The sequence below is a fragment of the Somniosus microcephalus genome, chromosome 2 (assembly GCF_052327205.1).
Source record: "Somniosus microcephalus isolate GS21.2 chromosome 2, FLI_Smic_1.0, whole genome shotgun sequence".
In the NCBI taxonomy this organism is placed as follows: Eukaryota; Metazoa; Chordata; class Chondrichthyes; order Squaliformes; family Somniosidae; genus Somniosus; species Somniosus microcephalus.
In genome coordinates, this window is record NC_140988.1 from 386,612,805 (window position 1) to 386,684,292 (window position 71,488).

Sequence of the window (71,488 nt, forward strand, 5' to 3'; positions counted from 1 at the left end):
GGCTCTCCAGGGCCATGGGGAAGGAGATGAATTGGCTTCTCCTTCTGAACAGTGCTTCGGTCACCTGGCGGATGCAGCGATGCGCGCCGTACTGGGAGATGTTAGCTATGTCCCCAGCAGCGGATTGGAAGGAGCCGGTGGCATAGAAGTTCAATGCCACCGTCACCTTCACTTCCACCGACAGAGACGTCCTGCACCTGAGCTTTGGACGCAGATCTCTGCGAAGCAGGTGGCAGATCTCTGCAACCACCTCCTTTCGGAATCGGAGCCTTCTAACACATCGCGCGTCAGTCATGTTGAGGTAGGAGCGCTGCTGGCGGTATAGCCTGACTGGGTAAAGCCTACGTGGCCGACGCCTGTAGCCCCCTCTGCCTCTAGCCAAGGCTTCCCCTCTCACAATGCGTCTGCGAGCCCTACGGACATGGCGCTGCAGCTCCGCGTTGGCACCCCAGGCAACCCCCGTCAAATCCTGGCAAACACTCAAATTTCCAAAAGGCCACTTGCAGCGCTCTGGCCTGAGTCCAAAAATACCTGAGCTGTTGCTGCTTGAAACCAGTTAGCTATCCTCCTTGTTGTGTGTCCAGAAATGCGTTGCACAAGAGTGTTTGCTGCAAAATGGCTGGCCTTTATACTGGAGGGTACGTCCCCTTTAATTTGCGCCCCCCCGGGGCCCGCGCTGGCTGTGTTGCGTTCCTTTTTTCAAATGCTCCGGACGCCAGCCGCACAATGGGGCGGTCCGACTGAAGTTTGGAATCGGGGCGCGCAAAGGGCGTTGCACGAGGATGTGATGTCATTTTCTGCGCGCGCAGCCGGGCGGGCGCTAAACTTTGTGCCGGCGCTAAGGGTCAACTTAATTTGGGGCGAGGCGCAAACTGCGCTGCGCCCGGGCGCTACACGCATAGCGCCCGAAATTCACTTCTCTTTAGGCGCTAACTGTTGGCGCAACCAACTGAATTTCTAGGCCCATGTGCCTTAACTTTACATGCTAATCTCTTATGCGGGACCTTATCGAAAGCCTTCTGAAAGTCCAAATATACCACATCCACTGGTTCTCCCTTATCTATTTTACCAGTTACATCCTGAAAAAATTCCAGTAGATTAGTCAAGCACGATTTACCTTTTGTAAATTCATGTTGACTTTGTCCGATCCTGTCAATGTTTTCCAAGTGCTCTGCTATTACATCTTTTATAATGGACTCTAGCATTTTCCCCACTACCGATGTCAGGCTTACCGGTCTGTAATTCCCCATTTTCTCTCTACCACCTTTTTTGAATAGTGAGGTAACATTAGCTACCCTCCAATCCATGGGTACTGTTCCAGATTCCATCGAATGTTGGAAGATGATCAGCAATGCATCTACTATTTCTAGGGCACTTCCTTAAGTACCCTAGGATGTAGATTATCAGGCCCTGGGGATTTATCGGATTTCAATCCCGTCAATTTCCCTAATGCCATTTCCCTACAAATACTGATTTCTTTCAGTTCCTCCCTTTCATCAGACCCTATGTTCCCCGACATCTCTGGGAGGTTATTTGTGTCCTCCTTTGTGAAGACAGAACCAAAATATGTATTTAATTGGGATGCCATTTCTTTGTTCCCCATTATAAATCCCCCTGATTCTGACTGCAAGGGACCTACGCTTGACTTCACCAATCCTTTTCTCTTCACATATCTATAAAAGATTTTAAGTCAGTTTTTATGTTCCCTGCAAGCTTACTCACATATTCTATTTTCCCCTTCTTAATTAATCACTTTGTCCTCCTTTGTTGAATCCGAAACTGCTCCCAATCCTCAGGTTTACTGCTTTTTCTGGCCAACTGATATGTCCTCTCCTTGGATCTTATGCTATCCCTAATTTCCCTTGTTAGCCACGGTTGAGTCATCTTTCTTGTTTTATTTTTATGCCAAACTGGGATGAACAAATTCTGTAGTTCATCCATGCAGTCTTTGAATGTTAGCCATTGCCTATCCACCGTCAACCCTTTGAGTGACATTACCCAATCAATCCTACTCAACTCGCACCTCAGACCATCGTAGTTTCCTTTATTTAAATTCAGGACCCTAGTCTCTGAGTCAACTACTTCATTCTCCAACTGAATGAAGAATTCTATCATATTATGATCGCTCCGACCCAAGGGGCCTCGTACAACAAGATTGCTAATTAATCCTTTCTCATTACATAGGAGATTAGAGCTGAATGCAATAAGGGCACAGTCGTTATCATGGGTGATTTTAATCTACATATAGATTGGGCTAACCAAATTAGTAACAATACTGTGGAGGAGGAATTCCTGGAGTGTATATGGGATGGTTTCCTGGGCCAATATGTCGAGGAACCAACTAGAGATCAGGCCATCTTAGACTGGGTATTATGTAATGAGAAAGGAATAATTAACAATCTTGTTGTGCGAGGCCCCTTGGGGCGTAGCGATCATAATATGATAGAATTCTTCATTAAGATGGAGAGTGAAGTATTGACTCAGAGACTAGGTACCTGAATTTAAATAAAGGAATCTATGATGGTATGAGGCGCGAGTTGGGTAGGATTAATTGGGGAATGTTACTCAAAGGGTTGACGGTGGATAGGCAATGACAAACATTTAAAGATCGCATGGAGGAACTACAGATTTTGTTCATCCCAGTTTGGCATAAAAATAAAACAAGAAAGATGACTCAACCGTGATGCATTGCTGGACATCTTCCAAAATTCTATAGACTCTGGAACAGTTCCCATGGATTGGAGGGTAGCTAATGTTACGCCACTATAAAAAAAATGTGGTAAAGAGGAAACGGGGAATTATAGACCGGTAAGCCTGACATCGGTAGTGGGGAAAATGCTAGAGTCCATTATAAAAGATGTAATAGCAGAGCACTTGGAAAACAGTGACAGGATCGGACAAAGTCAACATGGATTTACAAAAGCTAAATCGTGCTTGACTAATCTACTGGAATTTTTTGAGGATGTCACTGGTAAAATAGATAAGTGAGAGCCAGTGGATGTGGTGTATTTGGACTTTCAGAAGGCTTTCGATAAGGTCCCGCATAAGAGATTAGCGTGTAAAGTTAAGGCACATGGGATTGGGGGCAAGGTATTGACTTGGATAGAGAACTGGTTGGCAGACAGAAAGCAAAGAGTTGGAATAAACGATTCTTTTTCCGAGTGGCAGGCAGTGACTAGTGGGGTACCGCAGGGATCGGTCCTTGGACCCCAGCTGTTCACAATATATATTAATGATCTAGACGAGGGAACTAGATGTAATATCTCCAAGTTTGCAGACAAAGCTGGGTGGGCGTGTGTGCTGTGAGGAGGATGCCGAGAAACTACAGGATGATTTGGACAGGTTGGGTGATTGGGCAGATGCACGGCAGATGCAGTATAATGTGGATAAATGCGAGGTTATCCACTTTGGTGGCAAAAACAGGAAGGCAGATTATTATCTGAACGGCAATAGATTGGGAGAAGGGGAAGTGCAACGAGAACTGGGTGTCCTTGTGCACCAGTCGCTGAAGGTAAGCATGCAGGTGCAGCAGGCGGTTAAGAAGGCAAATGGTATGTTGGCCTTTGTAGCGAGAGGGTTCGAGTACAGGAACAAGGATGTCTTGCTGCAGTTGTACAGGGCCTTGGTGAGACCACACCTTGAGTATTGTGTGCAGTTTTGGTCGCCTTATCTGAGGAAGGGTGTTCTTGCCATGGAGGGATTGCAGCGAAGATTCACCACTGATACCTGGGATGGCAGGTATGACGTATGAGGAGAGATTGGGTTGATTGGGCTTATACTCGCTGGAGTTTAGAAGAATGAGAGGGGATCTCATTGAAACTTATAAAATTCTAACAGGACTAGACAGACTAGATGCAGGAAGGATGTTCCCGATGGCGGGGGAGTCCAGAACCAGGGGTCACAGTCTAAGGATAAGGGGTAAGCCATTTAGGACAGAGATGAGGAGGAATTTCTTCACCCAGAGAGTGGTGAATCTCTGGAATTCTCTACCACAGAAGGCAGTAGAGGCCAATTCATTAAATATATTCAAGAAGGAGTTAAATATATTTCTTAAGGCTAGAGGGATCAAGGGGTATGGGGAGAAAGCAGGGACAGGGTACTGAATTTGGATGATCAGCCATGATCTCATTGAATGGTGGAGCAGGCTCGAGGGGCCGAATGGCCTACTCCTGCTCCTATCTTCTATGTTTCTATGTTTCATTCAGCCCCTCGAGCCTGCTCCGCCATTCACTGAGATCATGGCTGATCTGCGACCTAACACCATCTACCCACTTTGCCCCATTTCCCTTTATACCTTTGGTTAACAGAAAGATAATCTCTGATTTAAAATTAACAATTGATCGAGCATCAATTGCCGTTTGCGGAAGAGAGTTCCAAACTTTTACCACCGTTTGTGTGTAGAAGTGTTTCCTAACTTCACTCTTGAAATTGTGAGATTAAGACAAGAGTCCACTAGTAATTGGGAAACTTAGGACTGGGAGTACGAAGATCTTCACATAAGAGTGAACAACACATGAGATGAAGACCCAGATCGGGGAGTGGAGGCAAAATCAGTGAAATTATTGAAGTGACAATGGAATGCTGCGAGCGGGGGACATTAAAGTTTCTGCATGGATCCATAACTCATCCATAACTATCTTGTGATCTTGTAACCCCCAGTGAAAGAGAATCACTCTTTTCAAAATCCCGTTTCAGGAACTTTCCCTCATCCAAATCCCCCCATCTGGTCTGTGTGGTGAGCCCTCACGTACAGCACAGCCCAGTTTAAAGCAAAGTCATCGCTCACGATATTCACCCGCAATGGACCAGGTACAGAAAGATTTAATGATTATTAGTTAATGTTAACTCACCAAAAAAAAAACAAATATACTCTAGTATATATTAGGAAACTCATGGCAGCCACCTGTCTTGCGGTTGCTGAATCCTACATAATAGACAAACTATGCTGCAGTTGTACAGGGCCTTGGTGAGACCACACCTTGAGTATTGTGTGCAGCTTTGGTCGCCTTATCTGAGGTGAAGGTGCTCCCACAGTGGCATTAGGGAGGGAGTTCCAGGATTTAGACCCAGCGACGGTGAAGGAACGGTCGATGTATTTCTAAGACAGGATGGTGTGTGACCTCCCCACAGCCTCGGGCCTCCAGGCCCCTCCCCACAGCCTCGGGCCCCAGGCCCCTCCCCACAGCCTCGGGCCCGTCCCCTCCCCACAGCCTCGGGCCCCAGGCACCTCCCCACAGCCTCGGGCCCCAGGCCCCTCCCCACAGCCCCAGGCCCCTCCCCACAGCCTCAGGCCCCAGGCCCCTCCCCACAGCCTCGGGCCCCAGGCCCCTCCCCACAGCCTCGGGCCCGTCCCCTCCCCTAAGACTCGGGCCCGTCCCCTCCCCACAGCCTCGGGGCCCCATCCCCTCCCCACAGCCTTGGGCCCGTCCCCTCCCCTAAGCCTCGGGCCCGTCCCCTCCCCACAGCCTCGGGCCCGTCCCCTCCCCACAGCCTCGGGGCCCGTCCCCTCCCCACAGCCTCGGGGCCCATCCCCTCCCCACAGCCTCGGGCCCAGGCCCGTCCCCTTCCCACAACCTCGGGCCAGTCCCCTCCCCACAGCCTCGGGCCTGTCCCCTCCACACAGCCTCGGGGCCTAGGCCCCTCCCCACAGCCTTGGAGCCTGTCCCCTCCCCACAGCCTCGGGCACAGGCCCGTCCCCTCCCCACAGCCTCGGGCCCGTCCCCTCCACACAGCCTCGGGGCCCAGGCCCCTCCCCACAGCCTCGGGGCCCAAGCCCCTCCCCACAGCCTCGGGGCCCCGTCCCCTCCACACAGCCTCGGGGCCTGTCCCCTCCCCACAGCCTCGGGCCCAGGCCCGTCCCCTCCCCACAGCCTCGGGGCCCAGGCCCCTCCCCACAGCCTCGGGGCCCGTCCCCTCCCCACAGCCTCGGGGCCCGTCCCCTCCCCACAGCCTCGGGGCCCGTCCCCTCCCCACAGCCTCGGGCCCAGGCCCGTCCCCTCCCCAAAGCCTCGGGGCCCAGGCCCCTCCCCACAGCCTCGGGGCCCGTTCCCACCCCACAGCCTCGGGGCCCGTCCCGTCCCCACAGCCTCGGGGCCCGTCCCCCTCCCCACAGCCTCGGGGCCCAGGCACCTCCCCACGGACTCGGGGCCCGTCCCCTCCCAACAGCCTCGGGGACCAGGCCCCTCCCCACAGCCTCGGGGCCCATCCCCTCCCCCACAGCCTCGGGCCCGTCCCCTCCCCACAGCCTCGGGGCCCAGGCCCCTCCCCACGGACTCGGGGCCCGTCCCCTCCCCACAGCCTCGGGGACCAGGCCCCTCCCCACAGCCTCGGGGCCCATCCTCTCCCCAGAGCCTCGGGCCCGTCCCCTCCCCACGGCCTCAGGGCCCAGGCCCGTCCCCTCCCCACAGCCTCGGGGCCCAGGCCCGTCCCCTCCCCACAGCCTCGGGGCCCAGGCCCATCCCCTCCCCACAGCCTCGGGCCCAGGCCCGTCCCCTCCCCGCAGCCTCGGGCCCGTCCCCACCACACAGCCTCGGGCCCGTCCCCTTCCCACGGCCTCGGGGCCCAGGCCCGTCCCCTCCCCACAGCCTCGGGCCCGTCCCCTCCCCACAGCCTCGGGCCCCAGGCCCCTCCCCACAGCCTCGGGCCCCAGGCCCCTCCCCACAGCCTCGGGCCCGTCCCCTCCCCACAGCCTCGGGGCCTGTCCCTTCCCCCACAGCCTCGGGGCCCAGGCCCCCCCCCCACGGACTCGGGGCCCGTCGCCTCCCCACGGCCTCGGGGCCCAGGCCCGTCCCCTCCCGACAGCCTTGGGGCCCGTCCCCTCCCCACAGCCTCGGGGCCCGTCCCCTCCCCACAGCCTCGGGGCCCGTCCCCTCCCCACAGCCTCGGGGCCCGTCCCCTCCCCACAGCCTCGGGGCCCAGGCCCGTCCCCTTCCCACAGCCTCGTGCCCGTCCCCTCCCCACGGCCTGGGGGCCCAGGCCCGTCCCCTCCCCACAGCCTCGGGGCCCAGGCCCGTCCCCTCCCCAAAGCCTCGGGGCCCAGGCCCATCACCTCCCCACAGCCTCGGGCCCAGGCCCATCCCCTCCCCACAGCCTCGGGCCCGTCCCCTCCCCCACGTCCTCAGGGCCCAGGCCCGTCCCCTCCCCACAGCCTCGGGGCCCAGGCCCGTCCCCTCCCCACAGCCTCGGGCCCGTACCCTCCCCACAGCCTCGGGCCCCAGGCCCCTCCCCAAAGCCTCGGGCCCCAGGCCCCTCCCCACAGCCTCGGGCCCCAGGCCCCCTCCCCACAGCCTCGGTCCCAGGCCCCTCCCCACAGCCTCGGGCCCCAGGTCCCTCCCCACAGCCTCGGGCCCCAGGCCCCACCCCACAGCCTCGGGCCCGTCCCCTCCCCACAGCCTCGGGGCCCAGCACCCTCCCCACAGCCTCGGGGCCCGTCCCCTCCCCACAGCCTCGGGGCCCAGGCCCCTCCCCACGGCCTCGGGCCCATCCCCTCCCCACAGCCTCGGGGCCCGTCCCCTCCCCACGGACTCGGGGCCCGTCCCCTCCCCACGGACTCAGGGCCCATCCCCTCCCCACAGCCTCGGGGCCCGTCCCCTCCCCACGGACTCGGGCCCGTCCCCTCCCCACGGACTCGGGCCCGTCTCCTCCCCACAGCCTCGGGGCCCAGGCCCCTCCCCACAGCCTCGGGGGCCCGTCCCCTCCCCACGGACTCGGGCCCGTCCCCTCCCCACGGACTCGGGCCCGTCCCCTCCCCACGGACTCGGGCCCGTCCCCTCCCCACGGACTCGGGCCCATCCCCTCCCCACGGCCTCGGGGCCCAGGCCTGTCCCCTCCGCACAGAATCGGGCCCGTCCCCTCCCCACGGCCTCGGGGTCCAGGCCCGTCGCCTCCCCACAGCCTCGGGGCCCAGGCCCGCCCCCTCCCCACAGCCTCGGGCCCAGGCCCGTCCTCTCCCCACAGCCTCGGGCCCGTCCCCACCCCACAGCCTCAGGCCCGTCCCCACCCCACAGCCTCGGGCCCATCCCCTCCCCCACAGCCTTGGGGCCCATGCCCCTCCCCACAGCCTCGGGGCCCAGGCCCCTCCCCACAGCCTCGGAGCCCGTCACCTCCCCACAGCCTCGGGGCCCTGGCCCTCCCCACAGCCTCGGGACCCAGGCCCCTCCCCACAGCCTCGGGACCCAGGCCCCTCCCCACAGCCTCGGGGCCCAGTCCCCTCCCCACAGCCTTGGGCCCGTCCCCTCCCCACAGCCTCGGGCCCGTCCCCTCCCCACAGCCTCGGGCCCGTCCCCTCCCCACGGCCTCGGGGCCCAGGCCCGTCCCCTCCCCACGGCCTCGCGGCCCGTCCCCACCCCCACAGCTTCGGGCCTGTCCCCTCCCCACAGCCTCGGGCCCAGGCCCGTCCCTTCCCCACAGCCTCGGGGCCCAGGCCCCTCCCCACAGCCTCGGGGCCCGTCCCCTCCCCACAGCCTCGGGGCCCGTCCCCTCCCCACACCCTCAGGCCCAGGCCCGTCCCCTCCCCACAGCCTCGGGGCCCAGGCCCCTCCCCACAGCCTCGGGGCCCGTCCCCTCCCCACAGCCTCGGGGCCCGTCCCCTCCCCACAGCCTCGGGGCCTGTCCCCTCCCCACAGCCTCGGGGCCCGTCCCCTCCCCACAGCCTCGGGGCCCGTCCCCTCCCCACAGCCTCGGGGCCCAGGCCCCTCCCCACAGCCTCGGGGCCCAGGCCCGTCCCCTTCCCACAGCCTCGTGCCCGTCCCCTCCCCACGGTCTCGGGGCCCAGGCCCGTCCCCTCCCCACAGCCTCGGGGCCCAGGCCCGTCCCCTCCCCAAAGCCTCGGGGCCCAGGCCCATCACCTCCCCACAGCCTCGGGCCCAGGCCCGTCCCCTCCCCACAGCCTCGGGCCCGTCCCCACCCCACAGCCTCGGGCCCGTCCCCTCCCCATGGCCTCGGGGCCCAGGCCCGTCCCTTCCCCACGGCCTCGGTCCCGTCCCCTCCCCACAGCCTCGGGGCCCGTCCCCTCCCCACGTACTCGGGGCCCGTCCCCTCCCCACGGACTCGGGCCCGCCCCCTCCCCACGGACTCGGGCCCATCCCCTCCCCACAGCCTCGGGCCCGTCCCTCCCCACGGTGTTGGGGCCCAAGCCTGTCCCCTCCCCACAGACTCGGGGTTCAGGCCCGTCCCCTCCCCACAGCCTCGGGGCCCGTCCCCTCCCCACAGCCTCGGGCCCAGGCCCGTCCCCTCCCCATAGCCTCGGGCCCGTCCCCAACCCACAGCCTCGGGGCCCAGGCCCCTCCCCTCAGCCTCGGGGCCCAGGCCCCTCCCCCACAGCCTCGGGGCCCGTCCCCTCCCCACCGCCTCGGGCCCAGGCCCGTCCCCTCCCCACAGCCTCGGGCCCGTCCCCACCCCACAGCCTCGGGCCTGTCCCCTCCCCACAGCCTCTGGCCCGTCCCCTCCCCACAGCCTTGGGGCCCAGGCCCCTCCCCACAGCCTCGGGGCCCGTCCCCTCCCCACCGCCTCGGGCCCAGGCCCGGCCCCTCCCCACAGCCTCGGGCCCGTCCCCACCCCACAGCCTCGGGCCTGTCCCCTCTCCACAGCCTTGGGGACCAGGCCACCCCCCACAGCCTCGGGGCCCGTCGCTTCGCCACAGTCTCGGGCTGAGATCCTGGACGGGCAGTAAATGGCGGCCTCACCAACATGCCGAGAAGATTTTTTTAAAGTCCAATTTGATTCATAGAGTCATAGAGTCATAGAGTTTTACAGCACAGAAAGAGGCCCTTCGGCCCATCGTGTCTGCGCCGCCCATCCATCCCTGTCCAGTCTAATCCCATTTTCCAGCATTTGGTCCATAGCCTTGTATGCAATGGCATTTCAAGTGCTCATCCAAATGCTTCTTGAATGTTGTGAGGGTTCCTGCCTCTACCACCCTTTCAGGCATTGAATTCCACATTCCAACCACCCTCTGGGTGAAGAAGTTCCTCCTCAAATCCCCTCTAAATCTCCTGCCCCTTACCCTGAATCTATGCCCCCTTGTTATTGACCCCCCCACTAAGGGGAAAAGTTCCTCTTTATCTACCCTATCTATGCCCCTCATCATTTTGTACACCTCAATCAGGTCCCCCCTCAGCCTTCTCTGCTCCAAGGAAAACAACCCCAGCCTGTCCAGCCTCTCTTCATAGCTGAGGCGCTCCATCCCAGGTAACATCCTGGTGAATCTTCTCTGCACCCTCTCCAAAGCAATCACATCCTTCAATAGAATTCAATAATTAAGCTAAATCGTAGTAAATAAAAGGGTATTGTAAGGGTTAAGTCATGGAAGGGCAGCTCGGACCCGTGTCATGCTTCTCCTGTGCCATGTGGGAAATCAGGGACACTGTCCCTGACAACTATGTGTGCAGGAAGTGTGTCCAGCTGCAGCTCCTAGCAGACCGCATGGCGGCGCTGGAGCTGCGAATGGACTCACTCTGGAGCATACGCGATGCTGAGGATGTTGTGGATAGCACATTCAGTGAGTTGGTCACACCGCAGGTAAAGGCTAGCTCAGACAGTAAATGGGTGACCAAAAGGCAGGGTAAAGGCAGGAAGGTAGTGCAGGAGTCACCTGCGGTCATCTCCCTCCAAAAGAGGTTTACCGTTTTGGGTACTGTTGGGGGAGATGACTTATCAGGGGAAGGCACCAGCAGCCAGGTTCAGGGCACCATGACTGGCTCTGCTGCACAGAAGGGTGGGAAAAAGAGGGATAGGGCTATAGTGATAGGGGATTCAATTGTAAGGGGGATAGATAGGAGTTTCTGTGGCCGAGACCGAGACTCCAAGATGGTATGTTGCCTCCCTGGTGCAAGGGTCAAGGATGTCTCGGAGCGGGTGCAGAGCATTCTGAAGGGGGAGGGGGATCAGCCAGTTGTCGTGGTACATGTAGGTACCAACGATGTAGGTAAAAAGAGGGAGGAGGTCCTACAAGCTGAATTTAGGGAGTTAGGAGCTAAATTGAAAAGTAGGACCTCAAAGGTAGTAATCTCTGGATTGCTACCAGTGCCACGAGCTAATAAGTTTAGAGAGAGTAAGATAGATAAGCTAAATACGTGGCTTGAGCAGTGGTGCAAGGGAGAGGGATTTAAATTCTTGAGGCATTGGAACCAGTTCTTGGGGAGGAGTGACCTGTACCAAGGGGATGGTCTACACCTGAACTGTGAGGGAGCCGATGTCCTCGGGGTAATATTTTCTAGGGCGGTTCGGGAGGATTTAAACTAATTTGGCAGGGGGATGGGAACCTAGATAGTGGAAAAGAGGGAAGTCATATGAAGTCAGAAATAGATGGTAGAAAGGTGAGAAGCAATAAGCAAAGGAGAGAAACACAAAGGGCCAAACTAATTCATAATGAGAGTGTGAAAAAAGCAAGCCTGAAGGCTTTGTATCTTAATGCTAGAAGCATTAGGAACAAGGTGGATGAATTAGTTGTGGAAATAGAGGTAAACAAGTATGATTTGATTGGGATTACAGAAACGTGGCTGCAGGGTGGGCAAGGCTGGGAACTTAACATCCAGGGATATACAATATTTAGGAAGGATCGGCAAAAAGGTAGGGGAGGTGGGGTAGCATTGCTGGTAAAGGAGGGGATTAATGCAATGGAAAGGAAGGATATTAACTCGGATGAAACGGAATCTGTATGGGTAGAAATGAGAAATAGCAAGGGGAGGAAAACGTTAGTGGGTGTGATATATAGGCCTCCAAATAGTAATATGGAGGTGAGGGAAGGCATAAAAAGGGAAATTAGAGAAGCGTGCGATAAGAGCACAGCTGTCATCATGGGTGACTTTAATTTACATATTGATTGGACTACCCAAATTAGTAAAAATTCTGAGGAGGAGGAATTCCTGGAATGTTTTCGGGACGGTTATCTGGACCAATATGTCGAGGAGCCGACTCGAGATCAGGCCATTTTAGACTGGGTATTGTGCAATGAGAAGGGACTTATCAACAATCTTCTTGTACGAGGCCCCTTGGGTCAGAGCGATCATAATATGATCGAGCTCTCAGTCGAGATGGAGAGTGAGGAAATTGAATCAGAGACTAAGGTCCAGAACTTAAATAAAGGGAATTACGAGGGTATGAGACGGGAATTGGGTAAGATTGATTGGGTGGTGTTTCTGGGGGGATTGACAGTGGATAGACAATGGCAAGCATTCAAAGATAGAATGGAAGAATTCCAGAACATGTTTATACCGGTTTGGCATAAAAATAAACCTAAAAAGGTGGCTCAACCGTGGATAACGAGGGAAATTAGGGACAGCATAAAATCAAAAAAAAGGGCATATCAACTGGCAAAAAAAAGCACCAGACCGGAAGATTGGGGGCAGTACAGGATACAGCAAAAGAGGACAAAGGGATTAATCAGGAAGGGGAAAATAGAATACGAAAGTAAACTTGCAGCAAACATAAAGACAGACTGCAAAAGCTTTTATCGGTATATCAGGAGGAAAAGACTGGTAAAATCCCAAGTCGGTCCCTTGCAGTCCGATTCGGGAGAATATATAATGGAGAATAAGGAAATGGCAGACCAATTAAACTCATACTTTGGTTCTGTATTCACAAAGGAGGACACAAATAACCTCCCAGGAATATCGGCAAACATAGGGACTAATGAGAGGGAGGAGCTGACAGAAATTAGTATCTCTAGGGATATGGTGTTGGGTAAGTTGAGGGGACTGAAGGCCGACAAATCCCCGGGGCCTGATAAACTACATCCTAGGGTACTTAAGGAGGTGGCCCTGGAGATAGCAGATGCTCTAAGGATCATCTTCCGGAACTCCATTGACTCGGGAACAGTACCCGTGGATTGGAGGGTAGCTAATGTTACCCCAATATTTAAAAAGGGGGGTAGAGAGAAAGCAGGGAATTATAGACCAGTAAGCCTTACATCGGTTGTGGGCAAAATGCTAGAGTCCATTATTAAGGATAAAATAGCGGAGCACTTGACAAATGGGGAAAGGATCGGACAGAGTCAACATGGATTTACAAAGGGTAAATCGTGTTTGACTAATCTGCTGGAATTTTTTGAGGAAGTAACTGGTAAAATAGATGGGGGAGAGCCAGTGGATGTGGTGTACCTTGACTTCCAGAAAGCCTTCGATAAGGTTCCACACAAAAGATTATCATGCAAAATTAAGGCTCATGGGATTGGGGGCAAAGTATTAACGTGGATAGAGAACTGGCTGGCGGATAGAAAACAGAGAGTTGGAATAAACGGCTCGTTTTCGGAGTGGCAGGCAGTGACCAGCGGGGTGCCGCAAGGATCTGTCCTGGGACCCCAGCTGTTCACAATATATATAAATGATCTGGATCAGGGAATTGGATGCAATATTTCCAAATTCGCTGACGACACTAAACTAGGAGGAGGGGTGGGCTCTGATGAGGATGTCAGGAGGCTACAGTGCGATTTGGACAGGTTGGGGGAATGGGCGGATACGTGGCAGATGCACTATAATGTGGATAAATGCGAGGTTATCCACTTTGGGGGTAAAAACAGGAGGGTAGATTATTATCTAAATGGCAATAGATTGGGAGATGGGGAAGTGCAGAGGGACCTGGGTGTTCTTGTGCACCAGTCACTGAAGGAGAGCATGCAGGTGCAACAGGCGATTAAGAAGGCAAATGGTATGTTGGCCTTCATATCAAGGGGGTTCGAGTATAGGAATAGGGATACCTTACTACAGCTGTACAAGGTGCTGGTGAGACCGCATCTGGAGTATTGTGTACAGTTTTGGTCGCCCCATCTGCGGAAGGATGTTCTTGCCATGGAAGGAGTGCAGCGACGATTCACCAGGCTGATACCTGGAATGGCGGGAATGACCTACGAGGAGAGATTGAATAGTTTGGGCTTGTACTCACTGGAGTTTAGAAGATTGAGAGGGGATCTCATCGAAACATATAAAATTATGGCAGGCCTGGACAGGCTGAATTCAGAGAGAATGTTTCCAATGGCAGGGGAGCACAGAACCAGGGGCCACAGTCTAAAAATAGCGGGCAAATCATTTAAAACAGAGATGAGGAAGAATTTCTTCACTCAAAGAGTGGTGAGCCTGTGGAATTCCCTGCCACAGAGGGCTGTGAAGGCTAATTCAATAAATATTTTCAAGAGAGAATTGGATATATTTCTGAAGGCTAAGGGGATTAAGGGTTACGGAGAAAAGGCGGGGACGGGGTACTGAACTGGTAAGATCAGCTAAGATCTCAGACGAAGATCAGCCATGATCTCATTGAATGGCGGAGCAGGCTCGAAGGGCCGAATGGCCTACTCCTGTTCCTATCTCTATGTTTCTATGTTTCCTATAGTGAGGCGACCAGAACTGCACACAGTACTCCAGCTGTGGCCTCACCAGCGTTTTGTACAGCTCCATCATAACCTCCCTGCTCTTATATTCTATGCCTCGGCTAATGAAGGCAAGTATCCCATATGCCTTTTTAACCACCTTATCTACCTGCTCCGCTGCCTTCAGGGATCTATGTACATGCGCACCAAGGTCCCTCTGACCCTCTGTACTTCCTAGGGTCCTACCACTCATTGTGTATTCCCTTGCCTTATTTGTCCGTCCAAAATGCATCACCTCGCACTTTTCAGGGTTAAATTCCATTTGCCACTTTTCCGCCCATCTGACCAACCCGTTTATATCGTCCTGTAGCCTGAGGCTTTCCTCCTCGCAATTTACCACCCCACCAATTTTCGTGTCATCTGCGAACTTACTGATCATACCTTTTACATTCTCATCCAAATCATTTATGTAGATCACAAACAACAAGGGACCCAGCACCGATCCCTGAGGTACCCCACTGGACACAGGCTTCCAGTCACAAAAGCAACCTTCGACCATCACCCTCTGCCTCCTGCCACTCAGCCAGTTTAGGATCCAACGCGCCAAGGCACCCTGGATCCCATGGGCTCTTACCTTCTTGACCAGTCTCCTATGCGGGACTTTGTCAAAAGCTTTACTGAAGTCCATGTAAACCACATCCACAGCATTTCCCTCATCCACCCCCCTAGTCACCCCCTCGAAAAATTCAATCAGATTTGTCAGACATGATTTACCCTTGACAAAGCCATGCTGACTATCCCCGATTAATCCTTGCCTCTCCAAGTGGAGACTAATTTTGTCCCTCAGAATTTTTTCCAATAATTTCCCCACCACAGATGTTAGGCTCACTGGCCTGTAATTCCCTGGTTTATCCCTGCTACCCTTCTTGTATAATGGTACTACGTTAGCTGTTCTCCAGTCCTCTGGTACATCCCCTGTGGCCAGAGAGGTTCTGAAAATTTGTGTCAGAGCCCCTGCAATCTCCTCCTTTGCCTCCCACAGCAGCCTGGGATACATCTCGTCCGGGCCTGGGGATTTATCCACTTTTTGGCCTGCTAAAACCGCTAGCACCTCCTCCCTCTCGATGCTAATATGTTCAAGTATGTCACAGTCCCCTTGCCCGATTTCTATGTCTGCATCGTCTTTCTCCATCGTGAACACAGATGCAAAAAATTCATTTAAAACCCCGCCTACATCATCTGGCTCTACACACAGATTGCCACTTTGGTCCCTAATGGGCCCTACCCTTTCCCTGGTTATCCTCTTGCCCTTAATATACTTATAAAACATCTTAGGATTTTCCTTTATTTTGCTCGCCAGTGTTATTTCATGGCCCCTCCTCGCCCTCCTAATTTCTTTTTTAAGTATGCCCCTGCACTTTTTATACTCCTCTAGGGCTTCTTCCGTCTTTAGTCTTTTGTAACTGCCAAAAGCCCCCCTTTTATTTCTAATGCATTTTTGTATATCCCTTGTCATCCAAGGTTCCCTTTGCTTGTTGGTCCCACCCTTGACCTTTACAGGAACATGTTGGCATTGTACTCTCTCTATTTCCCTTCTGAAAGTCTCCCACTGTTTTGATGTGGATTTTCCTATAAGTAGCTGCTCCCAGTCCACTTTGGCCAGATCCTGCCTTATCATATTAAAATCGGCCTTCCCCCAATTTAGAACCCTTATTTCCGGGCCGTCTTTGTCTTTTTCCATGACCACCTTAAATCTCACCGAATTATGGTCACTGTCGCCAAAATGCTCTCCTACTGATACTTCCACCACTTGCCCGGCTACATTCCCCAGAATTAGGTCCAGTACCGCCCCCTCTCTTGTAGGACTTTCTACATGTTGGCTCAAAAAGCTCTCCTGGATGCACTTTAAGAATTCTGCACCCTCTAAGCCTTTCACACTCTGACTGTCCCAATTTATATTGGGGAAGTTGAAATCCCCCACTATTATTACCCTATTATTTTCGCACTTTTCTGAGATTTGCCAACATATCTGTTCCTCTATCTCCCCCTGACTGTTTGGGGGCCTATAGTACACTCCCAGCAAAGTGCTTGCCCCCTTTTTGTTTTTAAGTTCTACCCATATGGCCTCATTAGAAGAACCCGCTAATATATCATCCCTCCTTACAGCAGTAATTGACTCCTTAATTAATATTGCAACACCCCCTCCCCTTTTACACCCCCCTCTGTCCCGCCTGAAGATTCTATACCCCGGAATATTGAGCTGCCAGTCCTGACCCTCCCTCAACCATGTCTCCGTGATAGCAACAATATCGTACTCCCATGTGCTCAACAACAATTTCAGTTCATCCACCTTATTTGCAAGATACATTGTGTGTAAAGCACCTCAAGACGTTTCTGTGACTCGAGGCATGGTTTTCACATGCGGGCGAGACCAGAACCATGGAGCCTTTAAATAGGTGCAAGAACGATCTACAGGGATCATACCAGAGCTGAGAGGTTGTAACTATCAGGAAAGGTTGAACAGGCTGGGGCTCATACTGAGGGGAGACCTGATAGAGGTCTTTAAGATAAAGGGTTCGATGGGGTAGGCAGAGAGAATGTTTCCACTTGCAGACAAGACCAGAACTAGAGGCCATCAATATAAGATAGTCACTAATAAATCCAATAGGGAATTCAGGAGAAACTTCTTTACCCAGAGAGTGGTGAGAATGTGGAACTCGCTCCCACAGGGAGTGGTTGAGGAGAATAGTACAGATGCATTTAAGGGGAAGCTGGATAAACACATGAGGGAGAAAGGAATAGAAGGATATGTTGATGGAGTGAGATGAAGAGGGGTGGGAGGAGGCTCGTGTGGAGCATAAACGCCAGCAAGGATCTGTTGGGCCGGATGACCTGTTCCTGTGTTGTACGTTCTATGTAATGAGCATCAATTGAAGTCTCTCTCTTTTATTAGGAGTGCGGCCTCCAGTCTCATACAAGCACGTTGCAGGACCTGAGATAGATGCCAGCCCCATTTATTTGAACGTCTCTCCCTTTTTCTGAACCCCCCCTTCTCGCTCTCTCCCCCCTTCTCGCTCTCCCCCCTTCTCGCTCTCTCCCCCTTCTCGCTCTCTCCCCCCTTCTCTCTCTCTCCCCCCTTCTCGCTCTCTCCCCCCTTCTCGCTCTCTCCCCCTTCTCGCTCTCTCCCCCTTCTCGCTCTCTCCCCCCTTCTCGCTCTCTCCCCCCTTCTCGCTCTCTCCCCCCTTCTCGCTCTCCCCCCCTTCTCGCTCGCTCCCCACTTCTCGCTCTCTCCCCCCTTCTCGCTCTCTCCCCCTTCTCGCTCTCTCCCCCCTTCTCGCTCTCTCCCCCCTTCTCGCGCTCTCCCCCCTTCTCGCTCTCTCCCCCCTTCTCGCGCTCTCCCCCCTTCTTGCTCTCTCCCCCTTCTCGCTCTCTCCCCCCTTCTCGCGCTCTCCCCCCTTCTCGCTCTCTCCCCCCTTCTCGCTCTCTCCCCCCTTCTCGCTCTCTCCCCCCTTCTCGCTCTCTCCCCCCTTCTCGCTCTCTCCCCCCTTCTCGCTCACTCCCCCCTTCTCGCTCTCTCCCCCCTTCTCGCTCGCTCCCCCCGTTCTCGCTCTCTCCCCCCTTCTCGCTCTCTCCCCCCTTCTCGCTCTCTCCCCACTTCTCGCTCTCTCCCCCCTTCTCGCTCTCTCCCCCCTTCTCGCTCTCTCCCCCCTTCTCGCTCTCTCCCCCCTTCTCGCTCTCTCCCCCCCTTCTCGCTCTCTCCTCCCTTCTCGCTCTCTCCCCCCTTCTCGCTCTCTCCCCCCTTCTCGCTCTCTCCCCCCCTTCTCGCTCTCTCCCCCCCTTCTCGCTCTCTCCTCCCTTCTCGCTCTCTCCCCCCTTCTCGCTCTCTCCCCCCTTCTCGCTCTCTCCCCCCTTCTCGCTCTCTCCCCCCCTTCTCGCTCTAACCCCCCCTTCTCGCTCTCTCCCCCCTTCTCGCTCTCTCCCCCCTTCTCGCTCTCTCCCCCCTTCTCGCGCTCTCCCCCCTTCTCGCTCTCTCCCCCCCTTCTCGCTCTTTCCCCCCTTCTCGCTCTCTCCCCCCCTTCTCGCCCTCTCTCCCCCCTTCTCGCCCTCTCCCCCCTTCTCGCTCTCTCCCCCCCCTTCTCGCTCTCTCCCCCCCTTCTCGCTCTCTCCCCCCCTTCTCGCTCTCTCCCCCCCTTCTCGCCCTCTCTCCCCCTTCTCGCCCTCTCCCCCCTTCTCGCCCCCTCCCCCCCTTCTCGCCCCCCCCTCCTGCTCGCTCCCCCCCTTCTCGCCCTCTCCCCCCTTCTCGCCCCCTCCCCCCCTTCTCGCCCCCCCCCTCCTGCTCGCTCCCCCTCTTCTCTCTCGCTCCCCCCCCACCCACCCTTTGCATTGGATCGGGTTGCCGGTATGTAACGTGTGTGTCTCTCTCTGTCAACAGCTGCAGGCTTGTACTATCTGGCAGAATTAATAGAAGAATACACGGTCATCACCAGTCGTATCATCAAGTATATGATATGGGTGAGTGTCTCGCACGTGACTGGGGGGGAGGGCTGGGGCTGTGAGCACTGGGGGTGGGTGGGTGGGATCCTTGTTTACACTGGGATTGTGGGACACAGCAGACAGGGTAACTGGGGTTCCCTCTCCTGATCACTGGGCAGGAATTCCCTCGTAGCTGGGCACAGTGCATGTCCAGTTGCCTTTTGAAATGATACCCAGACTCCAAGGGTTAAGTTACGAGGTGAGCTTACACAAACTAGGGTTGTATTCCCTGGAGTTTAGAAGGTTACGGGTGATCTGATCGAAGTTTTCAGGATATTAAGGGGAACAGATAGGGTCGATAGAGAGAAACTATTTCTGCTGGTTGGGGATTCTAGGACGAGGGGGCAGAGTCTAAACATTAGAGCCAGACCTTTCAGGAGTGAAATTAGGAAACACTTCTACACACAAAGGGTGGTAGAAGTGTGGAACTCTCTTCCGCAAACGGCAATCAATGCTAGATCAATTGTTAATTTTAAATCGGAGATTGCTAGCTTTTGTGAACCAAAGGTATTGAAGGATATGGGGCAAAGGCGGGTCTATGGAGTTAGGTCACAGATCAGTCACTGAATGGCGGAACAGGCTCGAGGGGCTGAATGGCCGGCTTCTGTTCCTATGAAATCCAATTGCACCACCCTTTCAGGGAGTGCATTCCAGATCATATCAACCCTCTGTGTGGAAAACAAATGTCCTCATTTCTCCTCTAGTTCTTCTGCCAATTATTTTAAGTCGATGACCTCTGGTTACTGACCCCGTGCCAGAGGAAACAGTTTCTCCCAACTTGCTCTATCCAAACTGCTCATAATTTTCAATACCTCTATTAAATCTCCCCTGAATCTTCCCTGCTCTAAGGAGAATAATTCCAGCCTCTCCACATAACTGAAATCCCTCATCCCCGGGACCATTCTGGTAAATCTCCCCTGCACCCTCTCCAAGGCCTTGACATCCTTCCTAAAGTGCGGTGCCGGAATTGTCCACAATACTCCAGCTGGGGCCCAACCAGTGATTTGTGAAGGTTTTGATGACTTCCTTGTTTTTGTATTCAATGCCCCTATTTACAAAACCAAGTATCACATTCGCTTTCTTAACTGCCTCATCAACTTACCCTGCCACCTTCAAAGATTTGTGAACAGGTCCCTCTGTTCTTGCACACCCCTCAAAACAGTACCATTTAGATTATACTGCCTCTCGTGCATCACTTCACACTTACCCTCATTAAATTGCATCTGCCATGTGTCTGCCCATTTCACCAATCTGTCTATGTCGCTGGCAAGGCTGATTTTTATGATCCATCCCTAGTCGTGGCCTCTGACCCTCCTTTCAGGTTTGGACAGGTTGGGTGATTGGGCAGAAGCATGGCAGATGCAGTATAACGTGGATAAATGCGAGGTTATCCACTTTGGTGGCAAAAACAGGAAGGCAGATCTGAATGGCAATAGATTGGGAGAAGGGGAAGTGCAACGAGACCTGGGTGTCCTTGTGCACCAGTCGCTGAAGGTAAGCATGCAGGTGCAGCAGGCGGTTAAGAAGACAAATGGTATGTTGGCCATCATAGTGAGAGGGTTCGAGTACAGGAACAAGGATGTCTTGCTGCAGTTGTACAGGGCCTTGGTGAGACCACATCTTGAGTATTGTGTGCAGTTTTGGTCGCCTTATCTGAGGAAGGATGTTCTTGCCATGGAGGGAGTGCAGCGAAGATTCACCAGGCTGATACCTGGGATGGCAGGAATGACGTATGAGGAGAGATTGGGTCGATTGGGCTTATACTCGCTGGAGTTTAGAAGCAATGAGAGGGGATCTCATTGAAACTTATAAAATTCTAACAGGACTAGACAGACTAGATGCAGGAAGGATGTTCCCGATGGTCGGGGAGTCCAGAACCAGGGGTCACAGCCTAAGGATAAGGGGTAAGCCATTTAGGACAGAGATGAGGAAGGAATTTCTTCACCCAGAGAGTGGTGAACCTGTGGAATTCTCTACCACAGAAGGCAGTGGAGGCCAATTCATTAAATATATTCAAGGAGTTAGATATGTTTCTTAAGGCTAAAGGGATCAAGGGATGTGGGGAGAAGGCAGGTACCGGGTACTGAATTTGGATGATCAGCCATGAACTCACTGAATGGCGGAGCAGGCTCGAGGGGCCGAATGGCCTACTCCTGCTCCTGTTTTCTATGTTTCTTTCACTTGACCTCTTCGGCACCCATGAAATTTGTTGCCACCAACACCGGCAAAGCTGCCCGCTGAGGCTGAACCAGGTGCTGCCTAACCTGGGTGTCTGGTTCAATCCACAACAGAGCTTCCAACCACATACTATCCACCACCACACCGACCCTCAGTCCTCGCACGATCCTCAGCTGACACTTCACTTCCTTTGCGCCCACCTCGATGGCCCCCTCCCCCCGAGCCCCGCCCTACGCAAAACCCGACCGTCCAGAACTCGTGACCTGTCTGCACTCCGTCCCCCGCGCCTATAAGCCTATTCCCTCCCACTTGCTCCAAACACGTCAAATTCAAACCCCTCCAAGGCCTTGTCCCATCCTACCGCTGCAGTCTCCTGGCCCTTACACGCCACCCCATGCCCTCGGTTGCTCTCCCTTACACCCCCTCCCTGTCCTATCACCATACAGTTGCGGGCAGAGCCTTGAGCTGCCTCGGCCTCGCGCTCTCAATGCCGCTTTGTGCCCATTTCTCCCGCTGTGAAGTGTGTCGGGCCGTTAGACCACACTTGATGTATAGGGAACAGTTTTGGTCTCCATATTACAAAAAGGATGTAGAGTCACTGAAGCAGGTGCAAATAAGATTCACTAGAATGATGCCAGAACTGGGAGGTTATAACTAACAGGAAAGACTGAACAGGCCGGGGCTCCTTTCTCTAGAAAAGAGAAGACTAAGGGGTGACCTGATCGAGGTCTTTAAGATTATGAAAGGGTTCGATAGGGTAGACGTAGAGAAGGAGTTTCCACTTGTGGGGGAGACCAGAACTAGGGGCCATCAATATAAGATAGTCACTAATAAATCCAATCAGGAATTGAGGAGAAACTTCTTTACCCAGAGAGTGGTGAGAATGTGGAACTCGCTACCACAGGGAGTGGTTGAGGAGAATAGCAGAGATACATTTAAAGGGAACATAACATAAAGAAGTAAGAGCAGGAGTCAGCCATTCGGCCCCTCGAGCCTCCTCCACCATTCAGTAAGATCATGGCTGATCTTTGACTTCAACTCCACTTTCCCGCCCGATCTCCATATCCCTCGATTCACCGAGAGTCCAAAAATCTATCGATCTCAGCCTTGAATATACTCAACGACTCAGCATTCACAGCCCTCTGGGGCAGAGAATTCCAAAGATTCACAACCCTCTGAGTGAAGAAATTCCTCCTCATCTCAGTCTTAAATGGCCGACCCCTTATCCTGAGACTATGCCCCCTAGTTCTAGACACTCCAGCCAGGGGAAACAACCTCTCAGCATCTACCCTGTCAATCCCCCTCAGAATCTTGTATGTTTCAATGAGATCACCTCTCATTCTTCTAAACTCCAGAGAGTATCGGCCCATTCTACACAATCTCTCCTCATAGGACAACCCTCTCACCCCAGGAATCAATCTAGTGAACCTTCGTTGCACCGCCTCCAAGGCAAGTATATCCTTCCTTGGATAAGGAGACCAGAACTGTGCCCAGTGCTCCAGGTGTGGTCTCACCAAGGCCCTGTACAATTGGAGCAAGACTTCCTCACTCTTATACTCCAACCCCTTGCAATAAAGGCCAACATGCCATTTGCCTTCCTTATTGCTCGCTGTACCTGCATGCTAACTCTCTGTGTTTCTTGCACGAGGACCTAAATCTCTCTGAACACCAACATTTGAAAGTTTCTCACCATTTAAAAAATATTCTGTTTTTCTATTCTTCCTACCAAAGTGAATAACCTCACATTTCCCTACATTATACTCCATCTGCCACCTTACTGCCCACTCACTCAGTCTATCTATATCCCTTTGCAGACTCTGTGTTCTCCTCACAGCTTACTGTCCCACCTAGCTTTGTATCGTCAGCAAACTTGGATACATTACACTCGGTCCCTTCATCTAGGTCATTAATATAGATTGTAAATAGCTGAGGCCCCAACACTGATCCTTGCGGCACCCCACTAGTTACAGCCTGCCAACCTGAAAAAGATCCGTTTATCCCTACTCTCTGTTTTCCAATCCTCTATCCATGCTACTATATTACCCCCAACCCCATGAGTCCTAATCTTGTGTAATAATCTTTTATGTGGCACCTTCTCGAATGCCTTTCGGAAATCCAAATATACTACATCCACTGGTTCCCCTTTATCTACCCTGCTAGTTACATCCTCAAAAAACTCTAATAAATTTGTCAAACACGATTTCCCTTTCCTAAAACCATGTTGACTCTGTCTAATCATGTTATGATTTTCTCAGTGCCCTGATACCACTTCCTTAACAATGCATTCCAGCATTTTCCCGGTGACTGATGTCAGGCTAGCTGGCCTGTAGTTCCCTGTTTTTTCTCTCCCTCCTTTCTTGAATAACGGTGCTACATTTGTGACCTTCCAATCTGCTGGGACCATTCTAGAATCTGGGGAATTTTGGAAGATCAAAACCAATGCATCCACTATCTCTTCAGCCACCTCTTTTCGAACCCTAGGATGTAGGCCGTCAGGTCCAGGGGATTTATCGGCTTTTAGTCCCATTAGTTTCTCTAGTACTTTTTCTCTACTTACATTAATTACGTTCAGTTCCTCACTCTCATTAGACCCTTGGTTCCCCACCATTTTTGCTATGCTTTTTGTGTCTTCTACTGAGAAGACAGATACAAAATATATGTTTAACGTTTCTGCCATTTCCTTATTCCCCATAATAATTTCCCCTGTCTCAGCCTCTAAGGGACCAACGTTTACCTTTGCTACTCTTTTCCTTTTTACATACTTGTAGAAACTCTTACAATCTGCTTTTATATTTCTTGCTAGTTTTCTCTCATTCTATTTTTAACCTTTTTATCAATTTTTTGGTCAACCTTTGCTGGTTTCTGAAACTCTCCCAATCCTCAGGCCTACTATTATTCTTTGCAACATTATAAGCTGCTTCTTTTAAACTAACGCTATCCTTAACTTTTTTTAGTTAGCCACGGTTGGATCACTTTTCCTGTGGAGTTTTTGTTTCTCAATGGAATGTATTTTTGTTGAGAATTATGAAATATTTCTTTAAATGCTAGCCTCTGCTTACCTACCGCTATACCTTTTAATCTATTTTTCCAATCTGCCTTAGCCAACTCACCCCTCATACCTATGTAATTGGCTTTATTTAAGTTTAAGACTCTAGTTTCAGACTTAGGCAAGTCACTCTCAAAATTAATGTGAAATTCTATCATATTATGATCACTCTGCCCCAGAGGATCCTTTACTATGAGATTGCTAATTAACCCTGTCTCATTACACAATACAAGATCTATAATAGCCTGTTCCCTGGTTGGTTCCATGACATATTGTTCTAGGAAACTGTCCCGAATGCATTCCATGAACTCGTCCTCCCGACTACCTTTGCCAATTTGATCTGTCCAGTCTATATGAAGATTAAAGTCCCCCACGTTTATTGCATTACCTTTGTTGCAAGCTCCTACTATTTCTTGATTAATATTCTGTCCAACGGTATAGCTACTGTTAGGAGGCCTATATACTACCCCTACCAGTGTCTTCTGCCCCTTGTTATTCCTTATCTCCACCCATACTGATTCTACTTCCTGATCTTCCGAGCCGAGATCTTTTCTCGCTTCTGTCCTTATGTCATCCTTTATTATCAGGCTACTCCCCCTCCTTTTCCATTATGCCTGTCTTTTCGAAATGTCAAGTACCCTGGAACATTTAGTTCCCAACCTTGGTCACCTTGCAACCACGTCTCTGTAATGGCTATTAGATCAAATCCATTTATCTCTATTTGTGCCTCTAGTTCGTCTATCTTGTTACGAATGCTTCGTGCATTCAGATAAAGAGCCTTTAATTAAAAACATTTTTTACCATTATTCCCTGCTTTGACCTTATTCTCTGCTGCACTGCTACCGTTAAACTCTCTGTCCCTTCCTGTCACACTCTGCTTATTTTTACCCAAATCGCGACCCTGCTCTATTGCCTTGACCTTTCTCTTTAGATTTCTAAATTTCCCCTCACCTGACCCCTCCCCCCCCCCCCTTTTTTTTAGTTTAAAGCCCTATCTACAGCCCTAGTTATTCAATTCGCCAGGACGCTCCCTCTTTCCCCAGTACTGGTGCCAGTGCCCCATGAATTGAAACCCCTTTTTCCCACACCACTCTTTGAGCCACGCATTTAACTCTCTGATCTGCTTGACCCTATTATTTGCACGTGGCTCAGGTAGTAATCCAGAGATTATTACCCTTATGCTTCTGCTTATTAATTAATTTAGACCCTAGCTCCTCAAACTCCCTCAGCAGAACCTCATTCTTAGTTCTACCTATGTCGTTGGGTCCAACATGGACCACAACAACTGGATCCTCCTCCTTCCACTCCAAGTTCTTCTCCAGCCGCAAGGAGATATCCTTAACCCTGGCAGGCAACAGGACTCTCTTTCATGGCTGCAGAGAACAGTATCTATCCCCTGACTATACTGTCCCCTACGACTACCACATTCCTTCCTTCTCCCCCCACTTGGATGGCCCCCTGAACCACGGTGCCCTGGTCAGTTTGCCCATCCTCCCTGTAGTCCTTTTCCTCATCCATACAGGCAGCAAGTACCTTGTACCTGTTGGACAAGGTCCAGGGCTTGATAAGCACATGAGGGAGAAAGGAATAGGAGGATATGTTGATGGGGTGAGATGAAGAGGGGAGGGAGGAGGCTCGTGTGGAGCATAAACACCGGCATGGACCAGTTCGGTGGATGACTTGTTTCTGTGCTGTAGACTTGCTGTAACTCGATGTAATTCTATGTGTTTCTACATTAATGGTGATCTATAAATGCAAGTTGTTGTTTGTCTTCAAATCTCTTTCTTGACTCCTCAGTTCTCCACGGGAGTGCTGGTTGGTCTCTACCTCTTCGAGAATTTCCCCATGTTAATGATTGGAGTCGGACTCTTCACAAACCTCGTCTACTTTGGTCTTTTACAGACGTTTCCATACATCCTGCTCACATCACCCAATTTTATATTGTCCTGCGGTAAGTACCCATCTCAGTGCTTGGTGTATGACCCTGTCTTCTTCTTTGCCAATTGGCTCATCAGTGCGTGACTGTGGCTGGGGTACGGGCACCCGCTCAATGCCGCTACCCTTCACTCCCCACTGGGGTACAGTACTGGTGAATACAGGTCTGTCACAGTATAACACTGGGGCACAGTACTGGTGGGGACAGGTCTGTCACTGTATAACACTGGGTTACAGTACTGGTGGGTACAGGTCTGTCACTGTAACCACTGGGGTACAGTACTGGTGGGTACAGGTCTGCCACTAACACTGGGGTACAGTACTGGTGGGGACAGGTCTGTCACTGTATAACACTGGGGTACAGTACTGGTGGGTACAGGTCTGTCACTGTATAACACGGGTATAGTACTGGTGGGTACAGGTCTATCACTGTATAACACTGGGGTACAGTACTGGTGGGTACAGTTATTTCACTATAACACGGGTACAGCACTGGTGGGGACAGGTCTGTCACTGTTTAACACTGGGGTGCAGTACTGGTGGGTACAGTTCTTTCACTATAACACTGGGGTACAGCACTGGTGGGGACAGGTCTGTCACTGTATAACACGGGTACAGTACTGGTGGGTACAGTTCTTTCACTATGACACTGGGGTACAGCACTGGTGGGGACAGGTCTGTCACTATAACACTGGGGTGCAGTACTGGTTTGTACAGGTCTGTTACTGTATAACACGGGTACAGTACTGGTGGGTACAGGTCTGTCACTATAACACTGGGGTACAGTACTGGTGGGTGCAGGTCTGTCACTGTATAACACGGGTACAGTACTGGTGGGTACAGGTCTATCACTGTATAACACTGGGGTACAGTAGTGGTGGGTACAGTTCTTTCACTATAACACTGGGGTACAGCACTGGTGGGGACAGGTCACTGTATAACACTGGGGTGCAGTACTGGTTTGTACAGGTCTGTTACTGTATAACACGGGTACAGTACTGGTGGGTACAGGTCTGTCACTGTAACACTGGGGTACAGTACTGGTGGGTACAGGCCTGTCACTGTATAACACGGCAGTATAGACCTGTACCCACCAGTACTGTACCCCAGTGTTATACAGTGACAGACCTGTACCCACCAGTACTGTACCTCAGTGTTATACAGTGACAGACCTGTACCCACCAGTACTGTACCCCAGTGTTATACTGTGACAGACCTGTACCCACCAGTACTGTACCTCAGTGTTATATAGTGACAGACCTGTACCCACCAGTACTGTACCCCAGTGTTATACTGTGACTGACCTGTCCCCACCAGTACTGTACCCCAGTGTTATACAGTGACAGACCTGTACCCACCAGTACTGTACCCAGTGTTGTACAGTGAACTGACGTCTCTGTGGACATGTATATTATTTAATATAACTAGTGTGCCGTGTGTGTGGAGGTTGATGGTGGTTTTACTTGTTCCCACAGTGCTGGTGGTCTATAACCATTACCTGGCATTTCAACACTTTGCCGAAGAGTACTACCCCTTCACTGAGGTAAGCCAGTGTACTGTGGGCGGCAGTGTCTGTCTGAGTTGTGTTGAGCCGCTCTGTGTGAAGAGACTGAAATGAGTGGCCATTGTTTCCCCTGGGGGAATCTAGAACTAGGGGGCATAGTTTCAGAATAAGGGGTCGCCCATTTAAAACTGAGATGAGGAATTTCTTCTCTGAGGGTCGTAAATCTGGAATTCTCTGCCCCAGAGGGCTGTGGAGGCTGGGTCACTGAATATATTTAAGGTGGAGAGAGACAGATTTTTGAACAATAAGGGAGTGAAGGGTTATGGGGAGCGGGCAGGGAAGTGGAGCTGAGCCCAAGATCAGATCAGCCATGATCTCATTAAATGGTGAAGCAGGCTCAAGGGGCCGAATGGCCTCCTCCTGCTCCTATTTCTTATGCTCTTTTGACCCCCTCCGATGGATTGGAGACCATCGAGTCACTCAGGCAGTGGCGAAGGTGGGATGTCGCAGATACCCCAACGCACTGAGTGTAGTGGCTTCCTTTAACTGTGTCAGAATGACAAGTCCCAATTGAAGCTTCTCGCTTGTGAAGAGACCCAAGCAAATAAGGTTCGAATCCCACAAGTTAAAAATGAGGAAGCTGGGGGTCAGTCGAGGGGAAATATATCACCCAACAAGTAACTAAGCTGTGGATTTAAAAAAAAATCATTTTTGTCATGTGAGCATCTTTGGAAGACCAGCATTTATTGCCCATCTTTAGTTGCCCAGAGTTTGAAACAACTGAGTGACTTGTTAGGCCTCTTCAGGGTCAGCTAAGAATCAACCATGTTGTTGTGGGACTGGAGTCACAGATCAGCCCAGACCGAGTAAGGACGGCAGGTTTCCTTCCCTAAAGGGCCTTCAGTGAACCAGTTAATTTTCTTACGACAATCTGACAGCTTCGTGGTCACTTTTACTGAGACCAGCTTTTTATTAAGTGAATTCAGATTCTCAAAGGGCCGTGGTGGGATTTGAACTCGCGCGCTCTGGATTACCAGTCCAGTAACATAACCACCAATAAGTTAACCAGGGAAGGATGGTAAAAGCACAGTGGGGCCTGAGCCGCTAGGCTCTGTCTCTGTGGAGAGAGTGGGTGTGGCTTGTCCCAGAGCTTCGTGCGACAGGAGTCCCGGCACGTGGGTTGGGCGAGCAGTCTCACGGCCCCGACCACCTACCGGCCGTTTGAAACTAATGGGCAGACAGTCGTTCCAGGTGTGGTGTCCTCAGAGTCTGAATTCCCAATGTGTTCTTCCGTATGCTGAGGGCAAGCGAGAGGGTTTGTTATATTTTGTTGGTTTTTAGGCGTCGCTGGCAAGGCTGACATTTATTGCCCCATCTCAAGTTGCCCTTGGGGTGGTGAGCCGCCTTCTTCTTGAACTGCTGCAGTTCATGTGGTGAAGGTGCTCCCATAGTGCTGTTAGGTAGGGAATCTCAGGATTTTGATCCAGTGACGATGAAGATATGTTTTGCTCAGTGCCAGTTGGTGTTGGGGCAGTTTCTGGAGATCTTGGAAGTCCATCTGTGGTTGTTTGGCTCTGTCGGGAGGTTGGACGATTGAGTGAAGTCCAGGAGGAGGAATTGCTGCCGGATTGTGTGGAACGAATGGACCGGTGGCTTTTTCCTGCTCCTGTTTGATTCTAGTTACCTTGGCATTGGAAAAGCTACAGCGAAGGGTTTATACATTGGATTGGAAACCTATTGTTGGTTATTCGGTCATTCGTTTGGTTACTCGGTTAATATTTTGGTTACTCAAACGCCTCGTTCTCCTGTGTTCTGTCCAGGTACTAGCTTACTTCACACTGTGCCTGTGGATATCCCCTTTCTCCTTCTTTGTGTCACTGTCCGCTGGAGAGAACGTCCTTCCGTCCACAATTCAGCACGGAGGTGAGTGTCGAGACGCCCGTCCTTAATACTGTCGGCAGGTTTTTGGTTTGGTGGATCGGTTAATGGGTTGAATGGTAGTTTGGTTGATCAGTTTATGGGCTGAATGGTTAATTTACTGGTTGAGTGGTTAGTTTATGGTTTGGTCGATTGGTTCATGGGTTGAATGGTTGGTTGATTGGTCGATTGGTTCATGGGTTGAATGGTTGGTTGATTGGTCGATTGGTTCATGGGTTGAAGGGTTGGTTGGTGGATTGGTCGATTGGTTCATGGGTTGAAGGGTTGGTTGGTGGATTGGTCGATTGGTTCATGGGTTGAATGGTTGGTTGGTGGATTGGTTCATGGGTTGAATGGTTGGTTGGTTGGTGGATTGGTCGATTGGTTCATGGGTTGAATGGTTGGTGGATTGATCGATTGGTTCATGGGTTGAATGGTTGGTGGATTGATCGATTGGTTCATGGGCTGAATGGTTGGTTTGTCTTAAATGTTGTGAGGGTTTCTGCCTCCACAACCCTTTCAGGCAGTGAGTTCCAGACTCCAACCACCCTCTGGGTGAAAAAGTTCTTTCTCAAATCCCCTCTAAACCTCCCGCCCTTTACCTTGAATCTATGCCCCCTAGTTATTGACCCCTCTACTAAGGGAAAAAGCTCCTCAGCATCCATCCTATCTATGCCCCTCATAATTTTGTACACCTCAATCATGTCCCCCCTCAGCCTCCTCAGCTCCAAGGAAAACAAACCCAATCTGCCCAGTCTCTCTTCATAGCTGAAGCGCTCCAGCCCTGGTAACATCCTGGTGAACCTCCTCTGCACCCTCTCTAACGCGATCACATCCTTCCTGTAGTGTGGCGACCAGAACTGCACACAGTATTCCAGCTGTGGCCTAACCAGTGTTTTATACAGCTCCATCATAACCGCCTTGCTCTTATATTCAATGCCTCGGCTAATGAAGGCAAGTATCCCATATGCCTTTTTTACCACCTTATCCACCTGTTCCGCCGCCTTCAGGGATCTGTGTACTTGCACACCCAGATCCCTCTGACCCTCCGTCTTGCCTAGGGTCTTTCCATTCATTGTGTATTCCTTTGCCTTGTTAGTCCCCCCAAAGTGCATCACCTCGCACTTTTCCGGGTTAAATTCCATTTGCCACTGTTCCGCCCATCTGACCAACCCATCTATATCGTCCTGCAGACTGAGGCTACCCTCCTCGCTATTTACCACCCTACCAATTTTTGTATCATCCGCGAACTTACTGATCATACCCTTTACATTCATATCCAAGTCATTAATGTAGACCACAAACAGCAAGGGACCCAGCACCGATCCCTGTGGTACCCCACTGGCCACAGGCTTCCAGTCACAAAAACAACCTTCGACCATCACCCTCTGCCTTCTGCCACTAAGCCAGTTTTGTATCCAATGTGCCAAGGCACCCTGGATTCCATGGGCTCTTACCTTCTTGACCAGTCTCCTGTGCGGGACTTTATCGAAGGCCTTACTGAAATCCATGTATACCACATCCACTGCGTTACCCTCATCCACACACCTAGTCACCCCCTCAAAAAATTCAATCAAATTAGTCAGACATGATCTTCCCTTGACAAAGCCATGTTGACTATCCCTGATTAATCCTTGCCTCTCCAAGTGGAGACAAATTTTGTCCCTCAGGATTTTTTCCAATAATTTTCCTACCACTGATGTTAGGCTCACTGGCCTGTAGTTCCCCGGTTTTTCCCTACTACCCTTCTTGAATAATGGTACTACATTAGCGGTTCTCCAGTCCTCTGGCACATCCCCTGTGGCCAGAGAGGTCCTGAATATATGTGTTAGAGCCCCCGCAATCTCCTCCTTTGCCTCACACAGCAGCCTGGGATACATTTCATCCGGGCCTGGGGATTTATCCATTTTTAGGCCAGCTAAAACCGCCAATACCTCCTCCCTCTCGATGTTAATATGTTCGAGCATATCACAGTCCCCCCGCCCTATTTCTATGTCTACATCGTCCTTCTCCATAGTGAAAACAGATGCAAAAAATTCATTTAGAACCCCTCCTACATCTTCCGGCTCCACACACAGATTGCCACTTTTGTCCCTAATGGGCCCTATTTTTTCCCTAGTTATCCTCTTACCCTTAATATACTTATAAAACATCTTCGGATTTTCCTTTATTTTGCTTGCCAGTGTTATTTCATGGCCCCTCCTTGATCTCCTAATTTCTTTTTTAAGTATCCCCCTGCACTTTTTGTACTCCTCTAGGGCTTCCTCCGTCTTTAGCCTTTTGTATCTACCAAAAGCCCTCCTTTTTTTCCTAATCCATTCTCGTATATCCCCTGACATCCAAGGTTCCCTGTGGTTTTTGGAACCACCCTTGACCTTTACGGGAACATGTTGCCATTGTATGATCTCAATCTCCCTTCTGAAAGCCTCCCATTGCTCCGATGCGGATTTTCCTACAAGTAGCTGATCCCAGTCCATTTTGGCCAGATCCTGCCTTATCCTATTAAAATCGGCCTTCCCCCAATTTAGAACCTTTATTTCCGGCCCATCCCTGTCCTTTTCCATGGCCACCTTAAATCTTACCATATTATGGTCACTATCACCAAAGTGCTCACCTACTAGCACTTTTTCCACTTGGCCGGCCACATTCCCTAGAATTAGGTCCAGTACCGCCCCCTCTCTTGTAGGACTTTCTACATGCTGGCTCAAAAAGCTCTCCTGGATGCACTTTAAGAATTCTACACCCTCTGAGCCTTTCACACTCTGACTATCCCAGTTAATATTGGGGAAGTTGAAATCCCCCATTATTATTACCCTATTATTTGCACATTTCTCTGAGATTTGCCTACATATCTGTTCCTCTATCTCCCCCTAACTGTTTGGAGGCCTATAGTACACTCCCAGCAAAGTGCTTGCCCCCTTTTTGTTTTTAAGCTCCACCCATATGGCCTCATTAGAGGACCCTGCTAATATATCATCCCTCCTTACTGCAGTAATTGACTCCTTAATTAATATTGCGACACCCCCTCCTCTTATACCTCCCCCTCTGTCTCGCCTGAAGATTCTGTACCCCGGAATATTGAGCTGCCAGTCTTGCCCTTCCCTCAACCATGTCTCCGTGATAGCAACAATATCATACTCCCATGTGTTTATCAACACCTTCAGTTCATCCACCTTATTTGCAAGACTCCTTGCATTAAAATAGATGCCATCCAGCCTTGCCCTTATATATTTGCCCTGTCTACCAAGCTGACTTGTTTTTTTCTCTATAATTGGCAGCACATCCCCCCCTATTTCAGCTCCCCTCTGTATCCCATCCCCCTGCCAAGTTAGTTTCAACCCCCCCCAACAGTGCTAGCAAACCTCCCCGCAAGGATATTTGTCCCGCTCTGGTTCAGGTGCAACCCGTCCGACTTGTACAAGTCCCACCTTTCCCAGAAGCAGGCCCAGTGATCCAGGAAAGTAAAACCCTCCCCCCTACACCAACTCTTTAGCCACGCATTCATCTGCTCTATCCTCCCATTCCTATACTTACTAGCACGTGGCACTGGGAGTAATCCAGAGATTACAACCTTTGAGGTCCTGCTCTTTAATCTGTTACCTAGCTCCCTAAATTCTTGATGCAGGACCTCATCCCTCTTTTTACCTATGTCGTTGGTACCAATGTGGACCACGACCATTGGCTGTTCACCCTCCCCCTCCAGAATGCCCTGCAGCCGCTCAGTGACATCCTTGACCCTGGCACCAGGGAGGCAACAAACCATCCTGGATTCACGTCTACGGCCACAGAAACGCCTATCTGTTCCCCTTACTATAGAATCCCCGACCACTATTGCTCTCCCACTCTTTTTCCCCCCTTCCTGGGCAGCAGGAGCACCCCCAGTGCCAGGAAGTTGGCTGCTGCTGCCTTCCCCTGGTGAGTCATCCCCCTCAACAGTATCCAAAGCGGTATACTTGTTTGAAAGGGGGATGCCCGCAGGGGTTCCCTGCACTACCTGCCTGCCTTTGTTGCTCCGCCTGATGGTCACCCCCTGTGCTGCCCTGCCCTGAGGCGTGAACAACTCGCTAAACGTGCTATCCACGAGCCTCTCAGCATCGCGCATGCTCCAAAATTCATCCACCTGCAGCTCGAGCGCCGCAATGCGGTCTGCAAGTAGCTGCAGCTGGATGCATTTCCCGCACACATGGTCGTCAGGGACACTGGCAGCGTCCCTGATTTCCCACATGGAGCAAGAGGAGCAGAACACGGGTCTGAGCTCTCCTCCCATGACTTACTCCTTTAATTAATTAAAAAATTTATTCAATACCCCAGTTACAGGTATACTCTAGGGCGCTTTATTTACCAACTGTCCCCACTACACCAGAGACCCTAGAAATTTAACACCACAGAAGTCAAGCTTGTATTGAAAAGAGAGAACTACTCACCAACCAATCACTTACCTGCTCCCTGGTGACGTCACACACTGATTACTTTTTACCTCTCTCCTCTGCTGTTGATTTGGTCTCGCCTCTGCCTTCGCGCCGGTTTTTATACCGGGCTCACCTCCTCCGCTGCTGCTCTCCCCCGAACTGGTTGGGCCTCTGCCTTCGCGCCGGTTTTTATACCGGGCTCACCTCCTCCGCTGCTGCTCTCCCCCGAGGGTTGAATGGTTGGTGGATTGATCGATTGGTTCATGGGTTGAATGGTTGGTGGATTGATCGATTGGTTCATGGGTTGAATGGTTGGTTTGTGGATTGGTTTGTGAGTTAAATAGTTAGTTTATAGTTTGGTGGGTTAATTGGTTGGCTTATAGTTTCCTTGATTTTCCACAGATGACGTCGTGTCGAACTACTTCACAAAGGGTAAGAGGAGTAAGCGATCGGGTATCCGAGTGATCTTCACCTTCATCAAAGAGGCAATCCTGCCCAGTCGACAGAAGATGTACTGACAGTCACCGAGTGTATACGTTCACGAGCAGTAGCAGAACTGATGGAGAGGATGGAGGAGGGGAGGGAGCAGAGAGACCAAGAAACTGAATAACACGGAGGATGATGAGCTCCTGCCTTGGACTTTAATTTGGAATTAATGTTTGATTTTTTTTTCTTTAAATGGTCCCTCCTCCCTGAAGGAATTTCTGTTGGAAGGTGATTTTAAACGCATTATTTTTGCACAGATTTTGAAATTTAGAAGGACTTGAAACACACAACAAAAAACAAATCTTGTTCCATTTGGAGGGGTCTCCATCGGAGCTCCCCACGCGATGTATTAAATGTAAACGTTGCCATTTTATAATGGAGTGGATGATTGCTGTACATGGTCATTGATGCTTCCAGTAAACCTTGCTCAGTTTAATGCAAATTTCACTTCAATTCTACTTAAAATGTGGTGTCTCTCCACCTCCGCTCCTTCCAAAAAAACCTCCGCACTTTCTGTTGAATTTTTGCTTTCCAATCGGCAGAACTTCCATTGTGTTGTGCTGAGGCTAACACTAGAAGGGAGTAATATTAACATCAGTAGAGGTACAGTCAGTAACACAGGGTGCTGGGGGGAGGGGTTACTGAGTGACAGTGTGAGGGAGCTGGATTAACATCAGTAGAGATACAGTCAGTAACACAGAGCACTGGGGGGAGGGGTTACTGAGTGACAGTGTGAGGGAGCTGGATTAACATCAGTAGAGATACAGTCAGTAACACAGGGTGCTGGGGGAGAGGGGTTACTGAGTGACAGTGTGAGGGAGCTGGATTAACATCAGTAGAGATACAGTCAGTAACACAGGGTGCTGGGGGGAGGGGTTACTGAGTGACAGTGTGAGGGAGCTGGATTAACGTCAGTAGAGATACAGTCAGTAACACAGGGCACTGGGGGAGGGGTTACTGAGTGACAGTGTGAGGGAGCTGGATTAACATCAGTAGAGATACAGTCAGTGATACACGGCGCTGGGGGAGAGGGGTTACTGAGTGACAGTGTGAGGGAGCTGGATTAACATCAGTAGAGATACAGCCAATAACAGGGTGCCGGGCGGGTAGTTACTGAAACTGACTGTATCTCGACTGTTAAACTCTCAGTTAGATTGAGGCTCACACAAACACCATTACTCAAGTCCTGGATTAAATGCTTGTTCTGATGAGGCAGGCTCAGTTTCGCTAGCTGGTTTCGAGGGCTGTCATCTCCCTCGATAACTCTCTCCCAACAGTGTCCGACTCTCCCTTGTGTTTCCCGGGCCGGCCGAAAGGTGGGGTGAGAGGGGTGGGGGCTAGTCTTCATTCGAGAGATCAGACCGCGTGTTGGCAGACTGTTGCACTCTGGGAAGCATCACCAGGTGGCATTCTGAGTATCACACGAGGGTTTACTGGGCAGTGATCAGGAACAAGAACCCTGGCTGATCTTGTCTCCTTTCTACTTAGATCAGCTAACTCGGCAACAATATTTTTTGGTCCAAAAGAATGCAGGATGGAAAGACACCCTCTTTAAGGATGTGTTCTGTGTGGTGTGTATTTTAATTCACCTCCCATTTCTTTGAAGGACAGAATGAACAGGAGCCGCACAGGTTTTATTTGTAAGATGAGAATAATCTGCTGCTTTGCACAGTCGGTCCGTTAAGACAGCGTATAACCTTTAACCTGTCGGACTCGGTTCAAATACAGGCCGGACTCCATGACAGGGATCTGGCTGATACTGGAGTCACCACTGCAACGTGGACTCAAATCTCGTCGCGTTTGATGGGGATCAGTTCTCTCTGGCTGGAGATTGGTGAGGCTCTATTTTATTGCAGAGGCGTCGGTTCAAAGCCAGCCTGGACTCCGGCTGAAGAATAATGGGCCTTATCGGGCTAGAGTCCAGGATAGGGGAGAGTGTACATGGGCTGTGGGAGGAGATTAAATGGGTGGATAGAGTCCATGATAGGGGAGAGTGTACATGGGCTGTGGGAGGAGATTAAATAGGTGGGTAGAGTCCATGATAGGGGAGAGTGTACATGGGCTGTGGGAGGAGATTAAATGGGTGGATCGAGTCCATGATAGGGGAGAGTGTACACGGGCTGTGGGAGGAGATTAAATGGGAGGGTAGAGTCCATGATAGGATAGAGTGTACATGGGCTGTGGGAGAAGATTAAATGGGAGGGTAGAGTCCATGATAGGATAGAGTGTACATGGGCTGTGGGAGGAGATTAAATGGGTGGGTAGAGTCTGTGATAGGGGAGAGTGTCCATGGGTTGTGGGTGGGTAGAGTCCATGATAGGATAGAGTGTATACCGACAATGAGATAATCTGTTATAGTGATGCTGGTTGATGGGTAAATATTGCCCAGGACACCGTTGGGAACTCCCCTGCTCTTCTTCGAATAGTGCCATGGGATCTTATTCATCCACCTGAGAGGGCAGCGGGGCCTCAGTTTAACGTCTCATCCAAAAGACGGTACCTCCGACAGTGCAGCATTCCCTCAGTGCTGCATTGGGAGTGTCAGCCTGGAGTACGGGGCTTAGGTCTCTGGAGTAGGGTTTGAACCCACAAACTAATGATTCAGTCGCGAGAATGCTACTTACTGAGCCATGGTTGAGACTTTGACTCCTTGTTCTACCTTCAAATAAATACTGATTGTCCAAAGACCCAGGTGTCCTTTTGGTACTTGCAGTGGGGATAGTAGACTCCACTTTGCATATGGAGCGTGAGCTGGAAGCGGGGAGGCAGGGTGTGCTCGGCTCCACCCACTCGCGCAGGTGCATGTCTATCTCGGACTTTGCCTTGACCAGGTGCCGTTTCTTGGGAAGGTCGATGACGTGCACCGGCTTGAATTCCTCGGGTATCCTTATCCTATGGTAACTGGAACCCGGGAACAACTCCCTCTTGATGACATCAAAAGGCAGGGTTGGCAGGGGCTCCGATCTCATCCCAACCTTGGCCCTCAGCTCAGGGTGGCCCGCGCTGTCCAGCGCCAGCTCGTGAAAGGGCCCAAAGCCGTGCTGTTGGACCAGGATTTCCGGGCTGATATCCGGATTGGCCTCCACCTGTCTGGAGATATCCGTCACCGGGGGCATAGCCGGATTGGTACTGACGTTCCAGATTGGCTTGATCACGCAGACGGGGGCCTTGCCCTCGCGAGGTGTGGTGCAGGTCACGGTTTGCGAGCCCGGGATCTCGGGGACACCCCCCCTCTCCTTCCCACTTCGCACCCACAGCAGCCCAGCCTTTACCCATCCCGGACCCCCCTCCGATCGGCAGGGACCCTTGGGCTTTGTGAGCTGCTTGACTTTGAGCGTCTTTTTGCCGCTGCTGGTCTCACCAGTCTTCACCGACTCCCTCAGCTGTTCGAGCACCTGTTCCGCGGCGGTCCTGCGCGGCTTGTAGAAGCTGGAAGATGTCCTCACTATATTGGGCAGGTTCTTCTTCTCTAGCCACAGTGTGTAGGACTCATTGGTGAAGTAATCCTGCTCTTCCTACATCAAAACAAATAAAATCATCAGAACCCTTTAATACATTTAAACCTCAGTAAAAAGCTTGTTTTCATATCTTCGCACTCTTCACTTGGAGAACAGTGTGAAGTGTCAAAAGTTTCGCAGGCTGATCGATGTGAATGATCCTTCCATGGTCATCTCCATCATCGTTAAAAAAGGGAGCATATGGAATGGGAGCCAACCTATTTTAGTTACAAGGAAAGATTGGATAGGCTGGGGTTGTTTTCTTTGGAACAGAGGAGGCCGAGGGGAGACCTTATTGAGGTGTATAAAATTATGAGGGGGCCAGATAGAGTGGATAGGAAGGACCTATTTCCCTTAGCAGAGAGGTCAATAACCAGGGGGGCATAGATTTAAAGTAATTGGTGGAAGAATTAGAGGGGAGGTGAGGAGAACTTTTTTCACCCAGAGGGTGGTGGGGGTCTGGAACTCACTGCCTGAAAGGGTGGTAGAGGCAGAAACCCTCACCTCATTTAAAACGTTCTTAGATATGCACTTGAAGTGCCGTAACCTGCAGGGCTACGGACCAAGAGCTGGTACCTCCCTGGTATTCAAAACTGAAAACCGGTTAGCGAGTGCCACTGGCTTGGGGGATTCCTGCGCTACCTGAGTCTTCCTCCTACCCTGTCTGGTGATCACCCACTCCCTCACCTCCTGCACCTTCTGTGGCAGTAGGGTGACCCACTTCCAGGAAACTCTCGAACTCCCTGATGCACTGCAGTGACTCCAGCCGCTCCTCAAGCTCCGAATCTCACAGCGTGAGCTCGAGCAACTGGCAGAGCTTCGTGCACACCGTGATCCTCCTCTTGGATCACTGTCCAAACCCCCGGGTTAGGGAGAGGATAGCTCAGCCAGGGTCGCTGCTCTGAATACTATCCAGTGCCCCCATCGGAAAGGTGCATGTGTGTGATAGCATAGGCTTGGGCTTCGCTATGAAAATTCCAATGGTTCAATAACCTGTGATCCTCACTGTTTAGACTCTCACATTAAGAATGGCCGCATGAGTGAAGGATCGGAGAGGGCCCAGTCATCGTGGAACAATACCGAATCCCCGCCAGAGCCAGCACATTCAGGAGAGGGGAAGTGAAGGCTACAGACACCGCCCCGCGCTGGGTACAGGCACCGCCCCGCGCTGGGTACAGGCACCGCCCCGCGCTGGGTACAGGCACCGCCCCGCGCTGGGTACAGGCACCGCCTCGCTCTGGGTACAGCCACTGCCTCGCTGTGTGTGCAGGCACCACCCTGCGCTGGGTACAGGCACCGCCTCGCGCTGCGTACACGCACCGTCCTGCGCTGGGTACAGGCACCGCCTCGCGCTGGGTACAGGCACCGCCCCACGCTGGGTACAGGCACCGCCCCGCGCTGGGTACAGGCACCGCCCCGCGCTGGGTACAGGCACCGCCCCGCGCTGGGTACAGCCACCGCCTCGCGCTGGGTACAGGCACCGCCTCGCGCTGGGTACAGGCACCGCCTCGTGCTGGGTACAGGCACCGCCTAGTGCTGGGTACAGGCACCGCCCCGCGCTGGGTACAGGCACTGCCTCGTGCTGGGTACAGGCACCGCCCTGCGCTGGGTACAGGCACCGCCCTGCGCTGGGTACAGGCACCGCCTCGTGCTGGGTACAGGCACCGCCTCGTGCTGGGTACAGGCATTGGCCCACATTGGGTACAGGCACCGCCCAGCGCTGGGTACAGGCACCGCCCAGCGCTGGGTACAGGCACCGCCTAGCGCTGGGTACAGGCACCGCCTCGCGCTGGGTACAGGAACCGCCCCACGCTGGGTACAGGCACCGCCCCGCGCTGGGTACAGGCACTGCCCCATGCTGGGTACAGGCACCACCTTGCGCTGGGTACAGGCTGTGCCTCGCGTTGGGTACAGGCACCATAAGCACAGATTCACGAGGAACATTTTGTCCTAATTGATCAGATCTGGTTCGGTCCAATCAGGTCACATTCAAACATGGCCTCTTCATTCGAGCAGGCCAGGACATGTAAATTTTGATTGGGGCAGAGGGGTGGAAGAGGAAAGACCCACCCCAGGAACTTTGGGCCGTGGAGCGGCCCTTAGCATTATTACTAGCTGGAGTATAACACGTGGGAGGTATCAGCGCTGTGTTACAATGCACTTGGCTTAATACAGACCACTCCCATTACATGAGGTTCCATGATTCCCCTCTGAATACTTACTTCCTTCACAGGCCCTTTATCAGCACTTTACAGCAAAGAGCTGGGCACCTGTTCTAGGGTAGGAGACCAACATAACTCGAGACAGCATGCCATTTTACAGATCTGTGAGGTTTCCCTTGGCTGTCAGGTGGTACTTCTTAGAGGTGGACGGAAGTACTGAGTGGGGTGCCATAGGGCTCAGTGCTGGGATTATTACTGTCTCGAACTTGCGTCAATGGCTTGGATGCAGAAACTCAATGTAAACTGGTTGAATTTGATGATGATATCAAACTCGGAGGAGCTCGGGAGTTGGAGGGGGCAGCTCCGAAATGATAGAATGAGGTGGACATAATTTGCAAGTGTGCAGAACAACGGAAGGTGGAATTTACAGTGTAAGGTACAGTAAACAGGAAGGAAAAGTAGATAAAACACATACTTCATGAATGGTATTAAAACAGATAAGGATGATGCTGAACGAGACCTAGGAGTCTCCGTCGAATGGACAGCCAACATGTCCAACCAATGCAGAGGAACAGTGAACAAAGCCCATAATATGTTGAACAGCATCGTTAGAACAGTAGAATAAAAGTCAGGGGATAACGGTCACACTGTACAGGGTCTCTGGTCAGACCGCTCCTTGAGCACTGTGTCCAGTTCTGGTCAGTCCCACCTTGAGCACTGTGTCCAGTTCTGGTCAGATCCACCTTGAGCACTGTGTCCAGTTCTGGTCAGACCGCACCTTGAGCACTGTGTCCAGTTCTGTTCAGTCCCACCTTGAGCACTGTGTCCAGTTCTGGTCAGACCCACCTTGAGCACTGTGTCCAGTTCTGGTCAGTCCCACCTTGAGCACTGTGTCCAGTTCTGGTCAGACCCACCTTGAGCACTGTGTCCAGTTCCGGTCAGTCCCACCTTGAGCACTGTGTCCAGTTCCGGTCAGTCCCACCTTGAGCACTGTGTCCAGTTCTGGTTACCGAGACACAAGGAAGATATTCAAGTGCTGCCGATGATGCTGAGAAGAGGCACGAATCGAATTCCCAGATTCAAGGGTCTGGGTTATCGGCAACGTCTGGAGAGACCTGGCCCTTTTTAAAATTTACCTCCTAACTCCCTATATTCAGCTTTTAGGACCTCATCCCGGTTTTTACCTATATCGTTGGTACCTATATGCACAACGACAAATGGCTGTTCACCCTCCCCTTCCAAAATGCTCTGTAGCCGCTCCGAGACATCCTTGACCCTTGCACCAGGGAGGCAACATACCATCCTGGAGTCTCGTTTGCGGCCGCAGAAACGCCTATCTATTCCCCTTACAATAGAATCCCCTATCACTATAGCTCTCTCGCTCTTTTCCCTCCCGTCCTGTGCAGCAGAACCACCCACGGTGCCAGGAAGTTGGCTGATGCTGCTTTCCTCTGATAAGCATCTCCCTCACCAATGTCCAAAGCGGTATATCTGTTTGAGACGGGGATGGTCACAGGGGACCCCTGCACTACCTGCCTGCTAGGGGGCATAATTTCAGAATAAGGGAGCACCCTTTTAAATCGGAAATGAGAAGGAATTTCTTCTCAGAGGGTCGTGAATCTTTGGAATTCTCTTCCACAGAGAGCTGTGGAGGTTGGGTCATTGAATATATTGAAGATGGAGATAGACAGATTTCTGAACGATAAGGGAGTCGAGCGTTATGGGGAGCGGGCAGGGAAGTGGAGTTGAGGCCAAGATCAGATCAGTTATGATCTTATTGAACAGCGGAGCAGGCCCGAGGGGCCGAATGGCCGACTCCTGCTCCTATTTCTTATGTTCATATGTTCTGATGAGCCCACCTATCCACTGTATTCCCTTGGTGCGTTTCTAATAACCCTGAATCCCATTTGTTGATAAGAACCTGTCTAGTTCCTTCTTGAAACCCATTCAGGTTTCTTGTTCCATTATCCCGTGCTTTTAAAATCATCTAGCTGTTTGATTTAGGTGCCTGCGTGGCCCAGTGGTAGCACGTACTCTAAGCTGACACTTCAGTGCCATACTGAGGGAGTGCGGCACTGTCGGAGGTGCCGTCTTTCGGATGAGACGTTAAACCAAGGCTCCATCTGTCCTCTCAGGTGGACTTAAAAGATCCCATGGCCAGTATTTTGAAGAAGGGTAGGGGAGTTCCCCTGGGCCAACATTTATCCCTCAACCAACATCACTAAAAAGACAGATTATCTGGTCATTATTTCATCGTTATTTGTGGGAGCTTGCTGTGCGCAAATTGGCTGCTGCGTTTCCGACATTGCAGCAGCGATTACACTTTAAGGAAGTGCTTCATTGGCTGTAAAGTGCTTTGGGATGTCCTGATGTTGTGAAAGGTCTATCAATGCAAGTTCTTGATGCACTACTGAGAAATTGGAGGGCGTAAATCAAAATTGCCTTGTGCTATTGTTTACCTGGTATCAACATTGGAAAGTTGGTCTTTGCTAAATTCAGCAGCAACCTTTCAGTCGGTCCTTTATCCTTCAACATTGTCCTTGTAATGACCAGACCCTAAACTATTCACCCATTTTTGACGGCAGCACATGGATTGGATCTCAAGGTGCAATATCCTCACTGTTTAACAAAAAATCAATTTGTTTGTGTTTCTAGGCGACACGTGTGAGCATGTTTGTCTATCAAGCTCCAATAGCTCACGTTTGCAAATAGAAGACAATGGGGTAATAAAACCAAGTAATTTAATGTCGGGAGCCGGATAAGAAACAAAAAGGAGAATAAATCTCAGGATTATCATCCAGGGTCATTTCTCACCTTGAAGAACGAGCTGGCTTGACATCTGTTGTGAGGGCGGATTGAAGGTTATCGTCAGCAGCTGTCCAGTGAAGGGGCAGTGTTACTTGTGTCCATTGCGTCTTTCTGAGTACAGTATTACTATTTGGCATCTCATTCTACTCTCTAAAGTGCCTCAGGGCACTAACCATGTGAATAGTGTGTTATAAACCCAGTTTATCTGGGGAGAATCCTGGCGCTAAACCGGGGAGGCAGTTCCCAAAATAGTCATTCTCAATGTCAATTGAAAATGAAAGTTCTTTAAACTTCTGGGGAGCGAAGGGTTAACACTGTGCTGATTGGTTGTGAGTTCTAACACCTGTGATTGAAAGGCAATCCAGTTGTTTCTTGGCAAGCCGTGTGGTAATGAGAGTTTGGGAGTTAAGTAAAATAAAGTCCATTATATCCCAAGTTAGTTACTGTGCCATTAATGTGCAGCCATTCTGTTTGTTAAAGTGTTATTTAGACCCACTTGTGCCTCAGTAGTCAGTGATTATTCAACAGGCTTCACATTCTGCACGTGTGTGTCTTGGTGCCACCCACAATTATCAACGCCTGCTATTATTTTATTTTGTCGTGGTATATAAATGGCGTGAGTCACACAACACGAGTCGCCATCTCTGATTGGACGTATTCCCGGCGCTTTCATCACGTGACCTGCTGGATCCAACCACCTTTTTCCCCCGTCTCCAATATTTTTATAAATGAATGAAAGTGGTCAAAGAAAATGGAAATAAAAAATCATTTTCTTTAATGCCCTGGTGACTTTTATCCCAGGTTTGCTCAAAGCTGCAATTGGGAATGATAGCATAGTGGTTATGTTACCAGACTAGCAATCCAGAGACAGACTTAGATTAAACAATCTGAGAGACATGAGTTTAAATCCCACCACATGGCAGCTGGGGAATTTAAATTCAGTCACGTCAATAAATCTGGAATAAAAAGCTACCATCAGTAATGATGAGCATGAAACTATAGGATTGCGCTAAAATCCCACCTTGTTCACTAATGTCCTTTAGGGAAGGAAATCTGCTGGCCTATATGTGACTCCAGACCCTGCTGGCCTATATGTGCTCCCTGTGGGAGCACCTTCACCTCACGGACTGCAGCGGTTCAAGAAGGCAGCTCACCACCACCTTCGCAAGGGCAATTAGGGATGGGCAATAAATGCTGGCCTTGCCAGCAAAGCCCACATCCCATGAACGAATAAAAAAAAATCCAGGAGATTAAATTCCTGGAGACTCCGGGACATCCTGCAGAGTTGGAAACCCAACACACGACTCTGCCTCTCAGTACATGCCAAGTGGTGTCTTGTTTCCCCCACTCAATTCTTCACCCCCAGCCCCTCCCCACTAGTATTTGTTTTTGTACCAATTCACTACTTTGTTGGTTAATTGTGTTTGGAGGAGTTAATTGACGTGGCCTGGGACTTTGAAAGTGCCACTGGTGCTTTAGTGACTGAATAAGCCCAATCCAGGTTTTACTGACTGGGGGATTTGGCAATTCAGTTACTGGAACTTTGGGGATCACATGACAGAATTCCACCAACTTATAATTCCATCCACTGCAACTTTCAGAAGGGAATTGGGTAAATGCTTGAAAAGGAAACATTTGCTGGGCTACGGGGAAAGAGCAGGAGAGTGGGGCTAATTGGATCGTGCATTCAAAGAGCTGGCGGAGGCACGATGGGCTGAATGGCCTCCTTCTGTGCTGTATGATCTTGACCAGTCCCTGAGAGGACATTACCAGCTACAGCGAGAGTTAGTGGTTAGTTTAGATTGTCATGTGTTGGGAGTTGGAGAGCAATTGGCCAGAGGTTTTTCCTGAATTGGCCATGTTTCTTTGTCTGTTTCCAGAGATAGCGTAACTGGTAGGTGGGACGGCAGCATGTGAGGTCATCCTGTCTACTGGATGGGGTGAGCTTAATGGGCCTGATAGTCTTCATCTACTTTTGTATGTCTTTTTGTATGTTTGTATGTGCAGACTGGGGAATCAATCTGGGTCCAGCCGAGTGTGTGGCTCAAAGAGTTCACCCAGTCAGTAACTGAGCCCAGGGACAATCAGAACTCATCTCTTCCCCTTTCTGTCCCCTTCAATGATCCGTGCACAAATCAGGAGACACACAGTAAGTTTGTTCATTTTCAATCCATGTTTATTTTCAGATGTTAAACTTCTCACATTTCAGTTATTGAAAGATGACTTGTACACGAAAAGACTCTCTGGTCCATCCAGCCTTGTCCATCGCAATATATACACCCCCCCACCATGTGATCTCCTGGGAGAGGCGAAAAACCAGACATAAAAACCCAGGCCAATTTGGGAAAAAAATCTGGGAAATTCCTCTCCGACCCCCTTAGGCGATCGAAACTAGTCCAGGAGATCATTATGGCCCAAATATTCTAAGACAATTACTTTCTCACTTCAACTTTGCTAACATCAATTGAACACAATCCCCGGGAGCCTGGTCTTCAACAATCTCCTGTCTAGTTCTGTAGCAGCAGTCACAAACACAATATTCAGCAATGACGAGAGACTGGTTGGCAGGTTGTCTAGTGTTTCCATTTCTGTCGTTCCAGGTTGAACGAAAACTGTCCCCAATCTTTTCTTTAAAGTGTTAACTGTGACACCATTTAATTTGCTGGGAACATCCGTTCCTAAACATTGACAGGCCGAATTGGGGGTGGAACATGGATCTAATTACCGGGATGCACCGGCACAATTTGCCTGGGGAAAATCTCTTAAGGCGTGACCTTCCCTGTTAAGACATTTTGTTAAGACATCCTAACTTTGAAGGACAAACCTACTTGTTTTTCCCCTCCCTCCCCGACTCCCGTGCAGTGTTCACTTTTAGCACACCCCAGAACCCAGTTTGTTGACACCCAAAGACAACCCAGAACGAGGAAAAGACATACCAACACTCCCCACTAGACCCAAGAGACAACCAGGTGGGTGGCAAATGCCGCGTCACTTGAAGAATGAAGAGGAGCTTACAAGGGAGCAGCTGACATGGGAACAGCTGACAAGGGAGCTGTGATCTTCATTCAGGCATTCTGCACACACTGCTGGCGACTAACCAAGTAGTACAGAGGACGAAGAGGGTGGAGGTACTTGTATGGGAACAGAGGCTTAAATGACCAGGACAGACACAATAAAGTGAGCATTACCCATGAGTGCCGCACTGCTGGTATACCCTAATCTGACGGGCATTCCATCTCAACTGCCAGGCCATCAATCAGAAGCTGGCAGGATCCAAATCCAGATCCTGACGGTTCAGCTTACTGTTTGGATCTGGCGCTGGCGCCCGTGAATAACACCCACTTTGATCTATTTGTCCTGGGAGCCGGAGAGTCTGTTCGCTTGCAGGTACGGTCCGCCCTCCTCACCCTGAGTACCAGTTGGACAGTGTCCAGCAGTGTGTGGAGGATGTCAGAATGAAAAATTCCCTAAAAAAGGTAGGGTCCTCTATACTCTAAAAATGACTTGGATTTCTCCCGTGAGCTCCTGAAATCAAAGTGTATATTCAAAACCCGGGTGTCCCTGAATCACGGTTTGTGAGGTAACCAAAGGGTTAACCAGAACCACCACCTGCTGCAATTTCCTGGAGCATCCTGGAGATCAGGCAACCCTGAGCAACAGAATCCAGAAACAAAAGCACGAAAGACTGTCGGGCCTCCGCCCTGACAGCCTGAGGTCCTCCAGCAGATTGGTGATGATCCGGTGATGCGAGCAAGTCGATCGACCTGGTAAACCCCCCAAGTCCTGAAGATGTTCTGGACTACCTCAGTGTGGATCATCCACTAGTTAGGGTGGACTACAGAGCAGCTGAGTGTGCCGACTGTTGTGTTGTCCTCCCCGGGCCAAATGTGGCACCAAGAGTGTCACCCCGTCGTTCAAGCACCAATGGGAAGCAATGCGTCAACTTGACAGAGGGACCCAGGAAGGAGGGTCCCACCCTGTTTGTTGACTTACCGGACCCTTGTCATATTGTCTGTCTGCAGACACACTGACTTACCCTGCACCGAGTCTGAAAGTGGAGATGTCCTATTATACCGTTCAGACCCCGAGCCTGTTGAAATACCAAGTGAAATCACTGGCCGAGAAGACCATTCATCCTGAATGTGGCTCCCACCCATATGTCAAAGCATTAGCTGAAGAGCCTGATGGCTGTAGCACCAATGTATGGAGAACACTGCGCTCCCAGGACCACCAGCTCTAGTTCAGATGCTGCGACAAAGGAGACCTGTGGATACATTACTGGCAGAGTGATGGTCATCCAGAAGGCTCAACTGGAGAAATACCCCCAACAGTTGAGCCTTCTGGATGACGATCACACGCTCTCAGTGTGGATGGTAGAAGACCTGCCAGTATGCCCACTAGTAGATGGTTCCTCTGATGGACAAACCAAACATCCAGAGTGATCCACTTGCACAGGGAAGTACTGGAAATAGCCCACCCACACAACTCTGAGGTGGGCTATCCAGGCATGATCACTGCTGGGGGAGGTGGAGCTGGACAGGGTCTCGAATGTTACTTGTGAGCTACCTGCATTCCAGGTCCTAATCTGGAATGACAGGCTAGCAAGATACAAAGGACATTGTGCTCCGGATAAGGCCTTGAATAGGCTGGTGGGGGTGAATGGATTGGTGGTGGTGAGTGGATGGTGGTGGTGAATGGATTGGTGATGGTGAGTGGACTGGTGTTGGCGAGTGGAAGGGGCCTATAGATGGGGTGGGCTAAGCTACAAAGTGAGCAGTGCCCTCCCACCCTTGTGTGTCAATTCGGGAATGCCTGAAGGTTCTGCTACAGCAGATCCTCCACTTGCTCGCCAAAGAAGCCCTCAGCACCAATGGGCATCTGCAGAACCTGAAGGATCCCCAAGGTGTGAGGACAAACTAAGTGGCGATGCAAGATCCACTGGACGATAGATCCTGCTCCTACATTGAGAGCACCCACACAGTCTGCTGCTGCAGCAGATACTCACTGAAGGTGGTCCTCTCTGGCAGGGATTGCTCCCTCAACTCACCTACTGGTCAGTGAAGCCAGCCCCAGTGGATTTGATGGCAGGGAATTCGGGATATGCGCCAAACCCTGCAGGAAGGTCCGCCAGACCCACATGTCCCACCATTTGGATTCCGGTGGGTGGAACAGGACTGGTTTCCTGAGGCTTTCACGACTGAAGTTCACCAGCTGTACCAGCGAACCTTAAGTTGTGAGGCAGAGTGGCGGGGCTGTCTACCTTGGCCATAACTGGGGCGCGCCTATCAAGTCCGCCCAAACCGCCTTGGAAATTGGGAGGGGGAATCCAACAAAGGTCGCTGCCTGAGGCCTTTGCAAGACCCCAGGTAAAGACTCAACCCCCACAAGTGATGGGACTTCCGGAACTCACAGTTTCAGACTCGAAGTCACCCTTGTTTTGAATACATGGAAAAACCTCAACGCACGGAAGCCGTGGTCAACTCAGGCTCCCAGTTTGGTTTCTGGAGCGCACGCACCCTCCCTGGGAGTGCCTCTCGAGTGTCGTAGGGAGCGGCTGAAGGTGGGTTCACAGTGGTGGGTGGGAGCCACAGATCTATAAATAGAGATCTGCAGCTGCACTCACCAAAGTGGACATCACCCGCAGCATAGGTGACCCTGTGTAGGGTCGAGTCCACCGAGGGTGGTGCCCCCAAATGAGCTGGCGCCAACTGGAGACAATGTCCCGGGGCTGCGTTGGTGTCACCAGAGGGGACGGATGCCTCTGGGGAAGGACACACCAACAGTAGCTGGTGGCGCTTGGGGGAACCAGCCTGATTCTGGCACCAGTAGGCACGGACACCTCCGAACCAGCTGGTACCAGAGGAGGACTCTTCCTCTATCCTGGGAGGCCTCAGTACAAGTGGTACCGGGGTTTCACCCGATGTAGTTGACTGGGATGGATTGGCTTTAACCAGCTCGTCCCATTCCACACCATCGAGGCAACAACCGGAGCGTCCACCCTTGAGACTTTCCTGTTCAGTCCCAACACTTGGACCACCGGTCGACATCGGTCGGAGATGACTGTATGGACTGGGCCCTATCCAGTGCCAGTGCAGTTAACCCTGAGCAATGCTGAACTGAGACTGGAGTTGGAGCAGGGTTGGTGCTTGATGCCGATGCGGGGACCTGAGGACTGGACGTGAAGGTCCAGCCCAGGGGAGAACTAGGGAGGAGGGAGAGGGGGGTGGGAAATTTTTAAAAATGGGAAAGAAATGTGCCAGAAGGGAAAGAGTTGGTTTAACACCATCTCCAATCATTGGCTGCGAGTTTAAATGGACCTGTTATTGGCCGTCAAATAAAGAAATTAAAAGATGTACAGTTGACACTAAAGAAATGGATGGGTTGAGGGGTATTTCAGTGTTGCTGTTTCCTCCTTTGTGGTATCTCTGCTGGCATTGATGTGATGTCAGGATGTGTGATCCAGTTGTCTTTGTGGTTTTGTTACTGACAACTTTAGTCTGTTGGTAGTTTGATGAAACCGTCCATTTCCTCTCACTCGTCCTGACACCAACCTGTACCTGTGGCAGAAGAAGAAATGACAAAAATCACTGGATTGCAACAAGGACAACGACAGGCATTTTATCGCTCCCCTCGTATAGTAAACCATATAACCTGTAAAAGGATTGATCAAATTCCCTTTAAAAAGTCAACACCTGGGCCAGCGTCGAGCTGTGTGGGCAGGTACCAAGCTCGGTCAAGGCAGCTCCAGTGGCATTACTGCCCAGGAGTACATTCTTCGAGTCTTAACCCTGAGCTCTCAGTACTGGTGAACACTTTGAGAAACTGATTATTCAGTTGTTCACTCTCCCTGTCAGCCTCTCCTCTTATTTAGAGCCGTTCATTCAACACCAATCAGCGGTTTCAAGAGGGACGCTCTTGACTTTTTAATGGCCGGGCTGAGCTGTCCCACAGACTATCCTCGTGTCCAGGACAAGTTGATCAGAACAACCAGCATGTACTGACCTTTCAGTTTCCAGGATTTGAGCCTTTATATCTGCACGGATTTTGCTGTAACTGACTCTGACTTTCACAGGGAATGATACAAGCTGGAAGTACAGCTCCAAACACAGTTAGTCACAGTCAGTAAATAGTTGTCTACATTTACAGATCAGGGAGTGAGCATTAAACTCCAGGACTGGGAGGAGCCGGTCAGTGAGGTGTGGGTCTCAGTAACCATCAGTAACCAGGCTCCGGGACCCAGACTACCTATGAGCAACGCTATGGAAGAACTACCAATAACAAACTGAACTATTCCACCTGACTGTGCATCAATATTACTGTATCTGATAAACTGTTCCTATTACTCATTATGACTTTCACTAATAATACAAGATAAACAGGTTAAGACATAGAAACATAGAAACATAGAAGATAGGAGCAGGGGTAGGCCATTCGGCCCCTCGAGCCTGCTCCGCCATTTAATGAGATCATGGCTGATCATCCAAATTCAGTACCCTGTCCCTGCTTTCTCCCCATATCCCTTGATCCCTTTAGCCTCAAGAAATATATCCAACTCCTTGAATATATTTAATGAATTGGCCTCAACTGCCTTCTGTGGTAGAGAATTCCACAGGTTCACTACTCTCTGGGTGAAGAAATTCCTCCTCATCTCTGTCCTAAATGGGTTACCCCTTATCCTTAGACGGTGACCCCTGGTTCTGGACTCCCCCGCCATCGGGAACATCCTTCCTGCATCTAGTCTGTCTAGTCCTGTTAGAATTTTATAAGTTTCAATGAGATCCCCTCTCATTCTTCTAAACTCCAGCGAGTATAAGCCCAATCGACCCAATCTCTCCTCATACGTCATTCCTGCCATCCCAGAAAGACAAACCTTTCAAAGTTCACGAATTCTGTCCAAGCCGCTGGTTGATGATGTTTCAATTGTTCGTGTTGTCTTCACAGAGCAAAGCTGTTCAGATGTTCGAGCCGACCGCATTCAGTCCTAGAAAGAGCAGCCAGTTGTTCAGACTCAGTGCAGCTCCCTTGCCTACACAAACTGTTGTATCTCGTCCTGGCTCATTTTTATCTACATTACAAAGCTGTTGTGATGCCTCATCTCAGTGTGAAGCGCAGTGTGAGGGTGGGGCTTACTCTGTGATGTCATGGATTGACCTCACCTTGAAACCATATTTGGGAAAAACCTTTGGGCTTTACTGTGGGACAGCTCAGCCCGACCATTTAACCTTTGGGTTAAACTGACTTGTTTCGCTAGAAAGCAATAACAGGTTTCCATGTGGTCACGACCCAGAGCACAGGGTGCGTGGGCGATGGGCAGTGATGGGATTGTTTGCCTTCTACCAATTATGTTAAGTAATTGCATACATTTAAAGCAACAGGAGTCGGCCATTCAGCCCCGCGAGCCTGCTCCAGCATTCAATTAGACCATGGCTGCTCTGCACCTCAAATCCATTTACCTGTCTTTGATTGATATCTCTTGATCAACTTAGGAACAGGAGGAGGCCATTTGGCCCCTCGAGCCTGCTCCGCCATTCAATGAAATCATGGCAGATCATCCAAATTCAGTACCCTGTCCCTGCCTTCTCCCCGTATCCCTTGATCCCTTTAGCCTTAAGAAATATATCCAACTCCTTCTTGAATATATTTAGTGAATTGACCTCTACTGCCTTCTGTGGTAGAGAATTCCACAGGTTCACCACTCTCTGGGTGAAGAAATTCCTCCTCATTTCTGTCCTAAATGGCTTACCCCTTATCCTCAGACTGTGACCCCTGGTTCTGGACTCCCCGACCATCGGGAAAATCCTTCCAGCATCTAGTCTGTCTGGTCCTGTTAGAATTTTATAAGTTTCAATGAGATCCCCTCTCATTCTTCTAAACTCCAGCGAGTATAAGCCCAATCGACCCAATCTCTCCTCATACGTCATTCATGCCATCCCAGGTATCAGCCTGGTGAATCTTCGCTGAACTCCTTCCATGGCAAGAACATCCTTCCTCCGATAAGGCGACCAAAACTGCACACAATACTCAAGGTGTGGTCTCACCAAGGCCCTGTACAACTGCAGCAAGACATCCTTGTTCCTGTACTCAAACCCTCTCCCTACGAATGCCAACATACCATTTGCCTTCTTAACTGCCTGCTGCACCTGCATGCTTACCTTCAGCGACTGGTGCACAAGGACACCCAGGTCTCGTTGCACTTCCCCTTCTCCCAATCTATTGCCATTCAGATAATAATCTGCCTTCCTGTTTTTGACACCAAAGTGGACAACCTCGCATTTATCCACGTTATATTGCATCTGCCATGCTTCTGCCCAATCAGCCAACTTGTCCAAATCATCCTGGAGTTTCTTGGCATCCTCCTCACAGCACACACGCCCACCCAGCTTTGTGTTATCAGCAAACTTGGAGATATTACATCTAGTTCCCTTGTCCAGATCATTAATATATATTGTGAATAGCTGGGGTCCAAGGACCGATCCCTGCGGTACCCCACTAGTCACTGCCTTCCACTCAGAAAAAGACCTGTTTATTCCAACTCTTTGCTTTCTGTCTGCCAACCAGTTCGCTATCCAAGTCAATACCTTGCCCCCAATCCCATGGCCTAGAATTTCAGTATAGCCAGTTTTGGGGCGCTAACGTTAGCGCCCGCCTGAAGTTAGTGCCCGCCCCAAAGTTGCGCCCCCTTGCCGGAAATTCAGTGGCTTCGCCCTAAGAGGTTGCTGGAGCGCTAAAAGAAGCGTTGCACTACTATCTTTAGGCGCTAAGCCGGCGGTGCAGAGGGATAGCGCCGAGGCGGGGCGCAGCGCGGGTGCGGTCATTTTTTGATTGACAGCAGACCCCGTGGCGCCGACCAGCTCTTAAAGGGGGAAGGGACGAATTGGTCTGCTGCCACGCCCTGCACACTGCAGCTTTGCAAATAGGCCTCAACACTGCTGCTCAGCCCCAGGGAGTCATGGCAACGCCAGAGAAGGCCCGTGAGCGTGCCCTGCACTTCTCAGAGCGTGATCTGGAAATAATGGTGACAGCTCTGGAGAAGAGGCGCAGGATCTTGTTCCCAGAGACTGGGAGGAATCCGACCCACCAAGAATACACCAGAGCCTGGAAGCAGATCGCCAACAGGGTGACGTTCACCGGCGATGCCCCCAGGACCCACAAACAATGTCGGAAAAAATACAACGACCTGACCAGGATTGTCAGGGTGAGTACCCTTTCCAGTCTCCTCCTCATTCTTGCATGTACACCTGACATGATGGGCAAAGGGAGCTGAAAGTCCTAATGGCCAGCCCTCAGCCAGCAGCTTTGGGACAGTCATGAGCATCAAGTGCCCATTCTGCACTCTACACTCTGGCCAAGCTATTCCACCATGGGAGGCAGTGCACAGTACATCAGGGCTACACTCTGGCCAAGCTATTCCACCATGGCAGGCAGTGCACAGTACATCAGGGCTACACTCTGGCCAAGTTATTCCACCATGGCAGGCAGTGCACAGTACATCAGGGCTACACTCTGGCCAAGCTATTCCACCATGGCAGGCAGTGCACAGTACATCAGGGCTACACTCTGGCCAAGCTATTCCACCATGGGAGGCAGTGCACAGTACATCAGGGCTACACTCTGGCCAAGCTATTCCACCATGGGAGGCAGTGCACAGTTCATCAGGGCTACACTCTGGCCAAGCTATTCCACCATGGCAGGCAGTGCACAGTACATCAGGGCGACACTCTGGCCAAGCTATTCCACCATGGGAGGCAGCGCACAGTACATCAGGGCTACACTCTGGCCAAGCTATTCCACCATGGCAGGCAGTGCACAGTACATCAGGGCTACACTCTGGCCAAGCTATTCCACCATGGGAGGCAGCGCACAGTACATCAGGGCTACACTCTGGCCAAGCTATTCCACCATGGGAGGCAGTGCACAGTATATCAGGGCTACACTCTGGGCAAGCTATTCCACCATGGGAGGCAGTGCACACTACATCAGGGCTACACTCCGTACTTACAGCCCGTCCTTTCTCTTGCAGGCTAAAGTTGCCTATAATCGCCAGGCCCGTGCCAGGACCAGGGGAGGCCGTGCCAAGCTGCAGAAGCTCACTCGCCTGGAGGAGCGCATGAGTGGGCTCATGGGAGCCCGGCTGATCGTGCCCACAGCGTGCGGAGTAGCCGACCCTCCACTGCCCGGCAATGGTAAGGACCTCGCCTTTTGGCCCTCTCGCGTCGCACTTGCGCATCCGAGCTACTTCCTTTGCCACTGTCCCACCAATGCGCTGAATGCCACCAGTCCTGACTCCCTCGCTGACGCCGTCTCCTCACTCTGAAGCTACTCTTGTGCATTCCTGCTTTCAGCTGGTGACGACCAGGTCCGTGAAGCTGCCAGTGACAGCCCCTCCGAGCAGGAGGAGGAGGAGGAGGAGGAGGAGCAAGAGCAAGAGCAAGCCGGACCATCAGGGGAACACTCAGGTCCCGCAGGAGAGGACGAAATGATTGACACGTCCTCACTGGACGAGTGCCTGGACCAACTGTCGCAGGGGATTGCAGCTTCTGGGACCAGTGGCGTCCAGCCACCCAGGAGCCCTGCGCGTGGGCCGCGGCCTTCCCCCCAAAGGGGGGAAGGATCAGAGGGGAGTGCAGTTGATCGGGACACTCGCCGCCACCAACGTGGCAAGGTTCCCCTAGTTCGGTCCCCTGCTCCCCAGCGGGAGAGTCCCGACTCCAGTCCGGACACCTTCACCTCGGAGGAGGCGTGGAAGCTGGACAAGATGGCCGAGGATTCGGACCGGCGCCACACGGAGCTCATGCGCGTGGTGGGGCGCATGCCTGAGGCCATCGAGTCGCTGGCGACCAGTGTGCGCGAGTTCGGGGCATCAGCTGCCGCGAGTGGCCGCATGCTCACTGATGCCATCAAGTCCCTGGTGGGTGTGATGCGGGCACACACCAGGACAACAGGGGCACTCACTGCTGCCACACGCGCTGTCTCAGGCAGGCATCGCCAGGGCACCCGCCGCGCTGCAGCATCCCAGCGAGCCGCCCCTCGGCTGATTGTTGCGGATCCTGCAGTGCGGGCCCGGCCGAGTGCCAGCGCGCCACAGCACCAGCCAGCGCATCCCAGACGCCAGCTTGCCCACATTGCGCCATCCGTCGCTGCCACTCCCCCACTGGGGCGTCAAGGGCAAGCGGCTGGAGCTGATGTTGGCCAGGCTCAGGTGCGCCACTCAGCAGCCGGCCCCTCGAGGCCCAAAGGCCGTGTAGGCCGCCCCCCAAGGGCATCTAGCGGAAGGACATCTGAGCCTCAGGCGCCTTCCCCCAGCCTCGCAGCAGCCACTGGGCAGAGCTTGCGAAGGAGCAGCAGGCCGGGCAGGGAAGGCAAAAGGCTGGACAAGGTCTCGCCCTCGCGGGCCACTCAGTAGAGGGTGTGGCCAGCTTTCGTTTTATATGGCGGTGGCCATCTTTCTTTTGCCCATGGTTGTTTGGTTCGTGGGCTTATTTTTTGCGTTAAGGCCGAGGTTGAGGCCAGGTTTGTACAAATGTGGAGTTACTCCTCCCCAGTTTGTGGGAGTGAGTCGTTTGTTGGGCTTTTTGTGGGGCCCGTTGATTGTTTTTGGGGATTCATGTGGGAAAGGGTTTTCATTTTTGTGTAATAAATAATTATCTTTATTCATAGAGTCTCCATGGTTGTTGTGATGAAATATTTCCATTCATCACTGCCTGTGACTGAGATCGGTTTCAGTGTCATTTCCCTTCCCCCAGACCTCATTGTATTGTGTACTGGAATGTGCTGTATTGTATTCTGGAATGTGCTGGAATGTGCTGTGTGTAGGGCTCCGCCCATACCTGGCCCCATTTGTAAGCTAGCTTCAGTCTAGCCCCAATCTCCAGAAGGACGACATCTCTCTCGCTTACGTGTTTCGTTCTAAGTTAATAAAAGCCTTGTTTTGTTCTGCTACCTTCGAGTCACGGAATTATTGAGGCACATCAGTTGTTCTTGTTGGTGTTTGTTGGCTTCGCCGGCTGAGGGCATGCGGAGCGGCTGCATTCATCTTCCCTCATGGCCACAAGGCATTCCCTGACAGGGGGCTTAGAAGTACCGTGTAATAAGGTGGCGTCGCGCGGCCCTTGGCCCTGGTCGCTCCCTCCTGGGAACGTACTCCTGCTCCTCCTCCTCCTCCTCCTCCTCCTGCTCCTCCTGCTCCTCCTCCTGAGGTGCTGCCCCAACGTCAGGTGGCAGTGCCTGAGTCCTGCGGATAGCCAGGTTGTGTAGCATGCAGCAAATACCACAAATTGGGAGACCCGGTCCGGCGAATACTGGAGAGCTCCTCCGGAGCGATCAAGGCAGCGGAACCGCTGCTTGAGGACCCCAATAGTTTGCTCGATGATGTTGCGGGTGGTTTGATGGCTCTCGTTGTAGGCCTCCTCAGCAGCGGTCCTGGGCGCGCGGAGCGGGGTCATGAGCCAGGTACACAAAGGATAGCCTTTGTCCCCGAGTAGCCATCCTCTTGAGGGAGGCTGTGCCTCGAACATGTCATGCACAGTACTCTGCCGCAGGATAAACGCATCGTGGCTGCTGCCTGGAAAGCTGGCATTGACAGCCATGATGCGCTGCTTGTGGTCACACACCAGCTGCACATTCAGAGAATGGTAGCCCTTCCTGTTGCGAAACTGCTCGCCATGCTCCAGAGGGGCCCGCAAAGCCACATGCGTACAGTCAATGGCGCCCTGCACCAAGGGGAAGTCCCCGAGTCTTGCAAATCCCAAGGCGCGCTGATGCTGGCTCTCCAGGGCCATGGGGAAGGAGATGAATTGGCTTCTCCTTCTGAACAGTGCTTCGGTCACCTGGCGGATGCAGCGATGCGCGCCGTACTGGGAGATGTTAGCTATGTCCCCAGCAGCGGATTGGAAGGAGCCGGTGGCATAGAAGTTCAATGCCACCGTCACCTTCACTTCCACCGACAGAGACGTCCTGCACCTGAGCTTTGGACGCAGATCTCTGCGAAGCAGGTGGCAGATCTCTGCAACCACCTCCTTTCGGAATCGGAGCCTTCTAACACATCGCGCGTCAGTCATGTTGAGGTAGGAGCGCTGCTGGCGGTATAGCCTGACTGGGTAAGGTCTACGTGGCCGACGCCTGTAGCCCCCTCTGCCTCTAGCCAAGGCTGCCCCTCTCACAATGCGTCTGCGAGCCCTACGGACATGGCGCTGCAGCTCCGCGTTGGCACCCCATGCAACCCCCATCAAATCCTGGCAAACACTCAAATTTCCAAAAGGCCACTTGCAGCGCTCTGGCCTGAGTCCAAAAATACCTGAGCTGTTGCTGCTTGAAACCAGTTAGCTATCCTCCTTGTTGCGTGTCCAGAAATGCGTTGCACAAGAGTGTTTGCTGCAAAATGGCTGGCCTTTATACTGGAGGGTACGTCCCCTTTAATTTGCGCCCCCCGGGGCCCGCGCTGGCTGTGTTGCGTTCCTTTTTTCAAACGCTCCGGACGCCAGCCGCGCAATGGGGCGGTCCGACTGAAGTTTGGAATCGGGGCGCGCAAAGGGCGTTGCACGAGGATGTGACGTCATTTTCTGCGCGCACAGCCGGGCGGGCGCTAAACTTTGCGCCGGCGCTAAGGGTCAACTTAATTTGGGGCGAGGCGCAAACTGCGCTGCGCCCGGGCGCTACGCGCATAGCGCCCGAAATTCACTTCTCTTAAGGCGCTAACTGCTGGCGCAACCAACTGAATTTCTAGGCCCATGTGCCTTAACTTTACACGCTAATCTCTTATGCGGGACCTTATCGAAAGCCTTCTGAAAGTCCAAATATACCACATCCACTGGTTCTCCCTTATCTATTTTACCAGTTACATCCTGAAAAAATTCCAGTAGATTAGTCAAGCACGATTTACCTTTTGTAAATCCATGTTGACTTTGTCCGATCCTGTCAATGTTTTCCAAGTGCTCTGCTATTACATCTTTTATAATGGACTCTAGCATTTTCCCCACGACCGATGTCAGGCTTACCGGTCTGTAATTCCCCGTTTTCTCTCTACCACCTTTTTTGAATAGTGAGGTAACATTAGCTACCCTCCAATCCATGGGTACTGTTCCAGATTCCATCGAATGTTGGAAGATGATCAGCAATGCATCTACTATTTCTAGGGCACTTCCTTAAGTACCCTAGGATGTAGATTATCAGGCCCTGGGGATTTATCGGATTTCAATCCCGTCAATTTCCCTAATGCCATTTCCCTACAAATACTGATTTCTTTCAGTTCCTCCCTTTCATCAGACCCTATGTTCCCCGACATCTCTGGGAGGTTATTTGTGTCCTCCTTTGTGAAGACAGATCCAAAATATGTATTTAATTGGGATGCCATTTCTTTGTTCCCCATTATAAATCCCCCTGATTCTGACTGCAAGGGACCTACGCTTGACTTCACCAATCTTTTTCTCTTCACGTATCTATAAAAGATTTTAAGTCAGTTTTTATGTTCCCTGCAAGCTTACTCACATGTTCTATTTTCCCCTTCTTAATTAATCACTTTGTCCTCCTTTGTTGAATGCGAAACTGCTCCCAATCCTCAGGTTTACTGCTTTTTCTGGCCAACTGATATGTCCTCTCCTTGGATCTTATGCTGTCCCTAATTTCCCTTGTTACCCACGGTTGAGTCATCTTTCTTGTTTTATTTTTATGCCAAACTGGGATGAACAAATTCTGTAGTTCATCCATGCAGTCTTTGAATGTTTGCCATTGCCTATCCAACGTCAACCCTTTGAGTGACATTACCCAATCAATCCTACTCAACTCGCGCCTCAGACCATCGTAGTTTCCTTTATTTAAATTCAGGACCCTAGTCTCTGAGTCAACTACTTCATTCTCCAACTGAATGAAGAATTCTATCATATTATGATCGCTCCGACCCAAGGGGCCTCGTACAACAAGATTGCTAATTAATCCTTTCTCATTACATAGGAGATTAGAGCTGAATGCAATAAGGGCACAGTCGTTATCATGGGTGATTTTAACCTACATATAGATTGGGCTAACCAAATTAGTAACAATACTGTGGAGGAGGAATTCCTGGAGTGTATATGGGACGGTTTCCTGGGCCAAGATGTCGAGGAACCAACTAGAGGTCAGGCCATCTTAGACTGGGTATTATGTAATGAGAAAGGAATAATTAACAATCTTGTTGTGCGAGGCCCCTTGGGGCGTAGCGATCATAATATGATAGAATTCTTCATTAAGATGGAGAGTGAAGTATTGACTCAGAGACTAGGTCCCTGAATTTAAATAAAGGAATCTACGATGGTATGAGGCGCGAGTTGGGTAGGATTAATTGGGGAATGTTACTCAAAGGGTTGACGGTGGATAGGCAATGACAAACATTTAAAGATCGCATGGAGGAACTACAGATTTTGTTCATCCCAGTTTGGCATAAAAATATAACAAGAAAGATGACTCAACCGTGATGCATTGCTGGACATCTTCCAAAATTCTATAGACTCTGGAACAGTTCCCATGGATTGGAGGGTAGCTAATGTTACGCCACTATAAAAAAAATGTGGTAAAGAGAAAACGGGGAATTATAGACCGGTAAGCCTGATATCGGTATTGGGGAAAATGTTAGAGTCCATTATAAAAGATGTAATAGCAGAGCACTTGGAAAACAGTGACAGGATCGGACAAAGTCAACATGGATTTACAAAGGGTAAATCATGCTTGACTAATCCACTGGAATTTTTTGAGGATGTCACTGGTAAAATAGATAAGTGAGAGCCAGTGGATGTGGTGTATTTGGACTTTCAGAAGGCTTTCGATAAGGTCCCGCATAAGAGATTAGCGTGTAAAGTTAAGGCACATGGGATTGGAGGCAAGGTATTGACTTGGATAGAGAACTGGTTGGCAGAGAGAAAGCAAAGAGTTGGAATAAACGATTCTTTTTCCGAGTGGCAGGCAGTGACTAGTGGGGTACCGCAGGGATCGGTCCTTGGACCCCAGCTGTTCACAATATATATTAATGATCTAGACGAGGGAACTAGATGTAATATCTCCAAGTTTGCAGACAAAGCTGGGTGGGCGTGTGTGCTGTGAGGAGGATGCCGAGAAACTACAGGATGATTTGGACAGGTTGGGTGATTGGGCAGATGCACGGCAGATGCAGTATAATGTGGATAAATGCGAGGTTATCCACTTTGGTGGCAAAAACAGGAAGGCAGATTATTATCTGAACGGCAATAGATTGGGAGACGGGGAAGTGCAACGAGACCTGGGTGTCCTTGTGCACCAGTCGCTGAAGGTAACCATGCAGCTGCAGCAGGCGGTTAAGAAGGCAAATGGTATGTTGGCCTTCGTAGCGAGAGGGTTCGAGTACAGGAACAAGGATGTCTTGCTGCAGTTGTACAGGGCCTTGGTGAGACCACACCTTTAGTATTGTGTGCAGTTTTGGTCGCCTTATCTGAGGAAGGATGTTCTTGCCATGGAGGGAGTGCAGCGAAGATTCACCACTGATACCTGGGAAGGCAGGTATGACGTATGAGGGGAGATTGGGTTGATTGGGCTTATACTCGCTGGAGTTTAGAAGAATGAGAGGGGACCTCATTGAAGCTTATAAAATTCTAACAGGACGAGACAGACTTGATGCAGGAAGGATGTTCCCGATGGCGGGGGAGTCCAGAATCAGAGGTCACAGTCTAAGGATAAGGGGTAAGCCATTTAGGACAGAGATGAGGAGGAATTTCTTCACCCAGAGAGTGGTGAATCTCTGGAATTCTCTACCACAGAAGGCAGTTGAGGCCAATTCATTAAATATATTCAAGAAGGAGTTAAATATATTTCTTAAAGCTAAAGGGATCAAGGGATATGGGGAGAAGGCAGGGACAGGGTACTGAATTTGGATGATCAGCCATGATCTCATTGAATGGTGGAGCAGGCTCGAGGGGCCGAATGGCCTACTCCTGCTCCTATCTTCTATGTTTCTATGTTTCATTCAGCCCCTCGAGCCTGCTCCGCCATTCACTGAGATCATGGTTGATCTGCGACCTAACACCATCTACCCACTTTGCCCCATTTCCCTTTATACCTTTGGTTAACAGAAAGATAATCTCTGATTTAAAATTAACAATTGATCGAGCATCAATTGCCGTTTGCGGAAGAGAGTTCCAAACTTTTACCACCGTTTGTGTGTAGAAGTGTTTCCTAACTTCACTCTTGAAATTGTGAGATTAAGACAAGAGTCCACTAGTAATTGGGAAACTTAGGACTGGTAGTACGAAGATCTTCACATAAGAGTGAACAACACATGGGATGAAGACCCAGATCGGGGAGTGGAGGCAAAATCAGTGAAATTATTGAAGTGACAATGGAATGCTGCGAGCGGGGGACATTAAAGTTTCTGCATGGATCCATAACTCATCCATAACTATCTTGTGATCTTGTAACCCCCAGTGAAAGAGAATCACTCTTTTCAAAACCCCGTTTCAGGAACTTTCCCTCATCCAAATCCCCTCATCTGGTCTGTGTGGTGAGTCCTCACGGACAGCACAGCCCAGTTTAAAGCAAAGTCATCGCTCACGATATTCACCCGCAATGGACCAGGTACATAAAGATTTAATGATCATTAGTTCATGTTAACTCACCAAAAAAAAAAAAATATATACTCCAGTATATATTAGGGAACTCATGACAGCCACCTGTCTTGCGGTTGCTGAATCCTACATAATAGACAAACTATGCTGCAGTTGTACAGGGCCTTGGTGAGACCACACCTTGAGTATTGTGTGCAGCTTTGGTCGCCTTATCTGAGGTGAAGGTGCTCCCACAGTGGCATTAGGGAGGAAGTTCCAGGATTTTGACCCAGCGACGGTGAAGGAACGGCCGATGTATTTCTAAGACAGGATGGTGTGTGACCTGGAGGGGAACTTGGAGGTGATGGTGTTCCCATGCACCTTCTGCCCTTGTCCTTCTAGGTGGTAGAAGCCGCGGGTTAGGGACAATTACCATTCTCCTCCAATCACTGCAGCACACTTTACTCCACTTCCTTCTGCTCCAACTGCAACACTCTACATCTGCTACTCTCCTCACTCTTACTTCCTTCACCTGCTCACACCTCTGCCACCTTTCACACTCTATTCTACCCTGACATTCATGTCCTCAAAGCAAAACCTGAAGGAGAGCATGGATAGATGCTTCAAGAGCCTCCCAGCACACCTGCACTCTCTTCTTGCGCAGAGCAGTGATAGTGCTGAGGCTCAACAGCTTAAGAATAGCATTGGCTCCATGGGAGAGGCACCTGCTGTCCTCTCTCAGGAGGACAACACGCCTGCTCCCCACAAGCCTTTCAACCAGTGCCCTTGTTGGTGCCAGACAGCCACCTGGGACAGCTGAAGCCGAGTCCCAGCAGTCACCACCGGTCACAGCTCCTTGAGGTGGTCCACTATGGCTATCTCAAGGACTCTCACTGGAGATTCAGCAACCTTCCACCTCCCAAGCTGTAGCCACTGGGGAGCCACCTCTAGTAGCACTAGAACAGGTAACTGATGCCTGTGTTTGTTGTTGGTGACCACCAAGGATACCGTTTGAGCACCCAAACCAATATGATGTCAGGCGTGCTTCCAGCAAGGGACGTCGAGCTGCAGAATTCAACTTTGTGGCGCCCACTTTGGATCCAGCGAAGTAATTTCTACCCCCATTTGTCCTCTCTTTGCCTGCAGCAGTTTTGATGAATGTTTCTTTTTCAGACGGGTTGTTAACTACTTTGTAGATGGTTACCTAGGCCCTAAGCTCTGGAATTCCCTGCCTAAACCTTTCCGCCTCTCTACCTCTCTTTCCTCCTTTAAGACGCTCCTTAAAACTGACCTCTTTGACCAAGCTTTTGGTCACCTGCCCTAATTTCTCCTTATGTGGCTCGGTGTCAAATTTTTTGTCTTAAAATACTCCTGTGCAGCGCCTTGGGACGTCTTACTACGTTAAAGGTGCTATATAAATACACGTTGTTGTTGCTGAATCATTAAACAGACATTGTGAAGGAAAATTGGCCATAGATTGATAGTAAAATCATAGACACATTCTTCTTAAAGCTATTCTCCATTTCACTGTCAACAGCGGACAGAGGTAGTCATTTCCCATTATAGGGGAATAAGTAAAGCGGAAAGATAGAACACACATTTATATAGCACCTCAGAACGTCCCAAGCGATTTACAACCAATAAAGTACAATTTGAAGTGTGGTCTGTTGTGTATGTACCTTTAAGAGAATAACTGGTCTCAGACTGCAGTACCGGCAGTGACCACCCCTGTATAAAAGGCGCTAGAGAGCCTCTGTTGTTTAGTTTCGTTATTGACTTCCACCAGTAAAGATCTGTTTGTTTTCACTCCTGCTAGTCCGTGTCTCAATCATTCACGGACTTAACACTGGCGACGAGTAAGAAACGTACTTACCTGCAACTCGGCAGCAGCTCCGACGACATTGTTGAAGGTCGGAGCCAGAAGAAAGAAAAAAAAAATAGAGTCCATTGAAACTCGAGAAACGGGCGTCGACCGTCAATCATCGGGTTAAAAACTTGCAGGAGTGACTTTCCAGAGCCAGGCTGGGTTCCTCGGTCCGTGGTTTCCCAGCTAATCGGGCTGGTGGCAGGTTGTGCTCTGATCCTTCCTGGGCTGCGGCGGGCTGAAGCTCGATCGGGTGGCCTTTCAACGGGGCCGGGCAGCGAGTCGGGAAGCAAAGAGAGAGAGAGAGGGTGGAGCACACAGGGCGCGGCTGGTGTTTCGAAGCCGGGCAGCGTTCGGACCTAAGAAGAGGGAGGGAAGTGTCCCAGAGGGTCCGCTCCACGACGGGAAAATAATAAAAGAAAAAGAATACGCGCAAGAAACCGTGGAAAGCAGCGCTAACAACAGCGGGGAAGAAGGCAAAGCGCGGGAGGCGCCATTTTGTTAAATCGGGGAAGAAGGCAAAGCGCGGGAGGCGCCATTTTAGATTTGCAAGATGCCGAAGACTGGCTGTATCGCTGCTTTTGATAATACATTAGAGGACTGGACCACGTATGTGGAAAGAGTCGAGGTATATTTTGAGGCAAACGATATAGCGGAGGGGAAAAAGGCATCGATATTGCTAAACTTAATGGGCGCTAGAACGTACGGCCTATTGCTGGACCTGATTACTCCAGCTGAACCGAAGGCGAAGAGTCTTAACGAAATTGCTGCTGTCCTACAGGAACACTTAAACCCTGCACCGCTGTTGATAGCAGAAAGATTTAAATTCCACAGGAGAACTCAGCACAAAGATGAGAGCAATGCTGAGTATCTTACGGAACTACGCAAGCTATCAAAGCACTGCCAGTTCGGAGCAGGACTGGCAGATACCCTACAGGACAAATTTGTCTGTGGACTCCTGACTGAAGGAACACAGAAGAAGTTACTCTCAGATAAAGAGCTGACGCTAGATAAGGCTTTCAGCGTGGCAGTATCGTATGAAGCAGCAGCCAGGGGAGCTGCAGAAATTCAACAAAAACCACAGGAATACGGCACCCACGAAATGACACGGGGATTTGCAAAATGTTATCGCTGCGGCAGAACTAACCCATGACCAGAAGGACTGCTGGTCCAAAGACAAAATATGCAGACAATGCGGGAAGATTGGACACATTGCACGAGTTTGTAGGTCTGGGAAGAAGACCAGCAACAACAAAAAGGCTGCTAAGGAACCGTACAAGAAAGTACAAAAGATGACGGACAGTAGTTCCAAAGACCAGATGAGCAATAGTGAATCCGGAAACAGGAGACTAAGCTGTCTCAAACTTTACAATGTAATCGCAAAAAAGGATCACCGAACAATTTGGGTCACACTCACGATAGCAGGGTCCCAAGTTAAATTGGAATTGGATACAGGATCAGCGCTAACCGTCATGAATCGGCGAGACTACGAGCGGCTATTTTCACACATACCCTTGAGAGAGACATCCATCATCTTGACGACGTATACGGGGCAAAAAGTGTACCCCAGAGGAAAAATAAGGGTGCTTGTCGAATACAATGGCAAGAAAATACGGAAATTGTATCTCTACATACTGTCAAATGGTGGACCACCGTTATTGGGATGGGAATGGATCAGGAAGATAAACTTGGATTGGCATTCCATTCATGCAATGACGGTGGACGGTAAAAAAGATGAAGACGTTACTCCTGGACGATTGTCAACAATCTTAGCTAACGTCAAAGAGGTATTTCAACAAGAACTGGGCACGCTTAAAGGCGTAACCGCCTCGATAAAAATAGAAGAGAATGCAGTTCCCAAGTTTTTCAAAGCGAGACCGGTACCATATGCAATTCGCCCAGCCGTCGAGGCAGAGCTGGAGAATCTGGAGAAGGCGGGCCTGTTGTCTAAGGTCGACTGGAGCGAGTGGGTGACACCCATCGTTCCTGTCATGAAGAAAACGTTAACCAATAAAGCCGGAGAGCCAAGGAAGATTCGCATCTGTGGGGATTTCAAGGTGACGGTGAACCCTGTCCTTCACACAGTACAATATCCTCTTCCAAGGATAGAAGACATCTTCGCCTCGCTGTCTGGAGGAAAGCGTTTTACAAAAATTGACCTAGCACAAGCATATTTGCAGATGGTGGTTGAAGAGTCCTCTAGGAAGTATCTCACGATAAACACTCACAAAGGTCTTTACCAGTATCATCGATTGGTATTCGGAGTAGCATCGGCTCCGGCGATATGGCAAAGAGCGATGGAACAAGTCCTGCAAGGGATTCCGGGGACTCATTGTTACTTGGACGACATCCTTGTAACAGGTGAAGATGACAGTGAACACCTTAACAACCTAGAACAGGTGCTCACTAGACTACGGGAACATGGGCTGCGAGCCAACCGCCCCAAGTGCGAATTTTTTAAGAAACAGATATCGTATTGTGGCCACGTGATTGATGAAGAGGGGTTACATAAGTCCCCTGACAAAATTGAAGCGGTTGTTAAGGCCCCAGCGCCTGAAAATGTGTCGCAACTGAAGTCATTCCTCGGGTTGGTGAATTACTATCATAAGTTTTTGCCGAATTTGTCGACAATTCTGCACCCACTGAATGCCCTGCTACGAACGGGGGTAGCATGGAAATGGAGCGATGATTGTAAGCGTGCTTTTCGGAAGAGTAAGGACTTAATCACTTCAAAGGAAGTATTGGCTCACTACAACCCAGCACTGCCAATCAGGCTGGCGTGTGATGCGTCTCCCTACGGCATTGGGGCGGTACTGTCACATAAATTCCTTGATGGTTTGGAGAGGCCGATAGCTTTTGCGTCACGCTCGTTAACTTCTGCCGAGCGTAACTACGCCCAGATTGACAGAGAGGCCCTCAGCCTAGTGTGGGGGGTGAAGAAGTTCAATCACTATCTGCACGGTCAAAAATTTACTCTACTAACCGATCATCAACCTCTTGTCTCCATTTTCAACCCTCAGAAGGGCGTACCGATAATGACAGCACAACGGCTGCAGAGATGGTCCCTTTTCCTAGGGGCACACCAATATGACATCGAGTACAAAGGAACTAAACAGCATGGAAATGCTGATGGATTGTCACGTCTACCATTGCCGACGGTGGAAGAAGAAGACCTTGCAGTGGATCCAATGGAGTTATTCCACTCGACCATAGTCGAATGTCTTCCTGTGACGAATGCAAACATAGAAAAGGAAACACTGAATGACCCGACACTATCACGGGTCTATGATTTAACGGTGAAGGGATGGCCAGCACATGGCGAACCACTGCTGCCAGCATTCTCGCCGAGAAGAGAACAGCTGTCAGTGTGCAGAGGAACCTTGATGTGTGGATCCAGAGTAGTAATTCCACCTAAGTTGACGGATAGAGTGCTCAATGAACTTCATGAGGGTCATCTGGGTGAGGTAAAAATGAAGAGCTTAGCCAGAGCGTTTGTGTGGTGGCCGGGAATCGATAGAGAAATCGAAGCGATGACCAAAAGCTGTGCAGGATGCCAGAAGGTCCAAAACGCCCCACCACAAGCTCCTCTGCATCCATGGGAGTGGCCCCCATCTCCATGGCAAAGGGTGCACATTGATTTTGCTGGTCCCTTCATGGACTCGATGTTTTTAATTGTGGTGGATGCACATTCAAAGTGGCCAGAGGTAATAAAAATGTCCTCAACCACCACGGAAAAAACTATCACAGTTTTACGAACCATATTCGCCAGGAATGGGCTGCCTGAACAGATTTGCTCTGACAATGGACCACAGTTTGTGTCTGAAGAGTTCCGGAGGTTCTTAAAGAACAATGGTGTTAAGCATTACACATCTGCCCCATATCATCCAGCCACTAATGGATTGGCCGAGAGGTTTGTCCAAACATTCAAGAAGGCTATCAAGACAATGTGTAATGAAGAGATACCCCTACAACACAAGGTGGAGAACTTCTTGTTTGCCTACCGGAATGCGACACATGCGGTTACCAAGCAAACTCCAGCCATGATGTTCTTCAATCGAAGACTGCGATGCCGCTTGGATTTGGTTAAGCCAAACGTCCGAAGAGATGTGGCGAACAGGCAGTTTCAGAATATGAATGAAAGGCCAACCAGGAGTTTTAAGATAGGTCAACCAGTTTTGGCCCGGGACTACCGCACTGAAAAATGGCAGCCAGGAACGATTTGTACACGACAAGGACTTCTCATGTATACCATGGACGTTGGGGAGAGCATTGTAAGACGCCATGCTGACCAGATTCTAGAGTCACTGGAAAACGTCAACTCCACACCACGATCTGATACACCTGGTAATGAAATCGATGTTCCAATTGCAGCTACCGCAGAACCGGTAATATTGGAAGCAGATGAACCAAACAACGACATTGATTCCGACTCAACATTGCCAGAAGAACCTGTTACCCCAAAGAGGCGTTATCCAGATAGAATCAGGAAGCCTCCTCAAAGACTGAACTTATAATTGCTTAAACCTAACCACTGTATCTAGTAACAGTAATTGTGATTGTAATTCGTTATCATTTAGTTGTTAAATGAATGTTATGTACTGTTTATCTAAAAGGGGAGGAATTGTTGTGCATGTACCTTTAAGAGAATAACTGGTCTCAGACTGCAGTACCGGCAGTGGCCACCCCTGTATAAAAGGCGCTAGAGAGCCTCTGTTGTTTAGTTTCGTTATTGACTTCCACCAGTAAAGATCTGTTTGTTTTCACTCCTGCTAGTCCGTGTCTCAATCATTCACGAACTTAACATGGTCAATGTTGTAATGTCGGGAATTCGTGGCAGCCAACTTGTGCACAGCAAGATCCCAGAGACAGCAATGAGATAAATGGCCAGTGCTGTTGGTTGAGAGATAAATATTGGCCAGGACACTGGGGAAAACTCCCCTGCTCTTCTTCAAGCAGTGTCATGGGATCTTTTACATCCACCTGAGGGGTCAGACAGGGCCTTGTTTTAATGTCTCATCCAAAAAACAGCACCTCCGACAGTGCAGCGCTCCCTCAGCACTACACTGGAGTGTCAGCTTAGATTGTTGTTGTTGGTGTAATGATATCAGCAAATAGAGATGGTATTTGCCTGTTCGATTATGATGCCTTAACAGCATGGTTGCATGTATTGATTGCTTGTGCCTGACCAGCAGAGGGCATGTGACCGAGACAAGCAAGGGAGTTTAGTTTAGTTTAGTTTCAGTTTCGTTCTTGATGCATCACAAGCATCATGTCTCCTGTAAAGCTGTATAAAGAGTTGAGCAGACTTTAGATTAAAAGACATTCTCTTTCATAAATGTCTCGTCATTGAACCCACAAAGAAATCAATACATGGTGTCAGAAGTGGGATTGAAAGAGATGAAGAGGAAAAATCTGAAGTTAAATCAGCTCTCCACAGATTAGCAAGCCAAAAGAGAACATCGTTACTTACCATTAGAGAATAGCTAACGAAGTGAAAATTGGAGAAGGTTCAAACAACGTGTGGGGTTGTACTTATCAGCAATCGGAGCTGATGAGAAAAGTAATAAAAGGAAATCGTCACTGTTCTTACATGTCATGGGTGATGAAGTGCTGGAGGTGTATAATAACTTCACATTCGTTGCTAATGGAGACAAAATGAAGCTAGATAAAATAATGGAACAGTTTGAGGCCTACTGCATACCTAAACGTAACGTGACGTTTGAGAGGCACAGATTTTTCACATGTGTACAGAAAACGGGTGAGACTATTGATTAGTATGTGACTGAACTGAGAAACAGAAGCAAATCGTGTGAATTTGGGGGACTGACAGACTCGCTGATAAAAGACAGACTGGTGTGTGGTATTCTGAATAATGGTCTAAGGGAAAGACTGCTAAGAGAGCAAGATCTAGACCTGGGAAAAGCCATAGCACTGTGTAGGGCTACAGAGACTGTGAAGTTGCAGGCAAAGGAGCTGTTCAGTGACAATAGCTGCAACGTGGATGCAGTGAGAATGAACGGACATAAACCATTTAACAAAAAGAGCGCCAATGTGAAAAAAGAGGCGTGGCCAGCGAACAAAAAAGAAAGGGACAATCGAAAGACATGTAGTCGATGCGGTACACAGCATCCACCAAGAAAGTGTCCAGCATATGGTAAAACATGCAATAGTTGCAACAAAAACAACCATTATGCCCGTTGCTGTAAGAACCAAGTGCAACAAAGCAAGGTCCATACAGTAGATGAAAGCGAGATAGAGGAGTTCTATGTAGATGTAGTGTCTGAAAACAAAGAAGAAAAAAGAGACTGGATGTTGACACTAAAAGTGAAAGACAAAACAAACACATGGACTCAGAAGGGAACTGTCCTGAGTGAAGTTCAACCAAGATCATACACCATTCAGACAGATGAGGGTGCTGTTCTGAGAAGAAATCATCGAGATCTTCTCATGGGACCAGCCACAGCAGGTCAAGAGACTGATACTGTTGAACAACCTGATCACACAGCTGAGAACACATCATCTGAGGCAACAACTCAGATTCAAGGACAATCAATCAGAAAATCCTCAAGACACGTGAAGCCTCCTGAGAGACTCATTGAGCAAATTTAAGGACTATTGTTATAGAAGGAAGTAATGTTATCTTATTCTTTCTTCAAGTTCTAGTATATTGACATATTTCATGTGAACACACAAAGCAAGGTTAAAAAACCTTGATCATGATAATGATAATGTAAGTTCATTAAGTGTTACAGTTAAAATGCAGGTTAATACAAAGAAAACATGTTGTTAGTTAAAAGTAAATTACTTTTGTTTTAAGAAAAGGAGATGTAATAATATCAGCAAATAGAGATGGTATTTGCCTGTTCGATTATGATGCCTTAACAGCATGTTTGCATGTATTGATTGCTTGTGCCTGACCAGCAGAGGGCATGTGACCGAGACAAGCAAGGGAGTTTAGTTTAGTTTCAGTTTCGTTCTTGATGCATCACAAGCATCGTGTCTCCTGTAAAGCTGTATAAAGAGTTGAACAGACTTTAGATTAAAAGACATTGGCCTAGAAATTCACTAGCCTTAGCGCCGCTTTTGAGGCGCTAGAGGGAATAGCGCCAGAGTTATGGCCAGTTGAAAAATTCCCTGGGACCCTAAAGCGGCGTTGTACCGGTAGCGCTGCGCCGGCACCGATGACGTCATCGGTGTGCGCAGCGTCCCGGTTGCCATGCCGACGGGCCCCAGCGCCGAAATTCAGTTGCGGCCGCCTCGCCCGTGGCAGCCGCAACTAAGACTCTGGCAACAGAGTCCAACATGTGTTTGCGCCGGCGCATTAAAGGCCCCGCGGCGGCCGGCCGCTTTCCCGCCGGCCGCCTGCCCGCAGCTCCCTCCCCGGACTTCTCCCCCCCCCCCCCCCGGAACAGATGCAAGCCCGGCACTTGTCCGAGGTGCCGGGCTCATTTTTAAACAGATTTGCGCGGGCCGCGGCCGGGTGCAGGCAGCTCCTCCTTAACGGAAGGAGGAGGCCTGCACTTCCCCAGCCTGCCGCACCGCATCGGGTGCCGCAGCGCCGGAATTGCGGCGCTAAACGGCAGTTAGCGCCCTTTTCCAGGCGCTAAGACCCTTCAGTAGCGCCGGCAGCCGTTTGGGCGCGGCCCTACTGAATTTTTGGCGCGCGCAGGGGGACTTAGCACCAGCACTAACTTCCGGCGCTAAAGCCCTGGCTAAGCCAAAACCCAATTTCTAGGCCACTCTCTTTCATAAATGTCTCGTCATTGAACCCACAAAGAAATCAATACAGTTGGATCCGGGTATCTTAATGTTGTGCCCTTCAATAATCAGACAAAGACTGCAGGGAACGATCAACAGGTGTTTACTGAATGAGGTTCAAACTGCAACTGACTGTACAGAGTACTACTCAGGGTTTATATACAGGTGTGGTCACTGCCGGTACTACAGGATACAGGAGCTGTAAAAAGTAGTTCTCCCCCTTAAAGGTACATACATTACAGTTGTGCTCAAGTTTCTAGAGTGGGAGTTAGAACCCACAACCTTCAGGCTCAGAGGCGTGAATGCTGCCCACTGAGCCATGGCTGACACTTCAGTTAAAGCAGTGGAATAATACTTTATAGGCCTTGGATCCTTGATTCCTGGGGAAATGGTTGAGATAGTGTCGAGGTTATGATGAAAAAAATGAAGCATTTTTACCTAGTTTTTAGTATAGGCTTCTTTAATTCTGTCCAGTATATAAGAGGTTTAAAACCAGCTTCACTCTCAAAAATCAGGCCCTAGCTGGTACCACTGTTACAGGTGTCAGCTGATT

General features: G+C 50.6%; 2 protein-coding genes across 2 annotated transcripts; one reads left to right on the top strand and one right to left on the bottom strand.

Annotated features, from left to right (window-relative positions):
- The first annotated feature begins 18,720 nt into the window (after positions 1-18,720).
- Positions 18,721-34,743, top strand: LOC147123851 (protein TEX261-like). Its single transcript, XM_085976407.1, has 5 exons — positions 18,721-18,811; positions 25,854-26,007; positions 27,467-27,534; positions 29,316-29,418; positions 34,224-34,743. The coding sequence occupies exons 1-5, from the start codon at positions 18,803-18,805 to the stop codon at positions 34,337-34,339; spliced, it is 450 nt and encodes a 149-aa protein (XP_085832533.1). The 5' UTR covers positions 18,721-18,802; the 3' UTR covers positions 34,340-34,743.
- Positions 34,744-36,550: 1,807 nt separating this feature from the next.
- LOC147123852 (uncharacterized) lies at positions 36,551-40,439 on the bottom strand. Its single transcript, XM_086004698.1, has 2 exons — positions 40,407-40,439; positions 36,551-37,822 (listed from the first exon to the last, which is right to left on the bottom strand). Exons 1-2 carry the CDS (start codon positions 40,437-40,439, stop codon positions 36,782-36,784), a joined length of 1,074 nt encoding a protein of 357 aa, XP_085860824.1. The 3' UTR covers positions 36,551-36,781.
- Between the last annotated feature and the right edge of the window lie 31,049 nt (positions 40,440-71,488).

What these genes read in the sequence shown, in the direction of transcription:
- LOC147123851 (XM_085976407.1), top strand. An exon ending in CAATTTTATATTGTCCTGCG is followed by an intron (nt 26,008 to 27,466) that starts GTAAGTACCCAT and finishes TTGTTCCCACAG; the next exon opens with TGCTGGTGGTCTATAACCAT. An exon ending in GTCCACAATTCAGCACGGAG is followed by an intron (nt 29,419 to 34,223) that starts GTGAGTGTCGAG and finishes GATTTTCCACAG; the next exon opens with ATGACGTCGTGTCGAACTAC.
- LOC147123852 (XM_086004698.1), bottom strand. Translation starts at nt 40,439, where the DNA reads ATGTGTTTTATCTACTTTTCCTTCCTGTTTACT. An exon ending in ACTTTTCCTTCCTGTTTACT is followed by an intron (nt 37,823 to 40,406) that starts GTACCTTACACT and finishes GTTTTGATGTAG; the next exon opens with GAAGAGCAGGATTACTTCAC.